General features: G+C 43.0%; 2 protein-coding genes across 5 annotated transcripts in view; one reads left to right on the top strand and one right to left on the bottom strand.

Moving 5' to 3' along the window:
* LOC147625599 (ABC transporter G family member 28-like) overlaps positions 1–2215 on the top strand; it is a 37609-nt gene extending 35394 nt beyond the window's left edge. For all 3 annotated transcript variants that reach the window (XM_086817117.1, XM_086817118.1, XM_086817119.1), the window contains 4 exons: positions 513–661; positions 805–1094; positions 1338–1471; positions 1556–2215. In XM_086817117.1, coding sequence (XP_086673243.1) covers positions 513–661; positions 805–1094; positions 1338–1471; positions 1556–1721 — 739 coding nt within the window. In that variant the 3' untranslated portion in view covers positions 1722–2215. The remainder of the gene's footprint in view (positions 1–512; positions 662–804; positions 1095–1337; positions 1472–1555) is intronic.
* A 15096-nt stretch (positions 2216–17311) lies between these two features.
* On the bottom strand, positions 17312–53449 carry LOC147625598 (uncharacterized). Of its 2 annotated transcripts, XM_086817115.1 has the most exons (7): positions 53212–53448; positions 46610–46762; positions 44218–44311; positions 43785–43867; positions 43526–43679; positions 18214–18445; positions 17312–17704 (listed from the first exon to the last, which is right to left on the bottom strand). In XM_086817115.1, exons 1-7 carry the CDS (start codon positions 53368–53370, stop codon positions 17701–17703), a joined length of 879 nt encoding a protein of 292 aa, XP_086673241.1. In that variant the 5' UTR covers positions 53371–53448; the 3' UTR covers positions 17312–17700. The 2 variants fall into 2 exon arrangements, with proteins under 2 accessions (XP_086673241.1, XP_086673242.1); XM_086817116.1 differs by lacking the exon at positions 17312–17704 and having other exon boundaries at positions 18210–18445; positions 53212–53449.
* Between the last annotated feature and the right edge of the window lie 18640 nt (positions 53450–72089).

The following is a 72089-nucleotide window of genomic DNA, read 5'->3' as shown; positions in this document are numbered from 1 at the left end:
CGCATGCTCCAGATTAGAGTTTTGGGCACTTTGCACGTGTGTATTGGGCCTAAGAGCCCCGCCCCGCTGAGGGACTGCAGGGGTAGCAGGGTTTCAAAAGGAGAGAGATCTCGCTGTAGGGGCAGCAGGGTTTTTGCTTTTGACAGAAGGTCTTTGATTGGCGAGAGGGCATTGGAAATCAAGGGGAAAGACTCTCTACCGCAAATATAGCTTAAGACCCTCCTTTTTCACACGATCAGGGAGGTTTCCAGGGGGATTCGAAGGTGCAGGGATACAAAGGGAGTTGCTAGTGCTGCTGAGACGCAGCTCTAAGGCTGGATACAAAGCACTCCCTGCCCATGGGAGGGGTGGCTCCCCCCCCTCCCTCCAACGCAAACTAGAAAGAGAAGGCAACCTTAATGGATCAATCATTACAGTCACAATTGTGGAAAACAAAACATTTTCAGGACCTTTAACTAAATCAGGCTTTTCTCCTGATGAAAGTAGTGCTCTTCTTTTGGTCTTTGTATCAGAGTTTCACTGCAGCGGGTTCGAGAGGCAAGGCTGCAGGCTCAAGATTACCTCATCCTGCTGCTGTGTGGTGCCTGTTTGGGAGTCATTGCTCCCACTAAAGATGCTAGCCTGGGATCTAACAGCTATGCTTACGTTATCATTGCGCTATGTAAGTCCTCTGCACATTCTATTCTTGCGTGGGCACAAGCACAAGCCCACGTTTTAGTTCCTGCTTTTACAAAGCACATGCACATTTTTTTGTGGTCAATAGAGGGTGAATTTTATCTTCTTGAATTGGTGTTATGCCAACAGCCCTTCTATGCATGATTGCGGCCTTGAGAACCTTTACAAATGACAAGCTGCAGTTTTGGCGCGAAAGCGCTTCTGGAATCAACAGGATAGCATATTTTCTAGCCAAGGACACAGTGGAGCAGTTCAGTACAGTCATAAAGCCTGTTATCTTCTTATCAATGTTCTATTTTTTCAATAACCCAAGATCCACCTTTGTAGAAAATTATGTTGTCACTCTTGCCTTGGTCTATTGTGTAACCGGGATTGCGTACATCTTTGCCGTCACCTTAGAAAGTGGGCCAGCTCAACTGGTATGCACTGTGGGCTTTTGGCTGAATTCTGTATTTCATCTAATTTAAGGAACATCTTTTTGTGTCATGCTAAGCAGGACATCCTCATGAAGGTACTAGCGATGGTTAAACATTGTTTGCACCTGCATGTTATACCTATGGCAGGGCTAGTTTGTCTGGTGGTAGTCATGAGGATGGTGCATTATCTAGGTGTAGTTCATCCTGGTAAAAACTATATTCACCCTTTGAAATTTGCCTATGCAGGGGTCGGTATTCCTTCCCGTCATATTTACCCTTGTGGCGACAAAGAGAGATTTGTCTGGCATAGTCAAGATTGTTCAATACGGTGATTATGCACGATGGGCACTTGAAGCTTATGTCATTGCAAATGCTAGAAGGTAAAGAAATCCTCAAAGCTTGAAAAACTACAAAAAAACACGAGTTTTTTTCTGGATGTTGAATCCTGCTCTCTTATATTGCAGATACCCTGGAGTGTGGCTTATAACACGGTGTGCTTTCCTTTATGGAGCAGGCTATAATCTCAACCACTGGGCATTATGCCTTTCCGTACTCTTTTGCATGGGATTCATAGCACGCTTCATTGCGCTAATGTGCTTGATGCTTTGTAATAGAAACAGGCAACAGTAGGAGATTTTGATAGATAGGTCGTGTGAGATCACACTGATCAAGTGTTGATCGGTCCAAGTGTACATAGGAGGCAAATGCTCTCATGTCAGTGCTTCATATGATAAGAGCTTGAGTTGGCCTTTGAGAAACCTTTTGATCAAATATTCTGTACAAGGTGGGTTGGCCTCAAGCAGTAGTCACTCAAAAATGGTGGGTGAAAAGGTCTTGTTTCCCTAGAATATCTGTACTCAGAGATTTCTGTGTGTATACGACTGCCCTATGTGCTCCTCACGACAATGTGGTTTCTATATGAGCTTTGGGGGACCTGATGGCCCTACCCCAGATGTATGAAAATGCAACTCCTGCAGCCAAACCAGGACCTTACAATAGCTCATACCAATACTATTTGAGTTGTAACAAAGTGTGCAAATAGATATTTTGATAAATACGTTTCTATAACGGATCATGGACATGTTTTTTTCTTTTGTAACAACACATTCATTTTGCCATTGTCATTCTATCCGCAACAAGGTAGACCTTTTGCTGCTAAAACAGTTTTTGGGGTGAGTTTTCAGCAAAGGGCATGTCTCAAGTATATGAAGTCTCGCCAGTCCCCCCTCAAAAAAGAAATCATGACGAGTTGCTGCTGGTGCGTAATTTGCCCATGGTTATTCTTTTGGCTTCAAGGAAAAAATTCAATACTTCTCTTTGTCCCACCAACTGGTATCTGGTGATTGATTTGCGAACCCAACAGGGAAACGTGTAGTCTGTGGTGGTTTAGAGCATGGCTTCTTGGTACTCAGCCCTGGAAGGATTTCTTCATGTACCATGTTCGTAGATGTGTCCCCGGCGCGGTGGTCAAGAACATCATTGACCCAGAGGTTCAGCACAAAGCTCTGCATTGCAAGCTGGTGGTTAGAGCATTCCTTCCTTGTACTAAGCTTTGGAAGGATTTCTTCATGTACCATATTTGTAGATGTGTCTGCGACAGTGGTGGTGATTGGAGGCACAACACATTAGGGCTTAGCTCTGTTCATCCATCTATTCCAAGCTATCGAGATCACCCAATATTGCCCGATGTTGATCAGGAGGTCTCACTACGAAAAACATGTGGTTTCGGAGTCTTGGATGTGTTTAGTTTGTTGTTTTTTATTTTGATTTGAAGTTTAGTTGTATGAGGGCATTCTATGTTCGTATCTTGGAAGAAAGAAACCCTGGTTTCTTGGTTAATTTTTGTTCATGTATTTCATATTTTTCATGCATTTTTTAAATTGGTAGCTTGGAAGCATGCAAAATCAACAAAAAACAAACAAAAAATACTTAATTACTTTCATAGCTAAGATTAGGATTCTTAATCATCTCATTCAGTTTAAAAAAACTCAAAAAGCTTCACAAATCAAGCCAAATCAGCTTTCAAGTTCGGAGATGTGAGTCCACAGTCTTGCAGACATGTCTCAAATAAGTGAGTAAATAGATTTGAGTTTGTAGACGTGAATCTGCATACTAAGTATGGAGACGTGAGAACATACGTGAGTCGAGGTAAATATACCTAATATTGTACCAACCAATTATTATTACCTTAAAAGACTTGTACGGAACTACCTTCTTATGTCCTTCAAGGATTTTCCTATCATACAATCTGTACTAATAAAAAATTTCAAAGAAAAATCTTGTCCAGCTATCATCCAATAATTGCACACCAACCTTGTTATAGGGCTATCACATAAAAGTTTGTGTTCCAAATACATTAATTTTATAAAAATAAAGTATGAGAGTCTAGTTTATACAAAAAAGACATGAGCTTACATACGTGAGACTGGAGATGTGAGCTTGTAAACGTAAACTTGCATACGTGAATTTGGACACATGAGTTGAGGCGTGAAACTAGAGACGTGAACCTAGCAAAAAATGGAAAAGTTCAAAAAGCAAAAAAACTTTTTTTGCTTTTTTTAAAACTTATTTTTGTAGCTTGAGTAGAACATACGTATTTGAAATTAATTTTAGACTTACTTTAGGAAGCATTACGGATCGTTTCACCAAAGTGAAACTCTTAATTACGAATTCGATTTGGACTAATTTATTACAAACGATAATACAATCAATTATAGTGCATCAAACCACAAATCCACCCAACCTTTGGCCACAACAAATGACCAGTACTCTCTTATTAAGAAGGTTAAACTCCTTTCGAAGAGAAGCTTTGGAAAGAAATGAGCCAACTAAAAGTAGACATGAGCAGAGGAATAGTGGAACATCTACAAACATGAGCGTCTACGATTCTCCAAGCCCCAGATTCACCAACTGGCATTGTAAACTTCATGAAAAGGAAATACAGCCTTATCTTTGGATGAAGCCCCGGTGAAGGAACGGCAACAAGAGTAGGAACCTCGAGGGGTTTGCTCCCTCAAGAAGTGGTTAAAGCATGTCGGATGCCATAATGTTTCAAACATTTGGTGTCGATCTTGAGGTGGGTTTATTCTAGGTTGACCAAGGCCAACAAGCAGCACAATAACCACAGTTATGAGACAATCGGGACATGTCTCTTTTGTTATACCATTAGGGACAAGTGGTTCTCAAAACACACAACAGCAAGCACACATAGTGTAAGCAGGAGTCTCATCTTCTCAACAACCAGCCATGTGAATATACATAAGACATGCTTGGGATGGTGTTTGAAATGGGAAGGAGGGTTGCAACAACATAGCACCTAGAGGCTCAGAGTTGGGCAAAACCAAACTAATCCACATCTCAAGAATGATGCCCAAATTTGATGGAATTGGACATCCTATTCACTACTAGAGAAGTTTTATCAAATTTGGGAGGCCATGGAGAGTATTGATGATCCCATCAAGATCTATTCATTTGGACTTTGCCTAAGGGTAAAGCAAGTCGCTGGTTTAGATCTCTATACCCAATTGTGGTCAGCTTTGAGGTCTTGAGACACATATTAATTGTGGGATTCTCACCCAGTGGAGCCAAATGGAGCTCCATTCTATAGATCTATAACCTCCAGCAAGAGAAGGAAGAAACAATGTGGGATTGCATTGCTAGAACGAAGCATCTCCACATGAGATGCAGCTCTTGTGAAAGACTATACAACTTAGATCTATAACCTCAAGCAAGAGAAGGAAGAAAAAATGTGGGATTACATTGCTGGAACCAAGTATCTCCACATAAGATGCTACTCCCGTGAAAGGCTATATGACTTATCACTTCATCAATTGACTTTTACAAGAGCAAGAGGCTTCATGACCATCTCTACATGTCTAGACACTACATCTTTGATGAGTGTTGCTATGAGACAATGGACCTAATAGACAATCTCCAAGACAAGGATGTAAAAGTCATCCATTTGAACCAAGTGTGATAGGGAACACGTTATCCAAATCCTCAATGGACAGGGGTACCAAGGAAATCCAAACCAACCAATCCATTTACTATGCATCCTTGCTAGAAGATATGGTGCATAAAGAGAGAGAGACCTCAATAACATGTCAAGCATGCCACCTCCATTAGGTTAACCAGTCCATTTACTATGTTGCTAGAAGATATGGTGCATAAAGAGAGAGAGACCTCAATAACATGTCAAGCATGCCACCTCTTGTTAACATGGTTTCACTCGCCCCATTACGTTAACGTGGTTTCACTTAGTTGACCTACCGTAAGCTACTTTGTCATCTTACCCACTCGAATGGGCACTTATCTTATGGCGCTAGAACATATAAAGTAGCATTACCTTATTCTTAACATCAAATAAGAAAATTCTACAGACTCTGTATACATACTTGCTTAAGCAGTAATAGAGACCATACAATTTTTTAAGCTTGGCCAGTCTAGTGTGAAAACTAGTCACTTGTATAGAAGTCATTTTTGACAATAAGCAAAAGACAATGATTCCCTTACAATAGTTTACTTATGAGATCTCCTCTTCCCTTTTCTTGTTTACTTGCATGCCATTGAATCTTGCTTGCTAGATGGAATCATGATGCTAGATAGGTTTGGTTGTAAGTTGTCTTCTTGCATTAGCTTCCCCTTCACTCTATGCCTTTTGTGAGAGAGAATCATCACGAACGACCATCTCTTGTTGCGGTCACGCTCTGAAAAACATACGATTTTGGATTCATTGAATGAGTTTAGTTATTATGTTTGATTTTGACTTGAAGTTTATTTGTATTAAGGCATTCTAGTTTTATCTATTGGAAGGGTAAAATATTGGTTCATATTGGTGATTTGCATTAAACTGTAGCCCAAGATGTTTATATTTTGTTGCTTTGAGCGAAGGAATAGCTTAGTAAGTGTGATTAAATATGGAATCCACTCTAAAATCATGAGCATTAAGCTCCATTAGGGTGGATTAGAGAGATAGTCCATTGTGTTCATACATTTTATATATTTTCGTATTTTTTCATGCATTGTTTGAAGTGGTAACCTAGAAGTATGAAAATCCATGAAAATAAAATTAAAAAATATGTAATTACTTGTATAACAATTGTTATAATTAGGATTAGGATCATAAATCACATGCTATTAAGTCCAAAAAAAAACTCAAAAATCATTAAAAAAAACGGGTCAAATCAGCTCTCGAGTTAGGGACGTGAGCCATAGTCCCGTAAAAAGACGCGAGTTTAGATATGTAAGCTTGCAGACGTGAGCCTGGGCACGTGAGCCATGACCTCGACACATGAGACATGAGCCTAAACATGTGAATCGTGAGCTTAGACAGCAAACATGAGCCTAGAGACGTGAGTCTAACATTATACTAACCAATTATTACTACTCGTACGAACATACTTTCTCATGTACTTGGAAGACTTCTCCATCATACAATCTGTACTAGCTATAAATTCTAAGAAAAATTCTTGTCCTTCATAATTATTAGGAAATTAAAGTACAATCACCAATCTTGTCTTAAGCCCATTTTCTAGAAGTTTGTGCCCCATGTAGGCTTATTTCATAAGAGAAAAGTGCATGGATCAAGTTCATATAAAAAAAGGAGTGAGCTTGAACACGTAAGCCTGTAGAATGAACTTTAGTGCATGAACCTAGACACATGAGCGTGCAAATGTGAGTCTAGAAGCATGACCTTGGATACGTGGACTTGTAGAGGTGAGCTTATAGACACGCGAACCAAGATACGTGAGCCTAGCAACAACAAAAAAGTGTATGAAACCATTTTTAGGCCTGCACCTAAAGTACTAGGAACCTTTGAACTCAATCTAGACTAATTATTGTAAACGATAATATAGTCGACTGTAGCACTCCATACAACACTTCCTCAAACCCACCAAGCCTTTGATTCTAGCAAAATGACTAGCACTCAGTAGAGTGCTTCAATTAAGAAGGCTAGACTTCTTCGGATCCACCTTAAGTAAGGAGCTTTGGGAAGAAATGAGCTAACAAAACATAGACGTGACTGGGGGAACAACAAAATCCCTGGAAACATGAGCCGCCATGGTCCTTCGAGCTTTGGATTAACCAACTAGATTTGTAAACACATCGCCATGAAATATAAAAGAATGCATTAACCTACCTTATCTTCAAGTGAAGCCCCAGTGAAGGAGAGAGAAGGACTAGGAATCTCAAGGTTCGCGCGCTCATATAGAGGAAGCGCGGTCAAATCATGTCTGATGCCACAATGTTTTAAGCATTTAGTGTCAACCTTGCGCTACGTTTATCCATAAGAAGACCATGACCAACAAGCATTCCCCACAACCACAATTATGGCAAGCGAGACATATCTCGTTTTCATAATACCAGGAATAAATATGCCTCAATACACCTAACATCAAGCATACAAAGTGCAAGCAGGAGTCTCACTCTTAATGGGAGCTTATTATAGAAGTATCTTTACCATTAAACCAAGTTTAAATTTTTGTTTAGATGAGAAACAGGAAACATGGGGAAGGATAAAGAGCCAGTGTCTGGGACCATAATTTTGATTACAGCATTCAAACACCCATGCACAGTGACTAATTCGGACTATTCATTTAAAGGCCACCTGAGTCATTTGACAGGCTTAATCCATGGTGACCATCATACTTGAGTTCCATACCTTCCATTCTCTGATTGATGCCTCGTGGTGGTAGTTCAAATACACAATCACCATTGTATTCCCTGGTCAACTTGTGTGACCCTATCCACCCTCTTCAACATCTTTCCTAATATGCCGGAGGTTGGAGTGGAGGCTGAATGAAGATACATATGCAGTATGATGCTACAATTATATGTTACGATAGGTGCATATGATGGGTTCCTCCTCCACTAGTCCCAATAGCCCTAGGTGCACAAAACTATGTTTCTTCATCCCTAGAAACATCCACAACCTTGCTCACTGGTGTTTTTGTGGAGTCGTCCCCTTCTTTTAGAGATGTGTCCTCCTCATCACTATCTTCACTTGCAATTTCAATGTGACTATTTGCAAAGGGGGGGAGCCTTCATTTATATTGATTGGAGATTTTGATGAGAAGAGAGAAAAGTCAATAAAGATTTTTGGGAAATATGAAGAACAAAAGCAAAGAGTCGTGTTGTGAACCGTATGGTTATCCACAGTGGAGATGATGTGATTTTGTAATACCACTTGCACCCATGATGATGTATGATACAACATCACTCCCACCCCTACGGTAATTCCAAAGGGGACGAAGGGACATCACTAAGACAAGCCGAGGTGGATATGCTAACATAAGTAGGATTCAAATTAGAGACAAGTATGGAAGAAAATGAGCAAGAAAGAGACACACCACACCGAATAAGATACAACAGCCACAACTGCATTATTCAACCATTTCACCATGTCATACATAATACAAGTCAAAAATCTCATAGGCAACTAATCAAAGTATTGAGAGCTTTGGATGTACACATTTTGGAGGAGAGGGTTTTCAGGCTTGATGAGCATGAGATTTTTTTGATTCAAGGGAAGGGGGTGGTTCAACAAATGAAACAACTTACGAGGTCACAATCAACAACATGCCATCATGGTCTTGCCTAGATTTCTAAGGGAGGTTGTTAAAGAAGAAGGGATATTTAGCGTGCAAGCACATTTACTTTGTTTTCTTGAGAGTGCTAGTGCTAGACCCTAATATGAACATGTTTATACATCAGCTTGTTCTGAAGGACCATGAATTATGACTTGCTTTAGGCTAGACACAATCATATCCATGATGGCAAGTGTATCTTAAAAGGTCTACTAGCAAACTTGGGTCTTAGCTTGCCAACTATATTTTGAAAGGTATGGCAAGCCATGGGTGTACTCTTCCTAACAATGAGAAGGAATTCCCTTATTTACGTGTTTTGAAGGCTTTGTTTCATTTGGAACAAGCAAGGTCTCTCCTTTCCTTTGAGCACCTTGTTCTGATTAAACATTGCTCTTATGGAACACTAGTTGGCTTATACCTCTCCTTGAGTTGTTGTACCAGCTCCAAATGATACCTTCTTGTAGTAGATGAACCAAGATCTCTTGATTCTTGATTATTTTGGAGCTTAGCAACAAAAGAGGGGAAAAACTGCATACTATCTAATTAAGGAAACTAATCATTTACTAATCGAGTCTATCCAACGAGTGATGGGTCTGATACTAACTTGATATTTGCATCTAAAGAAGATTAGGGCGTGTAGAAATGGATTAGAATCAACATGTTAGCATGTTAGAAATGCAAGAAAGAGATCAACACTATGACAATGCTAATGACAAAAATGAAGTATAAAGACAAGGTAAGAGGTTTAGCATAAAATTTCATGTGTTTGATCCATTAGATAGAGTGCCTTTTTATAGAATTTATTACATCTCCATTAGACATTAATCATGGTCCATAATCTTGATTAAGCTCTTACAAGACCTAACATCTTGGCACAATTTTTAGACCCATCTAGCTTGAGGAGCATGCTTTCCCAAGAAGATCTACCTCTACCCTTAGTGTGGTCCAATATGGGCATATCATCCCAAACATGCATGTAGCATATTTGATGTGATGCCAAACCTACGTAAGCCATTTCTTAACTATTTGGCCACATATGGCTCATCCTCAGTGTGTAAATTAGCATTTTTTGCTAGGTGTCCAAGTTACTGGTACACAAAGCAATTTCTCCTCAAACTCATGAAGGGGGCCTTACAAAGTAGAGTAGTCAAGATGACATTGGTGGAGTGTTGATTTCAACACCTCTCCCCATAGGTGAACTATCTTTTTGGCCCAATGCCAAGTTAATTAAGATGCCACTACAAAATCTCTCTCCAAATAGCCTTGGTGAACATGTCTGCACAATTTATCAATTGTGCAAACATTAGACCATCTTGAACTCTCCATCCATAACCAAGTCATGCACAAAATGGTTATAAATCTTAATTTTCTTTGTGCAAGTATGGAATATGTAATTTCTTTCAATCTCAATTTTGTTTGTGCAAGCATGGAATACATCATTCCTTGCAATGTCCATGAAATTCTAGTTTTTGCATTGTAGCTCCATTGGTTGTTGTTCCTAGACTCTCATGTCTTAGAACAATAAACTCATGCACAAAGTGGTTATAAATCTTCCTTTTGTTTGTGCAAGCATGGAATATGTCATTCCTTGCAATCTCCATGAAACTCTAGATTTTAGCATTGTAGCTCCATTGTAGCTCCATTGGTTGTTTCTAGACTCCCATCAGGTCTTTCAAAGTCCTCCTGAACTAGACCGCTTCACATGTAGCAAAGTGGTTATATATCTTATTTTCTTTGTGCAATAATGGAATACATCATTCCTTGCAATCTTCATGAAGCTCTAGTTTTTGCATTGTAGCTCCATTGGTGTTCCTAGACTCCCATGTCTTTCAAATTCCTTCTTAACTAGACCGCTTCACATGTAGCAAAGCATGCAACTTTGTAATTAGCCTTTATAGAAGAAATTACTAATCTTACTAATCCTCAAGATAATCAGAGATCTAAGAGAGAAATAGTAACCAAACACTAACCTTTTGCTATCATAGTTTTGTGCCTCATCTCTCAGTCCGCAAAACTGTGGTCAAGGATTTGAAGTGCAAGTAATGTTGTGTTCTTGTGTACCTTGAATGTATTTCAATGCATTTATCCATGTCTTCTAGTGTTTCTCTCATGACTTAAACCCTCCTAATACACCAATTGTTGATAGAAAATAACACTCCCCATAAGCCTCCTCTATTGTTTCATATCCACCACTAGAGAAGCATCTTCTGTAGATGGCTTTGCATCAACTTCCATGGGGGTGCTAATTGACTTGCACCACACTCAGTCATGCCAAATACCTTGATAATCTCACCATTATACTTATGATGAAAATTGAAAATACAAAATGACTCTTACTAGACTTTAATCTCAAGGAAAAATGCATAAGCCCAAGCTCTCTCAGTTCAAATCTCTTCGCTCAGCATTTCTTTGTCTATGAGAGAATGTTTTCATGGTTTCTCTCATGAGAGGTCATCCACATAAAGGACAATGATCGTGTATATGCCATGCTTAGAGAAAACATATAAAGTAATTGCCGATCCATCCATACCATGCTTGAGGGGCCTATTTCAACCCTTAAAGCATCTTTCAAAGTCTACAAAGTTTATTTTCTAAACTAGGGATCACAAAGCTTAGTAGCTATGTCACATGTAGATCCTCTTTGAGATGTCCATTTAGAAAAGCTTATTTCACATTCATTTGCATGATCGGCCCTTCTTGTATGGCTAAGTCCAAGACTGTGTAAATTATGGTCAATTTGGTTGTGGGATGAATGTCTCTCTTGGAAGTTTAATCTCTCGACAACCTATGTAAATTCCTTTACCAATAGTTGGGACTTATACTTCTCCAATTCATACTTGGATTTAAACGCACAGTTGGTGCTAATGACCTTGCATTTTGGTGGTTGCATCACATGGTCCCAAGCATGGTTCTTCATGATGGAGTCATACATTGTATGAAATTCATCTAAGTTTGGATCTACTTGTGCCTCCTCCAAACTTGTGAGCTCTTCAACCCTCATCATCTCTACCATGAGTGCATAATTGTCAATGTTAGCTAGGGCCCTCATTTCTCCTCTATTATCTTGATTGGTGAACTTTGGGTGTGGCACATTAGGGGATGGCCACTAGAGATTCTTGCCATCTAAGAGCAACTTTATGCACTTGGGCATTGGCTTTGCCCTTTGTGGTTTAGTAAGTTTGAAATCTTCAACCTTAGATTACACCTCCTATGGAATGGATGCAAGTACCCATCATTTTTCCTTTGAAGAAGAAGCTTGCGTGGCTCTATGAGTATGAATATTAGGTAGCGATCTCCTTGCTATTTGATAAGTGGAGGAAGCCTCCACTTATCAAATAGCAATCTCCTTGCTATTTGATAAGTGGAGGAAGCCTCCACTTATCAATATTAGGTAGCGATCTCCTTGCTATTTGATAAGTGGAGGAAGCCTCCTCCTCCACCTCATGGGCTAGTCTTGGAACACCGCATCACGGATCACCACGATGATCCAGTTTATCTTAGGGTCATAGAGTGTGTCACCATTTGACTCCATACTATACCCCAACAAGATGCACTTGTGGCACTTTAAATCCCACTTGGTCTTGTTTTGAGTGTGGAACATGCATAAAATAGTCAAGTTCAAAAGTTTTGAAAAATACGCAACTTAAGGTTTCTTACCATAGTAGCATGTAGGGCAACCATCTCCTTGACTACTTTAGTGTAGCTCCTATTTAGAATGTGCACCACAATTTTAACTACCTTGACCTAGAAAGCATAGAGGAATTCCCAATTTCTTTCCCCCGAGCATACTCCAAGCCATCTCCACAATAGTGCCATTCTTGTGTTTCGCAACATCATTTTGCTTTGGGTGTGTGAGTGCTGGTGAGGTAGCACTTGCTCATTATGTCCTTTCCACTAGTAGGCTATGAATTTTATTGAAGGGAACTCTCCACCCTTATTATTTTGAGATTTATTTTACTATCTTCTTGTCTCATTCTCAACTAGAGCCAAATATTAAACTTTCCAAAGGCTTCAACCTTATCATTCAAACAACCCACCCACATTTTCATGTTGTTTTAGCAGACAGTTAACAATATGAACTAGGAAGAACCACCCAAATCTGTGATTAGTCTTTCCACAAAGATCAATATGGACAAGATGAAGAGGATACTTAGTTCTAAAGGTGACCTTTTTTTAAATGGTTGTTAACGTTGCTTGGTCATTACACAAGCTTCACATACGTCTAGCAATCCCACTTTTTAGCATCTCTTTCAAGACTATAAAGCTCAGGTGTCATGGTGTGTGCTGTGGGTAGAGGACTTGGTGGTGTGGTCTCCTCATGGGTCCTACTTCATCCTATCCTTTGCTTCTTGTGAAAAGGAGACTTCTTCTCTGCCTCATACGTACCCTAGTTTTAGCATGTTTTTTTAGGGAGTGTTTGATGTACTCCACTAGCTCTGGCAGGTGGTCCCAATTAACCACGTATTACAATACTTTGGTGAGTATCCATGTGGTTGTATAACTTACCTTGTAGACCTTTGTTGTTTAGCTACTTGTGCAAAAGTAGTCCTCGTCCCAATTATAGGGGTGATTACTCTTTACGTGTGCAAGCATGTTGGCAATTGATGTCACATTTTTCGAGCCCCATCATTTGTGTGACTATCATTAAGACTCGTGTGGGGGCAATTAAGTCCTTTAAAATTTTCTGCCATTTGATGGCATCGTATTAATATCTTCTTACTTGTCTTTATGTGGCTCCATTTCTTTGTGATCAATGGTAGCGTGTGTATTTCTCAACACATCAATGCCAAGGGAGGCACTTACAAGTGGGGAAGCATTGTGGCCCTTGATATGGAGCCATGAATATACTTGCAAAAATACCCCATGAACAGCTTCATGGGCTCTCACCAAGGGCCCATGAAGCCAAACTTGAGAGCATTGTGGCCCTTGATATGGAGCCACGGTCTACCTTCTTTTGCTCTATACAAGCAATTCCACCTTATTCCAGAATTTAGCAATCCTACAACTTTCATTGCACCCAAAACATTGCGTTGGTTTTCGCGATGTATATCGTTTTACTACATATGCAAGGAAACAACATATGATATAAATTATTGTTACCGTGCACTTATCATTGTAGCTAATACTACCCAATATTTTGTGCAACATTGACTACCAGTGTTGCATTGGGTTGCTATCATTGTAGGTAATACCAACCAATTGTTGTGCCATGTTAACTACTGGTGTTAGATTGGGTTGAGGAAAAATTTGTAGCAAAACCGGTGCTCTTTAGGTGTTTGCAAGTGCTTTATGGGCTCTTGAAAAGGGCTCTTGAAATGAAACTTGAGTGTTGTGGCCCTAGATATGGAGCTGTGGGCTGCCTTCTTGCTCTTTACATGCAATGTCATGTAGCATGGTTTTCCACTCTATTGTAAATTTTATAATAAAACCTCTTGACTTCTTGAGCGAGGAATTCCTGCTTTAGATGGTACACACCAAATAGCATTACATTTTGGTAGCAACTTAGGAGGGTTGGGCACCACTAACCTTAAACTCTCCTTGCATCATGGGGTGACCAACTCCTTGGTTGCCTTTTACAACTGCATCATGTGGGTCATTCTCATTTTATTGAACATGCTTCCAACTATTGAACCTAGGTGTTGAGAGGAAGAGGCTTCATCATCTGTATCAAGTTCACCATAATCTAGTTAATCTTCTGAAATAGCCATTGGGAAACAATAGTCTAGTGTTTCAAAGCCCACTTCTTCCATTCTTTGAATTCCATGTGGTGGCTAGAAAATCCTTGTTACAATTGTCATAAATTGTACGTACCAAACTTGTTGGAAGATCCCTTTGCATATAATCTCCTTCCTTTTTGCTACACTCGAGTGTGTTGAATTCATCCATGGCAATTGAGCATGTGGTCTTAAAGTGTTGGAGATACTTGAGTAATGCCTCTATATTTCTCCATCTTCTTATGGATAATTAGTGGTCTTAGCGTGTACCAAGCCATTGGAACTTCTTCTTTAGATTCACTATCTACCCCTTCCTTTAGTTTACTCCAATGAACTTTAGTAGTCTAAGTTGGTCTTGAAGCTCTATCTCAACTTATGAGGTACTCATCGTTTAATTCATGACTTCTTTGATTTATATACAATTTATGCATATGTAGATACTCTACTTTTCTAATCACATGGCTTGTTCATTTTATGTGCTATGAATCTTTTTAATTTGATACGTATTCTTAACATTTTCCTCATGTGTTAAAATGTAGCCTTGCAAGGTCTGTCTTTTACCGGACGTATTGCACATGTTGATTATATAAGTTTTCTTGTAATTCCAATGATTTTTAGTACCTCCAAGTCCACAAATTTTTATTCTTTATAGTAGCAACAACCTCAAGGAAAAAAACACTGTAATTTTTAAAAGCTAGATGTTAAATTTTGATAACAAATGTTGCCTTATAGTGCCCCTCTTTTGTTAAGAGAAAATAGGATGTCTTATTGAGTTGTGCTAATAATTTCTTTAGAGGAAATAAGATGCCTTACGTAGGCATCTCTTATTAGACCCTACTTTTTTATGTCAACCGCATGGAAAATTAACGAGAGCAAATTCATGCAATTACCCTAGATTAACACCTACATACTTGTCTTGGAGGAGTGCTAATTGAATCATAAATATGAGAATTAGAAAATAATATATTGTGCTTTACTGATGGGGCAAATTTCCTTTAGTATAACCAATCGTATATAGGACATTATGCAAAAGACAATCATTTTCCTTGCAATAGAATACTTGTGAGCTCTCTTACCTTTTCCCTTGTCTCTCTTATTCTTTAGAATCTATGGTTGCTTGATGGATGCATGCTTGGATAGGATTGGTTGTATGGTCTCTCCTGCATGAGCTTCCCCTCTTATTTCACGTCCTGTGTGGGTCTTGTGGGATTAATCCATAGTGCAAGAAACTTTCTTCTTATCTCCTTCAAGGTGGTTCAAGCATGTTCATGTGCTCTTACTCAAATATATTTCGCACCTTTTGCAACCTTGACATAAAAATTCCTATTTCCTATTAGACTACCAACTAGTGTCACGCTCCCATTGAACGACTATGGTCCCACCTATCCTCGGGCTTCTCACCTTCTACAAGCCTTTAAAAACCCTTCTATTTCACACAACTAAGTATATTGCTTTCCTTTGAATCTCTCATCCTCAAGAACTTTCCATAGATGTTTGTCCTAAATTTTCCAATCCTTACGAGCACATTTGGATCTAAAGAAACATATGTGCACACAGACACATGTACACGTACAAGTGCATGTGTACATGTATGTGAAGCATGCGCATGCATGTATATTTTCACATGTATGCATTTGCGCGTGCATGTGTGCGCGCACGTGATTTTAGAGAGAGAGAGAGAGAGAGAGAGAGAGAGAGAGAGGAGCAATTATGCAAGGAAATGAAAATAGACCCCTTTGTGTGCACTTTGAAATGTATGCATGTTGCTTGTCAAAAGTAGTGAAAGCCAAGTCAAGCCAAGCCTTTTTAAAACAGGAAACAAAAAGAACTGAATTTTACCTCTTTTTTCTTTCCTATTTTCTCTTTTAAGCCATGTTTCTCGATGATAAAAATAACATTATTTAAACAAGTTAAAAAGGAAGACAAGCCTACCCTGACTCCTACACCTGTATTTGGTTCACGTTTGAAGTTCTTGACAACTTTTTTGCATCTTTTCTGCTCACTTGGCCTTATTAGCTCTTTTTTCAATGGCTATAAATTGAACGAACATAAATCATCACATTATGAACCTTGACCATCATCTTGCATACATCCCTATCACATGGTCGTCCTTGCTAACAAAACATGGCATCCATCGAAAGCAACCCTACCAACATCTCTTTCAAACAACCCCATTCACTGAAAAGACTTACATACAAGAGTTCATAGCCATTCACCAAGCCCACAAGACAGTCTTTGAAATCCCAAAACCTTCACGTTGCTTTAGGTTTAGGAATGGGATGAAGCCGCATGAATGAAAATACAAGCATCAGCCCAATGGGGCAAGGTAAGAGCTTTCTTCTAGCAAAATCAGGTTATGCTGACTTGTATGTCACGACATAACTGGGCATAACATAATCAATAATTCAAGCTAGTTTCAATTGATACAAGGCGATTGGAGATTCACTTTAACATGAAAAATAAAAGGAGTCTTTAGTAGGCATTAAGATGGTATGAATTTGACATGAAAAATCAAACGCATCTTTAGCAGGCAAGAGGGATCATCTTTAGTAACCTGGCAAACTCTCATTCCAGACTTCAGAGAGCACTTCATAGATGTTGGCTTGGATAGGGATCCCACTATCTAGCAGTTTATCCATTCTGATGGGTTTTTATCTGACCGTGGATGCCACATGCAGAACATTACACATGCAGCTGATCATGAGTCATAGAAGTTCCAATGGGTCATAGAATAACATTCGTCGGCACTAGATGCATTTGAACTTCCCTGAGAATGGGCAAATCACCGCTGGAAAGACGAGGAGAAGATCAAATGCAACCTCTACAGATCTAAACCACACAAAGAAGCACGCCTTTGAGATCCCTAGAATATCCTATTTTTTATGCAAAAATGAACTGATCATTAAATAATTTCGGCATGAAGATGGAAATTTTCAATATGGATCAAAATATCAGACTGAATGCCAGATATCCACTGCAAGTACAATTAGCTGCGACCAAAATCCTACCCATACATAAGCTCTAAATGACTGATTGTTCTTAATTTTTACTGCTAAAAGACACTCTTTACATTCCTAATGGGCTTGCAATTTGCAGCTACACAAAAGGTTGCCCCCAAGTGCAGTCCCTCGCAGTCGTAAAGCAGAATATTAAAATCCTACACTCCATGACAAAATCTTCATACCTGTATCGTCTTTTCCTTTCTCCATGTCTGTGTTAACCAACCTTTTCAAGGCTCTGCTAGCCCTGTATCTCAAGCTGAGAGAGCTAGCAGCAAGGGATGCCACATTGCACAGTACAAACCTGACCTCACCTGCATCAATTAGAACAGGCTAATGGCTCAAAAACTTTCAGCTTCTACTAAACTTTTACCTGGCAAAATAACCACAAGTAATCTCCATTGAACAGCAGGCTCTTTTCCTAGTGCCTATTGCACTATGCAACCCAGAAGGGGATGAGTCTGAATCCCGACACTGTGTGTACATAAATACATATATATGTACATACATATACGTGTATATATGTGTGTGTGTGTGTGTGTGTGTGTACAAGTACATATACATATATGAATGTATATGTATGTGTGTATGTATATGTATATATACATGCATATATACAAATATGAATGTGTATATGTATATATATGTCTGTACTTATGTTACATATATACATACATATATATGTATATACACATATATACATGTATATGTATAGGTATATATACATGTATATATACATACCAAAAGAAAATCCATCAACTACCTCATATACTTTGCAATGACAAAACCTTGTTTTCTTAGCACTCACATTCTACTGTCTTACCATGGAATCTCTTGTCTATTATATGAAAAAAACTTTCCAGTATCCTCCCTTTTGAGTGAGTCGAGTATCTCAAGAAGCTTCTCTGCTGAAGTTTCTGGGGTGAACAGCTTCTCTGGGGGTATGTTGCGCTGATAAGGCTTTGATAAGTCAGTGTCAACAACTCCAGGGTGTATCACAACACAAATAACAGGTTCTTTTCTTCGTTGGCACTCCACTGCGAGAGTCCTTGTAACTGAAAGCATCAGGGAAAGATTGTTTGATTGTAGCTGCTCTCTCTCTCTCTCTCTCTCTCGGATGGCATCACTGTTATGACCACACTTTCATGATGTAGCATCATGGAAACTTTACCTTATGTAGCTACTTTCATACAGTTTTAATGATTTCCATGGTTCAGTATTCATCATGGATACGTTGTACTACCTTTTTGGTCTCATAGACCCTGTCATTATTTTGAAAACTTAAGCTTGTGTAGCTACTTTCGTACAGTTTTAATCTTTTCAATGGTTCAATATTCATCATGGATACATTGTACTACCTTTTAGGTCTCATAGAACCTCCCTCCCTCTCTCTCTCTCTCTCTCTCTCGTCTCATAGACCCTCTCTCTCTCTCTCTCTCTCTCTCTCTCTCTCTCTCTTTTTCGTAATAGAAGATATATTACCAAAATTACTTTACAAATGGCCACATGGCCGCGATGTGATGTACTAGCTTTCCCTCACTAATTGCTCCGAACCACAGGTGTAGCTCTTCGAAGTACCCTCATCCAATATATAGCCGTGTCATTTTCCACCAAATGAGCTGGCCGCAAGGAAGAGACTTGCCACAATAGTAGCCCTTTTATACGACCTATGTGAGCAACTTTTGTATCAAATATGAAGGCATTCCTAGTTAACCAGATATGCCACAAACCTGTCCACTTGAAAAAATGAAAAAAAAAAACTAAATGTTTTGGGTTATCTGGCCCATTCGGAATCTTGCCAAAAAATCTAGTCTTTAACCTTCACGGGCCTATTTGTCAACGCAATCCATAAGCGAGAGAGAAAATCCCCCACCTTCTTTGCTACCGGACATGAAATGAAAAGATGCGGACATGTTTCCAAGCATATACTCCAAAACACACAATTACTAGAAGCAATCCACCGCTTTCGCAACTGGTCCCCAATGGTAGGCCTCCAACTAGCATGCGCCATAGGAACACCTTCCCTTGATAGGGAATCTTAGACCACCAGCCCTATAAGATTACTTCCTTCCACCAAGCCCTACTCTTCCTGATGTTCCACGATCAACAGGCAAGTAGGGTTCAGTGGCAGTACGCTAGACAATGCCTTAAGGCTTTCTAAATGCCTAATCTAGCCAAGGTTGTTGATCCTCCAATTGAGGAATATCACCAAACGGTGTAAGTGTTGCTCTCACCTTCTCTCTCTCTCTCTCTCTCTCTCTCTCTCTCTCTCTCTCTCTCTCTCTCGCGCGCGCGCGCGCGCTACACATAAAACTTGGATGTCATCATAAGAGATAGCGACAAAATGTGAGTTCTACAAATAACATTTTTGAGACTCGTCGCGGATGATATCCCGAGGTACATGCAGCTCCACTTGTCACATGCCATGCACATCGCGATTAGTGATGCTTGAAGTAGCCTCCCACCACCTCTTAGTAGAGACTAGGAGAGCCGAGAACATCTTATGAGAGGAGCGGATATGTAAAGTATGCACCATAGGGGAGGTAGAGGACGAGGCCCACAATATGTTCAGATAGCCAGCGTATTATGAGATACGGGGGAGATTTCACTGCCTCTTTCAAGAGGGGTTTTGGTCACTGGCACGAGTGATGCAGTATGAGGACCAGAGATGTCTCGGGATGTAAATGATAGAGCTTAGATGACATAGATGCTCCTGATGGACTCAACAGGTGGCGTGGCAATGCCCTCTATGGCCTCACTACAGAGAGCACCCCAAATGTGGCATGCTGCCATACTGTTGATGATCTCCCACCTTTGATAGAGCCTGTGGTTCTCCTCCCAACAAGGGCATTTGATAATGGGGGTGTCATGGCACTATGATGAGAGAGAAGAAGGGCAAGGTCATGTCCTGTCTCCTCATATGCTAGGGCTAGTGTTGTCTCAGAAGCCCAGGCTACTGCCCTCCAGGTGATGGTGCAAGCTGATGCCTGGTCCATGGTAAAAATGCAGAGGATCCGCAATCAAACATGATGCACCTTGGGGAAATCTCAAAGGCAATGTTGTTGTTACTCCACAGCATGTCCACATATAGAACAGATAGCCAGCCGACCTTCAACTACCAGCCAGATGCCCACTGCTAAGCTCTTGTGTGCTATCCGCCAAAGGAAAAGAGTAATCTTCCGTGCCCGGAAGCTGTCCCACAGATGCCTCCAAATACTATGGAGGAAGCGCATGGGGATGCCATGTGTTTGCTAGTGTGCTGCTGCGGCTGGCTTACTATCGACCTCTGGCATTTGGATCCTATGGCCCGAACGGACTGTGTACTCAAAGAAGGGGATGTTGCGAGCATCATTAGGAGTGAAGGGATCGTGCCACTGCCACTCACCAGGATCCCATTGTAGATGCATCAGTGGCCGGCCCTCCTATAACCATAGACTCCAAGATCTCTCTTCAGTCGGATGTGGGTAGACGTGTCATCTGTGGTTATGAAACCCAATCTCTCACCCTCTGTAAAGTGCATTTGCTGAGATTCTCTGTCAAGAGGAGGAGGAAAGGGGAGGGAGGGGGTCCGCTCAATCTGCCATGTGGCCCTAAAGAGAGTCACGAGGGTGCCTCCCAGTGTGCTATTGCAGCTGGCATACTATCAATCTCTAGCATCTAGATTCTATGGCCTAAAGGTACTGTGTACTCAAAGAAGGGGACGTTGGGAGCATCCTCAGGGATGAAGGGATCGTGCCACTGACACTGTCACCCACCTATATTTGTGAGAAATCCCCAATCCAAAATCCTAGTCAGCTTACAAGGAATTTTGTATCAAGAATTTTGAAGTTAATAAAACTTGGACGTGTTGTCTGACCAAGCATGGCAAACTTCATGATTGGACTTCTTTTCCAAGGAACCATGATTGGACATGCTTCTATTCCGAAATGGGAGAGCATAATATTGCATGCATGAATGGACATGCTTCCATCCCGAAGTGGAGAAGTATGATTGGACATGCTTCATTAGTATGATGGACTATGCACTCTTACCATTATGGGAGAGTGTATAGATGGATACAAGTGTATGGAACAGATGGTACTCACCTTAGGCACATGCACAATAAGTTGTGATTTTGAGAATGCTTGAACATTTAGGGATTCATCTTAAAGCATCGAACTTGTGCATAATACTAGTTGCTGATCTAGTGACTTGTATTTTGCAAAAAATTAAGCATGTTTCTTACTTAAACTACTTTCAATTTTGATAGTTTTACAAGATATGTACCTTTTAAGTTGGAGGTCGATTTTGAGGCCTTTCCCTTCATCTCTTAGGAAAACAAAGGCTGGAATCGAAATCAAAGGGATCGAAAACCCCCCGGGAAATTTTAAATTTTTTTAAAAAATAATTTATTTATTTTTTCGGGTGACGTGCCGACTCGCCCAGGCTATCTCAGCAACTGTCTCTTTAGTTGCACATGCAAATTCGTTTTAGAACTTGAGTTATAAGCATCTCTTTCTATTTTCCAAAGAGGAAAAGAGAACTAACTCTTTCTATTTGCTGATAAAGGAAAGTTTCCCACGCAAAACTAAACATGTATAAAAGTTTTCCATGCAAACTAAAACATGTGTAAAAGTTTCCTATGCAACCTAACATGTGTAATCTTTTTCTATTTTGAACTAAGAAAGCTTTTTAAGAAAGGAATTCACCTATAAAAGGAGGTGATTTCCTTTATTTTGGAGGAGGAGAGTTCATGTAAACTCGTGCATTTTTGAGAGCAAGAAGGCAAGAAGACTAGCTTCTTCTCTACCAAGTGTAGAGAACCATTTTTCAAGAGAGAAGGCTATCATGTGAAGACGGAGGTGCCACTCAAGAAGAGACTTTGAAGAGTTGAAAAAGAGCTTGCTAATTTTCTTCATCAAAGGACTTCACTCTTGTGAGCATCCTTGCCACAAGAGAAGATAACCGGTTGTGTGACCCATTGGTAGGCCATTGGGGTGGCACACAAACGGGTGAGTTTCTCCGACACTTGTGTGTGTGTGTGTGTGTGATAGGCCACCACATACAAACTAGGAGATTCCAAAGGCTTTGTTTTCTATTTTGTTTGATGGCGGTACCATGCTGATTCAAATTAGCCCATACACTTGTAAAATTCTAGAAGAATAATTCATATTCCTGTGAAGGGACCCGACCGTTTCGGGTCTATGCTGTGTCGTCTCTCTCTCTCTCTCTCTCTCTCTCTCTCTCTCTCTCTCATTTATTCTTCCATCTATTTGGCTCAAGTATTGTTGGCTAAAAGTTCACAAGTTTTACTTCAATTTTCAGCCATGCTTAAAAGTGGATAAATGTGATTTAGCAGTGATAAGCTTGTTACGCAACCTTAGCGAGTTTCTATGGTATCAGAGCGGTGTTATCTTCCCTACCTTGTTGGTGATTAAAGACAATCCTTGGGAACAAGCCTTTTACTGCTAAAGAAGAAGATTTCAACCCACTGAGAGATCAACATCGCTGGCTCATCCTAGTGACTCAATGGAAGTCTCTTCTTCAAGAAGAAGAGATGGTGGTGTTGACAGGGAAACGAGGCAAAGTGGTGATTCTCCACGAACTTCAAGATCCTTTGGCCAAAATGAAGAAATACGACGTAATTCTCATGCCTATGGTGAGGAGGCGCTTCTTCGCCGAATCGAAGAAATGGAGGACCTGCTGACCGATCCAGATGTGCAAGCGGTGGTGTCAAAGAAGGCCATCAACCATTCCAAGGTATCTCATTTTGAAGATTATGTGAAGAAATCAGATTTAGGTGATCCTATGCTACTTGCAAAAGAATACCTCTATGAGAAGGGAATCTTTGGTCCCGATCCATCTGGGCAAGCTGTTTTCTTGGAGCCCTACATCATAGCTTTCTCTAATATATCACCAACAAAGTCACCCATGATGGTGAAAAAGGCAGCTGTTCAAGATACCAAGGAGAAAGAGAAGAAAGAGACCTGCAAGCTGGGAGATCGAAGTGTGAATCTGCCATATTTTGATGGGAAGGACCGTGACATCTCAAAGATCTTAGCCTTCATCCGGGAGTTTGATTTGGCTTTCAAAAACCGGAACTTCTCAAAAGAATCTAAACTCCATCAGGTAGCTATACATCTTTTTTTTTTTCGAGAAAAGATCCTTTCATTAGTTATATAAAAACGCCCGTAGGGCTACAAAAGATCCTCTCCTACTCATAAGAAAACAGAGCACAGATCCAAGCAAGGCAGCTAGGGCATAGTCACAGGGGACGGAGGGGACGGAGGCTTGGAACGCCGGGACGGCACAGGGACGGGGACGGACGGGGACGGACGGACGTCCCCCACGGAACGTTGCTCACAAGGGACAGCACAGGGACGGGGACGGCAGAGAGCCGTTGCGGCTGCCGTTTTTGGCCGTTGCGCCCGCCCGTTTCTAGCCCTTGGCTGTTGGCTCTTTGAGGCTTGGCCCTCTCTCTCTCTCTTGCCCTTGAGGCTTTCCTCTCTCTCTCTTGCCTATCTATATAAGAACAAGCCTCTACAAGGCTACAAGCACACACAAGTTCACAACTCTCAAGGCTCAAGCTTCTTGAATCTTCTCTCTTCCAACTTCCAAGTTCCAAGCTCTAGGGCCTAGGCTCTCACCTCTCCCTCAAGCCTCTTGAGTCTTGACTCTTCCAACTTCCAAGCCTCTAGGCTCTCTCTCTCTCTCTCTCTCTCTCTCTCTCTCTCATTCCGCAAGGCTCAAAAGTCAAGCCATCTTCAACCATGGCATCCTCCTCACGTGCCGAGGCTTCTCGTAGAAGGACAACGGGATGGACATGGTGGGAGGAGGTTAACTACACCACATCCGTTCATGGAGGCGGTTCTCGGCCATGGGTATGCAAGCTTTGCCCGTACCGGCGAACGGGTGGCGCCAACAAAGTGCGAGCCCACCTCTTGCATGAGAGTGGGCATGAGGTGAGGTTTTGCACGAATGTCACGCCCGAGAAGAGACGGGAACTTCTTGACAAGCTTAGCGTCTACGAAGCGGTCGAAGCGACAAGAAGGACACCACGAGTGGCCGTGGATCCCGCGACGACGGGGAGTGGAACTCAAGCCTCTACAATGGAGTCATGTGGTGGATCGGGATCATGCACACCATCACCTTCACCATCAAGTCGGAATGTTACTCCATCCACGACACCGGCACCCTCCATCTCCACGGACTCTCAATCATTACGTGGCCCACGGCGACAATCTACACTTGGGGAGAACTGGAACCCCAAGTTGAAGGAGGAGGTGGATATGGCGGTGGCCCGCTTCTTCTTCCACGACCACATTGCCTTTCAAGCGGCTAAGTGCAATCGATCATTGCCAATTCATCATTCATGTTTTCATCATCCTAGTCCCCTTCTCATTAGTAAATTACTTTCTTGAATAGGTCGGAATACTTCAAGGTCATGATTAAGAAGATTGGGGAGTATGGCTCAACCTATACGCCCCCCTCATCCGAGAGCTTGCGCACTACATTGCTCGAGAAGGAGAAGCGCATTGTATAGCAAGCGGCCGACAACACAAAGCGGCAATGGGAGAGGAACGGAGTCTCCCTCGTTGTGGATGGATGGAGTGACACCCGCAAGAGGAGTATTCACGGCATGGTTGCATATTCCCGCGGAGAGATGTACTTCATCTCATCTCATGATGCATCCGGCACTGGGAAGAGCGCGGATGTGCTTACGGCGGAGTGGGCTACCACCATGGAGATCGTTGGCCCCGAGCATGTAGTGGGCTTTGTTGCGGATGGGGAGCCTTCCAATAGGGCGGCGGGAGCTATTCTCCAAGGTATGTATGGACATGTCACGGTGTCCTTTTGTATGGCTCATTGCCTAAACAACCTCCTCAAGGACATCGGGGCATTACCATGGATCAGCCCGCTCATTGATGAGGAGGCCAACACCATGGTCTCCTTTGTCCTCAACCACCAAAGACTTCAGCATGAGTTCAACAAGAGGTCCTGTCTCTCTCTCCTCAAATATTCCGACACCCAGTTTGCCTACAACTTTCTTATGTTGGGCCGGTTGAAGGATTGTAGCGGTGCTTTGAGGGGGCTTTTCCTTAGCGACGACGAGTTTGTCGCCATGCAAGAGTCCCATACAAACACTTGCCAAGAGTCTAGGCTACGGGCGGTTGACGCCTCTTGGTGGGAGCGTGTGAAGACCACAGATGCTATGGTGAGGCCCATAGTCCACCTATTGAGGATTGTAGACGCTATGAAACCATGCATAGGCAAGGTCTACGAGGCCATGGATCGCATGATAGAGAAGTTGAAAGACTTCATGCCTGACGAAGACAGATAAGAGGAGATCCATGCCTTGTGTCTAGGAAGGTGGAATTCCTACTACTCTCCATTGCATGCAGCAGCTTATGTGGTGGACCCAGAATTCCAAGGCAACAAGCAGGAGAGCGACCGGGAGGTGAGCGCTGGATGGAGGATCATCTTGGATCGTCTTGTGCCTGATGCATCGGTTAGGCGCAAGATCAGGGACCAACTTTTGATGTACAGGTCATTTCATGGCTCCTATGGCTATCATGATGCACAGGTTGACCGCTCCAAAGTTGGTGCGGCTCTATGGTGGGAGGACTTTGGTTCAAATGGACCGGAGCTGCAGCAGCTTGCCATCCGCATACTTAGCCAGGCCATCAGCTCCTCTTGCTTGGAGCAACTATGGAGTACCTACAGCCACATTGCCTCTAGGAAGAGGAACCGACTCGGGGTAGAGCGTGCCAATGACCTTGTCTTCGTCAGCGCGAACTTGCGAATGCTTTGCAAGAGCGTGACCAAGAAGGCAGATTCCTTCACCGAGTGGGAGATGAGTCAACAAGAAGAGCAACAAGAGGATGAGGTGCAGGAGCAGCATGCCAGTGAGGATGAGACTGAGGATGAGCTTGATGCTTCTTTGGCACAAGCTACCCATGACCATGAGGCGAGCACTTCACGTGGATGATCATTCATGGATCATGATTCATGGGCCTTACTACTTAGCTCTAGCCTCTAGCCTCTAGTCTTCAGCACTTTTTTGTCATTGACTCATTTGAGTCCGTCCATGTATTTTGCCTCCTTAAGGCTTAGTCCTGACTCCTAAGTCCTGACTCTTGAGTCATGACTCATTTTGTATCTACTTAATTATTAATATGACTCAAAAGATTACCATTTTAGTGTAAATTTGTGCTCATTTTGATGTACTTCCAAAGTAGAATAAGTGTAGAGTAGAAAAATATTTTAAAAAAAAGTATTTTTTGAGTGCCGTTTCCTCCCCCGTCCCCGTTCCCTACTTATGGCCGTCCCTCGTCCCGTCCCCGTCCCCTGTCCCTTGACTATGAGCTAGGGAGACTCTCCCTAGGTGCAGAAAAGTACAAATATCAGTACAAAGAACCGAGGGGCTATATCATACAATAGGAGGGGGGAAAAGCCAAACAGGTGGCATGTAGTGCCAGCAGGGGGAACCCGCGTGTAGGGTATAGAAGGGGCCGCTACGCCAAGTGGTGTGAAAGGCCTGGCGCGGCAAGATCGCCTCATCCGAGTCACCCCGGATGCAGTCATACTGTCCTCGCAGGGTGTGGATCAACTCCTGCCAAATCCCCCGAACAGTCTCTGCTGGTGGCTCCAGTCTCCCCTCAAAGGCCCTGAAACACCGGGCTCTCCAGGTGAACCAGATGGTGAGGCTGCTGAGGAGCCCCCATCGTAGATCCCTCTCTTGTGTCCAGCCGCAGACGAGAAATCCGGTGAAAGAACCAGGCGAGGCTGGCCCCTAATGAATCTGATGGCCTGGCTGTCCTGCTCCGTCTCATAGCCCAGAGCAGGCCCTGACGAAGTCGACCAAGCAGCGGCACCCCACGTATACATATCCTCTGGAGAGAGGGCGGCCAGAATGCGCAGCATCCGCAACCAAATCTGCTGCGCCTGAGGACACTCCCATAGGCAATGTCTCCATGTCTCCATAGGGTCGCCGCATCGGACGCAAGCCGCCGGAAGACTGCTGTAGACAAGCCAGGTGCCAACTGCAGAGCCCCTGTGGGCGACCAGCCACTGGAAAGTCGAGATCCTGCGTGCCTGTCGACTAACCCAAAGCTTGGTCCAAAAATCCTCTCAGAACTCCTGTGAGAGTCCCTGTATCCGCCAATGCTCCGATGCAGCTGGAGAGACCATCCTCCTCGCCGTCAAAATATGTCGCCCCAACCGAACAGTATACTGGAAAAAGGTGATCTCTGTGGCCTCGAGGGATGCATAAGGATCATGCCACTCGTACTCGCCAGGGTCCCACTGGAGCCGGGCCAAGGGGCGCGCTGCATATGCCCATATGCGCCAATCAGAGTCCACATCTGCAGGGTCTGGGTCAATATGCCACTTCCGAGAAGCGACGGCCACTACCCGTATCCTCTGAAAAATGCACTCTGCAACCAAAGGCGATTCCACCTCCACTCTCTGAAGTCTGCCCTCATCCTGGATCTCATAGTAGAGGCATCTACCATCCTCAGTGCAAGCTCTGACAGCAATCAGGATCTCCAACTGTGTAAAGGCTCCCATCCACCGTGGGGCCACTGGCTCGAGAGGCGTGAACCACTCCTCTGTGAGTGCCACCTGAATGTCATCCCTCATAATCAGCCCCCCTCTGAAGTGACTCAGCCTCTCCACCTGGATCTCCTCTGGGAGGCTGCAGAAGGCCTACCAGTCTCCAAAACTACGTGCTGGGCCTGCCGCCGCCAATGGTCCCCAGGCTGGACGAGGCCGAGAACCCAGCATATAACCCTGCTCTGTGCAAACCGCTGGGCTCCAGATGAGCGGCTGTCTGGCCCGCTCCTCATCACAAGGAGGTCTCTGAGAGAGTCCCGGTCGCAGGATGCTCAAGGCAAATCTGTCCCACCATCCTCTGCTGAGGCCTGTCCTTCTCATCTCTATGAAGATCCATCGTATCTCTGGTGCCCCAGTGCCCCCTGCTGGGGGAGCCCGAGCCTGCAGCCGCTGCAAAAGAAGCTCTTTCCAAGGCTCAGTGCCTGGAAGCAGCCCCCGAACAATAAGCTTCCCCAATAAGGCTCTACTCTGATCAACTGGATCTATAATGCCCAAGCCCCCCTGGGCCAGCGGAAGTGTAATAACTGCCCAAACGACCTTAGCCCGGGCTGGCTGACCATCCCGCCCAGACCAAAGAAAGTTCCTGATCAGCCTCTGTACCTGGCTGATGCAAGAGCTCGAGAAGATCCAGCAAGACGTGATGTACCACATGGTCGCTAAAAGCACCTGATTTGCCACCACCACCCTCCCAGCCAAGGATAGCCGAGCTGTACTCCAATACAAAAGCTTCTTCCGAATGCTCAGAAGAAGAGGGGCAATCTGCTGCTCAGGTGACAAATCTAGTCCAATCTGGCATCCCAAATACCGCACTGCTGTGCCAGGAGGAATCCATCTAAAACCCGAGTCTGGGCTCCATGCCGGAGTGGGAGCGCTACTGATCCAAAAGGCCACTGTCTTGCGCCAATTGATCAATGCTCCCGAAGCTGCACTAAAAACCTGAAGCGACTGCTCTGCCCTCTGAAGATTGGCCTCCTGGCCATGCAAAAATAAACCCGTGTCATCAGCAAACTCAGCATCGAGCAGGTCCCCCCCCCCCCGGACTGGGAGCTGGAGTCCTCTCAAACCAACCTCCTCTGCCGTCAGATACATGCTCATAGCCTCAGCAAAGAAGAGAAAAAGAAACGAGGCGAGAGGACACCCCTGACGGACTGATCTGGTCAACTCAAAACTCGGCCCCCGTCCTCGTGCCATCAGCACCTGGCTACGAGCTGTGGAATATAGAGCCGCCACTCCTCGAATCCAAACTGGCTCAAAGCCCAGGTGAAGCATAGTGCCCTCTAAGAAACTCCAATCGACTCGATCATATGCCTTCTCAAAATCGAAAAGCATCACGACCAGGTCCTCATCGAGAAATCTAGCACGGGCCGTCGCCTCCCAGAAGGTGAAAATGTTGTCAAGGATACTACGCTCCTTGACGAATCCTGTCTGGGTAGCATGAATCAACTCTCCCAGGAAGGGCTGGATCCTCAAACTCAAGGCCTTTGCTAAGACCTTGTAGACAGTATTGAGGATCATAATAGGTCTCCAATGCCGAATATCATCTGATACTCCCTCCTCCTTGGGGATAAGAAAGATTAAGCCCTCTGAAAAGCTCTGTGGCATCGCCCAAGTGTCCAAAACATACTGAAAGCCCCTACGGAGGCCTGGCCCCAAAAGGTCCCAATAGCGCATAAAAAAGGCAGGCGTCAGAAGGACCCTCAAGGCATCAGCAAGCTCAACCTTTGAAAGAGGCTCACCCAGAACTGTACGCATACGATCTGTGACACTCCTCTGCACATGGGCCCACACAGTCTGTCTACAAGCATCCCAAGCCTCAGTGGCTGGCTCCGCTGAAAGCAGGTCTCTATAGAACTCAGTGGCAATGGCTCTGATCTCCCCGGGCTCAGTGGCTACCGATCCGTCATGCCTCCTGAGCTAGCGGACTCCTGCTCGAGCATGGCGAGGTCCAGTGATCTCAAAAAACTCCCCAGTCACTCTATCACCAAGCTGCGTCCACTGAGAGGTCTGGCGACGATAGTAGAACTCATGTCTCTGCTCCTCTGCCTCTCTAACCTCCTGGCGTGCCTGGCTCAGCTGGGACGCTGCCCACTCACATGTAGGCTGCTGCTCCTGAAGACGCTGAAGCGAAGCAAGGCTACGTCTCAACCGACGCTCCTGCTCACATGTCTGTCCCAGCCGTGTCAAGGCTGCAGCATACAAAAAAGAGCTGAGCTCGATGAGTCCCTGGGCACACTGGCCTGCTGCATCCTGGTCAGAGCTCTGGCTATCATGCCATATCCTCTCAATGTCCTCAGCGAGACTAGGATCTGTAAGTACCCTCTCTGGGATCCTCAACTGCAAGCTGGTCTCCCGTGTCCTCTCCTCAAGTGTCAAAATAACTGACGCATGGTCTGAAAAAGAGGTGCCAGCGAGAATGCCAACGGCGCCCCCTCGCTCTCCTAACCTGTCGCCCACATAGAAGCGATCAATCCGTGATAGATTAGTCCCTCCCTGCCGGCGATCCGACCGAGAGAAACTAAGACCGTCTTGAGAGCGGGAGAAAGCCTCATGCTGCCATGCATCAGTGATCCTCAGTGTCATGCAAAATCGCTCCCAAGCTGCAAGCTCCGTGCCGTGCACTGTAACATGACTGCCTCCCACCCTATCGGCCGGGTCCTCAAGCATGTTGAAGTCTCCCCCGACACACCAATGTGCGGCCTCTGGCAATGCATCCGTAACCTGGGTCCAGAACATTGCTCTGGCACTAGCATGGTTGGGCGTATAGACATTGAGCACACCAAAGAGCTCATCATGCATCCTCAGAATGACATACTGTGCTCTACCAGGCACAATGATCCCGCGATCCATAATGGCTTGCCGCCATACATCCGCAATGACCATACATACTCCTCCATGCCCACCCAAAGGGCCAAACCCTGCAGACCAAAAAATTTCCCATCTATCAGGCATCACCGAACCGTATATCCGCATCCTGCTCTCACCCAAATGGTGCTCCTGCATCATCAAAATATCAATACTACCCCCAACCAGGCATCTCTGAAGCTCCTGCCTCAAGCAACCACAATAATGTATATAGTGTGCGCCGCCAAGGCCCTGTACATTCCATGAGATGATCCTCATGGATGGCCTGCTGAGGTGGAGGCTGTCTCAGCCGTACGGCGGGCCTTCGCAAGCGGCTTGGATGGAGAATAGTCCCCATCCGAGCGGCTACGAATCTGCCCACCAGATGTGCTGCAAGAATCTCGGACCAGGCGCTAGTGGCTGTGTCCCATGGCGACTGCCTCCCGCTCAGACAAAGCAACCTCGTGTATGCATACATATCCAGGGTCACGTGCTAAGCCTGCCACTATGCGAACCACCAAATGTCGAATCTCGGAGGCATCCACACTCCCGGGATCAAAGAAAAAATGAGCCACGTCTGTCACCTCCAGATCGCTCACATGGTGAGAAAACTCAACTGCCTGAGTCTTCGAAGTGCTAAGAGCGAGATCCATAGTCCACTCCCGGTCGCTAGGGCCACAGAGGGGGAATGAGAAGGCCACCGCTAAATCAAGTGCCTCCTCCCCTCGGGCCGGAGGTATCACTACATGAACTCTGATGGGCGCTGGCTCGTGGGGGCCCTCCGCTCCAAAAAGCCGTGTGAAGGAATAATCAAAAGCCTCCGAGCGCTGTCTAGTGTCGAGACGACTCAACCGACTGCGGATAGAGGATATCCGTGAAGCCCGAATCGGCATGGTAAGTCTCCTCTGCGGTGCTCGAGCAAGGTCGGTGCTCAGTGTTCGCCGGACTGCAGGTGAGCACCAGGGAACTGCCAGGGCCTCCCGGGGAGCTGAGGCGAGGGGGGGGGGGAGGAGGGGGTGGAGAAGGGGGTGGAGAAGGAGCCGCTGCCAAAACCGGAGCGGGGACGGGAGGAGGCGAAGGTGGAAGCGAGGCGGGAGGGGGGGATGGGGGAGGGGGGGTGGGGGGTGGGGGCGAAGGAGGGGGTGCTGGCATCTCCTGGTCCTCAGTCGGCGCTGGGGTCTCCTCCTGTAGGGGAGCAAAGCTGTTCCTCACGGGAACCCAGTGATGCTGAGACTGTGGCTGCTGTTGCATTGGTCTCTGGGCGTGCTGTTGCATTGGTCTCTGGGCGTGCTGTTGGGGCTGTCTCCCTCGACGACGCCCCTGTCCAAGCTGCCACTCCGAGGTCTCTGTGGGCTGAGCAGGTGTCTCGGAGGCTGCCTGCCGAGCCGCGTCTGTGGGTGGGCCATCGGGGGCTTGCTGCTGCGGTGAAGGTCGGGGTCTCCTGCGAGAGCAAGCCTTGGCCAGGTGGCCGACTTGCCTACAGATAAAGCACTTGTTCGGGAGCCCCGAAAACTCCACTCTCTGATCAATCCATCCCCCCCCCTTCCTAGGTAGTTGAATGACCTTCGGAAGGGAGGAGATGTGCGGAACGAAAACTCTGACCAGGTACCCCAACTGCTCTGGCCACCACTGAAGCTGCTGTGGGGCCAGTCTCAAGCACCGAACCTACCAATGCTCCTAGCCTAGAAAGGAGCGGAAGGTACTCACGGCGGAGTCCAGGGAAGCAAACTGTAACATGGAAAAGGCGCTCTCCCTGCTCGGCCGCTGCTGGGTCAAAGCCATGCTGCCAAGGTCTGAAGAATGCCCGAGCACCCTTGATGTCAAGGGGACTCATAGGACCTTGGCCACGCTCTGGGCTGTCTCGAACTCGATCTGATAGTGTCCACGGCCTAGTAGCTGAACATCCAGGATCTTGCCCACATCTACAAGAAGGCGGGCCTGGAGAAGATCCCGGATCTCCCCTCTGCTGGGGCGAGTGTCGACTATACGGCAGATGGTGGAATGTGCCTGGAGGCGTTCCACCTCCGCGGCGAGGCTCGCTTCCTCTTCTGGCGAAAGAGAAAGCTTGATGGGGGTATCCTCAGGGGCGGGCGAGGAGGCTGCGGGAGAGTCTCTCTGAGGTGGGGCGGGAGGAGCCTCCATCAGAGTCTGAAGCTATGTCGAAGGCGGAGCGAATGCGGAGAGTCCTGCAAGAAACGAGCTGCACACAAAGGGCGGAGGGGGAAGGCGGAAGGCAAAAAAAAAAGCCCCAGGGGACGGAAAAAACACAAAGAAGGGGAGGGGGGGGTAAGGTGGCGAAGACAAAAAAAAGACCCGCGGGGGGGGGGGGGGGGGAAGAGAGGGCGACGGCTGGCGGAGGGGAGGCGGGGCGCTGAAGAAGGGAGGGGGGGCGCGAAGGAGAGGAGCAGGGGGGGCGGCGGGCGCTACAGCGCGCAAGCAGACCAGGCGGGGGAGGGGGAAGATACGCGAGGGCAGGCGGGGGGGGGGGGGGGGAGGGGGAGCAGACGCGTGGGCGGGAAGGGGGGGAGGGTGTGCAGGCAGCAGCGCGAGCAGGAGGAGGGAGCGTGAGCTTCAGCGAGCCGATTAAGCCTGGAGTGATATCTCAATTCTCTTCCAGGTAGCTATACATCTTAAAGAAGTTGCTAGTAATTGGTATCTAACACTTGTTACCAGGAATCCAAAAACTTGGGAGGAGTTCAAGGAGATGTTTAGAACTCAGTTTTTGCCCACTGACTTCAAGAAGAAGGTGTGCATAGAATGGGATAAGTTGGATCAGCAAGGAGATAATGTGCAAACGTACATTAATCAGTTTTGGGAGGTCTACCTCAAAGCTGCTCAATGGAGGAGCGAGAGCAACACATGAAAATGCTTCTAGTGTGGACCGAAAGGGCACATGGCTTGGGAATGCAAAAGAAGGATGCTAAGAAGAGGACCGAAGAAGAAACATCAAAACCTAAGGTTGGTACCATAGCTGATGTGCAAGTTCCACAAGCCAGCCACGACGCCAAAGAAAGACAACCATGAAAGGCATTTGGTAAGTTGAGAAATCAATCTGTGGTAGTTATGATTGACTCTGGGTCTACTCATAACTTCATCTCTAAAGAGGTGACCAGATCCATTGGCCTAATGGAGGAAGACAACGGTATACCCACTATTCCTGACACACTTTTTGGTCAACAAGCACAAGTTCTCCCTGTGAAGGATCCTTTGAGGATTCACATAGGAAACTACTTGGATCATGTGGATTTTCTCATAGGCCCTACTCAAGGGTGTGATGTAATGCTGGGAATGCCTTGGATGCACAAGGTCAAAGCTGTACCTGTGTACGGCCCAAATGAAGATAAAATCAAGATTACTCATAAAGGAAAGAATATTGCAATAGAAGTAGGGAGTTCGGGGAAACTCCATTCCTCTTGTTGGTCATGTACAGATTAAGAAAGCAATGAAAAGTTCCATTTGCAGTTATTTGGTTTTTGCATAAGAAAGTAAATCTGAAAATGATGTAAATGTTGAGCATATGAATTTTGTAGAACAATTCAATGATTGTTTCAGTGAGTCTCTTCCATGTGAACTCCCACCTGAAAGACCTGAAGACCACAAGATACATCTCATTCCAAGAAGCTCAACTCCGAATCAAGCTCCTTATTGAGTGAGTGCTTCACAACGGGAGGAGATCATGAGACAAGTAAATGAACTACTGGAGAAGGGCCTGATCCGACCTAGCCACTCTCCCTATTGCTCGCCAGTCTTGCTGGTACAAAAGAAGGATGGCTCTTTCCGCATGTGTTTGGATTACCGAGCCCTAAACAAGGTCACTGTGAAGAATAGATACCCTATTCCAAGAATCGATGATATCTTGGATACACTCAGCAGCGGAGCTTCAATCTTCAGCCGCATTGATATGAAAGTGGGTATAATCAAGTTCGGATTGCACCGGAGGACATCTCAAAGACTGCATTCCGCACCACCTTTGGTCTCTATGAGTTCTTGGTCATGCCTTTTGGTCAGACTAATGCTCCGGCGACCTTCAACCGAATGATGGGTCGGATTTTCAGTAAACACAGAAAATTTTGTGAAAGTTTCTTTGATGACATTATTGTCTTTTCACAAAATGAAGAGAAACACAAGAAGCATTTACCTATGGTATTTCAAGAACTCAGAACACATAAGTTGTATATAAATCCAAAGAAGAGTGAGTTCTTTTTGCAAGAAATCAAGTTCTTAGGGCACATTCTCCGAGCAGGTGTGCGAATGATGGATCCAGCCAAAGTCAAGGCCATTGTGGAGTGGCCAACTCCGAAGGATGTCCATGAAGTGAGAAGCTTTCTTGGACTTTGCTCCTACTACCGGTAGTATGTGCGCTACTTTGCACACATTGCTACACCATTGCATGACTTGTGCAAAAAGAGGGCTATTTTCAAGTGGACTCAAAGAGAGGAGGCTGCCTTCAAAAGATTGAAAGAAGAGGCCAGCAAAAATATTATTTTGCATCTGCCATATTTAGATAAAGATTTTGTAATACATCGTGATGCTTCCGATGTAGGCATTGGTGTTGTCTTAATGCAGGAAGGAAGACCGGTTGCCTATGAAAGCCGGAAGTTGCATGAAGCTGAAAAGAACTACTCTACCTATCAAAGGGAATTGCTTGCGGTGGTTCATGCTTTGACCATCTGGAAGCATTGTCTCTTGGGTACTACTTTTGTGGTCAAGACTGATCACCAAAGTCTCAAGTCCTTTCTTACACAGAAGAAGCTGTCACCTATGCAGATGAGATGGGCAAATTTCTTGTCCATGTTTCACTTTACAATGGAGAGCATAAAGGGTAAAAACAACTTGGTTGCTGATGCTTTATCCAGGAGACCTGAAGTTGGTGCCATCACTATTGGCTATCGCACCGACTTCGCAGTAATGCGTGATTTATATGCTACAGATGCAGATTTTTCTCAGATATGGCACTGCTTACAAGAAGGAAACATTAGGATGCCTTTCTTCCTAAGAGAAGGTTTCTTAATGATGAAGGATCAACTATGCATAGTGAAAGATTTAAGGAAAAGAGTTATGGAGAAATGCCATGCCCCTCCATTTGCTGGTCATAGGGAAATTCTCCCTACCACACAGATGATAGAAAGAGATTTCTTTTGGCCTTCTATGAGGAAGGACATTGAGGCATTTGTTCGTGAATGTATCACATGCCAAAAGGTGAAGTTTGATCGAGGTAAGTCACAAGGCCTACTACAGCCCTAAGCAAACCATGGGAAAGCATTGCCATGGACTTCATTACAGGATTGCCAAAAACTCCCGAAGGAAATGATGCCATATGGACAATTGTGGATAGGTTCAATAAATGGCTCACTTCATTCCAGTAAAGAATGCAATAGGAACCGAACAGATGCCCATTACTTATTTGGCTCGAATCTTCAAATATCAAGGGCTTCCAAAGTCCATAGTGGGAGACAGAGATCCGAGGACTACCAGTTTATTCTGGAGAGCCCTCTTTGAGAATGTGGGAACTAAGCTTGATTTTTCTTCTTCTTATCACCCCCAAACAGATGGACAAAGTGAAAATGTCAACTTACAGATTTTAGATATTCTAAAGTGCTTTTGTGCTGAAAAGAAAGCAACTTGGGAGAAGTATTTGCCTCTTGTGGAGTTTGCATACAACAACACTGTTCATTCTTCTACAGGAAAAGCGCCCTCTGAAGTAGTTTATGGAAGGCCGCACTTGCTGCCCATAATACAAACCAAAGAGAAGATATTTGCAGCTGAAGAATTTGTACAAGACTTGGACCAGATGGTCACTCAAGTGCATCAAGCCATAGAGAGATCTCAAGCCAAGCAGAAGAAAGCCGCTGAGAAGCATAGAAGGAAGACTGACTATAAGGAGGGCCAGTGGGTGCTTCGCAAGTTTGAGAAGGCACGTTTGAAGAAGAAGAAGGAAAAGGAAAGTCAATTCATCAAACTCTCTAACAGGTATTATGGACCATTCAAGATCAAACAAATGATTAATGATGTGGCTGTTCGTCTTGAGTTGCCTTCTCATTGGCAAATTCATAACGCTTTTCATGTAAGCTTGTTAAAGCCATATCATGGAGAGGTACCTTCTACTCCAGTGATGGAAGATCGACCTGAAGTACATGAAGAGACTATAGAGGTATTACAGCCTGAACAGGTTGTATATCATAAAGACAGGAAAGCAGCTAAAGGAAAGATTATCAAAAAATTCCTAGTAAAGTTCAAGAACTATCCACCCCTTGATGCTCAGTGGATGAATCAAGAAGACCTTGAAGATTATCCAGATGTATTAAATCCTTATCTGAATACCTTTCAGTTAAGGACAACTGCAATATAAGAAGGGAGGTATGTCACCCGCCTGTATTTGTCAGAAATCCCCAATTCAAAACCCTAATCAGCTTACATGGAATTTTGTATCAAGAATTTTGAAGTCAATAAAACTTGGACATGTTGTCTGACCTAGCATGGCAGACTTCATGATTGGACGTGTGTTCTTTTCCAAGGAACCATGATTGGACATGCTTCTATTCCGAAATGGAAGAGCATAATATTGCATGAATGGACATGCTTCCATCCCGAAGTGGGGAAGTATGATTGGACATGCTTCATAAGCATGATGGACTATGCACTCTTACCATTATGGGAGAGCATATAGATGGATCCAAGTGTATGGAACGGATGGTACTCATCTTAGACACATGCACAATAAACTGTTTGAAGATCTTGCATTGGATGTTGATTTTGAGAATGCTTGAACATTTAGGCATTCATCTTAAAGCATCGAGCTTCTGCATAATACTAGTTGCTGATCTAACGACTTGTATTTTGCAGGAGATTAAGTATGTTTCTTACTTAAACTACTTTCAATTTTGATAGTTTTACAAGATATGTACTTTTTAAGTTGGAGGTCGATTTTGAGGCCTTTCCCTTCATCTTTTGGGAAAATAGAGACTGGAATCGGAATCAGAGCAATCAAAAACCCCTCGGGCAATTTTTATTTTTATTTTTTTTAATTAAAAAAATATTATTATTATTTTTTTTATTTTTTTTTTTATTTTTTTGAGGTGACGTGGCGACTCACCCAGGACATCTCAGCAAATGTCTCTTCAGTTGCACATGCAAATTCGTTTTAGAACTTGAGTTATAAGCATCTCTTTCTATTTTCCAAAGAGGGAAAGAGAACTAACTCTTTCTATTTGTTGACAAAGGAAAGTTTCCCACGCAAAACTAAACATGTGTAAAAGTTTCCCATGCAAACTAAAACATGTGTAAAAGTTTCCCATGCAACCTAACATGTGTAATCTTTTTCTATTTTGAACTAAGAAAGCTTTTTAAGAAAGGAATTCACCTATAAAAGGAGGTGATTTCCTTCATTTTGGAGGAGGAGAGTTCATGTAAACTTGTGCATTTTTGAGAGTAGGAAGGCAAGAAGACTAGCTTCTTCTCTACCAAGTGTAGAGAACCATTTTTCAAGAGAGAAGGCTATCATGTGAAGACGGAGGTGCTACTCAAGAAGAGGCTTTGAAGAGTTGAAGAAGAGCTTGCTGATTTTTTTCATCAAAGGACTTCACTCTTGTGAGCACCCTTGGCACAAGAGAAGATAATCGATTGTGTGGCCCATTGGTAGGCCACTGGGGTGGCACACAGACGGGTGAGTTTCTCCAACACTTGTGTGTGTGGTAGGCCACCACATACAAACTAGGAGATTCCAAAGGCTTTGTTTTCTATTTTGTTTGATGGCGGTACCATGCTGATTCAAATCAGCCCATATACTTGTAAAATTCTGGCGGAATAATTCATATTCCTGGAAGAGGCCCGACCGTTCCAGGTCTATGCTGTGTCGTCTCTCTCTCTCTCTCATTTATTCTTCCATCTATTTGGCTCAAGTATTGTTGACTGAAAGTTCACAAGTTTTACTTCAATTTTCAGCCATGGTTAAAAGTGAACTCACCAGGATCCCACAATAGACGCATCAGTGGCCAGCCCTCCTATAACCATAAACTCCAAGATCTCTCTCTAGCCACTTTGGCAGGAGGTTGGTAGAAGAGTCATCTATGGTCATGGAACCCAATCACTCTCACCCTCTATAAAGTGCTTCTGTTGAGGTTCTCTATTGAGAGCCAGGAGGCAGGGAGAGGATTGGGGGGGTCGGCTCAATTTGCCATGTGGCCCGATAGAGAAAGTCATAAGGGTGCCTCCATCTGCACTAGGGACTGCCATCGAGATATCATGTCTGGTAAAAAAACCCCACCAACTCAAGGGGAGGTGGTGAGAGCCACTCAGGAGGGTTGGAGCAGTCGATGTTGAGGGTAGGTCTGTCTTTGCCTTGGATCCCAGCTATGCACCTCTCTTGGGCCTTTGGCAGAAGGTGAGCCACTCTCCAAAAGACTAGGCCGATCCCTCGGTCAATGCGCCCCATAAGATATGAGGATGGGAGCCAAGCGTGTGGCCGTTCCCATAAGATGTGAGGATGGGAGCCAAGAGTGTGGCCACTAATCAAGGGGTTCCAAACTAGCGGCGAATTGGGGTACCTCTCAGAATCAACTGGAAAGACTCAACTAGTCACCAAGCCGGGGTAGCAGATGAGCTAACACAAAATCCACACGACTTGTGCTAGTTGATCTCTGTGCCTGAGGCCCAGCAAAAGATCTCAATTGCATTTGCAAAAACCTCTAGAGATTCTCCACATCTCCGGTGAGGTAGGCCACTGTCATCTACTAACCGAGGAGCTCATCCCGAAATTTTAAAGGAAGCCTGAGGCCTTGTAGTGAGGCGCGTAGTCTGGTCAGTACCTTGCCATGTGTCATTCTCTAGTGTGTTTGATTGGGTCAATAGATAAGGCTGCTTGCCTACAAAAGCATGTACTTGGTGAATCTTCAACACAGTCAATCAATCTGATCATTGAGTCATGCAATCACCGTCGCTCTCTAAGGTTCTCTCTCTCTCTCTCTCTCTCTCTCTCTCTCTCTCTCTCTCTCTGCTACTGCTCGAAGCAATGGAGTTTCTTGATCCACCATAGCTTCTACACTGGAGTTGCACAGCTCTACCATGTAAACTGACATGGTATGCTTCAGATCCAGATTGCGTGCCTCACCCATCTACTTCAGTACAACTTGTGTGCTGCCTAAACACCGTAGCAGCCCGACCTGTTTCTCTTCGACATCTTCTCCATGCTGCCGGCTCCTCCCTAGTCTTCGCTGCACACCTTGACCACTGAGACCGTTTACAGTCTGGTCACGTCTTCCACTAGGGGGCGCCATCTCCACCTTTGCAGCCATGTGGACACCCTATGTGCCCAGGATGCTTATCCATTTTCAATCATGAAGGTGTTTGAGCCTTCATAGCTGTCGCTGACTGAAGACCGTCACTGCAACGTCAAGCTCTATCAAGATTCGACGCCGTCCGTCATCAACAGCACCATCAATCCACCGCAACACGTGCGTGTGACACGTGGCAGGATAAGATCGACAACTCCAATTGCGCACTTCACCAATCGGGTGCTCATCCAATCGGCTCATCACTGCCTCCTGCAATTGCCAGTCCCGTTCTCCAGTTGGCAATCATCAGGTCTAATTGGCCCTCTTCCAATCGGCACATGCTCTGCCGTTCACTAGCGCCTCTAATTCGCATCCTCCTATCGTTTGATCGCATCTACCCCAGTCCGATCGTCCCAATCGTTGGGCTATAATCGCTTCGATCAATATTGCCTCCGATCGCTCGATTGCAATCACCAATTGTCACGATCGCTCGATTCCAATTGCCGCAATTGCTCGTCTCCAATAGTGCCGATTCCTATGATCTGCAACAGTCCCGTTTATGGGGTATGCAGATGGGTGTAGACCTTCTGCCTATTGATTCTTCATGGGCGTTTTTGCCACAAGCATTGCCAGGCACCTCATCATCAAGAGATACATTCTCACAAGTGAAATCATCATCCGTGCACGTGACCCATGTCTCAGAATCATGGAAACGCCGCCGTAAAAGGCATCTTGTCACATCGACACTCTTCCAAGCGAGAGATTCCTCTTCCTTGAATAAAATTATGTGTCTTTTTTTAAATGTGTATCATGGGTTATCTGCCTAGGATGTCCCCCAAAATGAGATGTAATAATCTCTTGTGTGTTACTTCCTATATTTTCATTGTGTTGTCTGCCATAAAAGGCTCCACTCCCACGTCAACCTTGTTTAAAGCAAGGGGGGTTTATTGTGCACGAAACCAATGGCCACTAACTCCTAGTGCAACCTTGGCCTCTGAGTCTTTGTTGGGGACAAGCTACATGAACCCCTAAACCATGCATGTTAAGCCTCTAAACCATGCTTGTGTTGAGCCTCTAAGCCTATTAAGGCCATGCTCACCAACCTATAAGCCACATTACATGAACAAGCCAAGTTCTTACCAAAATTGAAGCACATGTTTTCTTGACTAGTGAAGGTTCCTCATCACTCCCACCTTCACTCCGAAGGGGGGTTTGTTGGGTATTTCGAAGCTTCATGTTAGTGTACCTGTTTGTGTCAACAGCCTCTAAAAGGGCTTAAATATGTGTGTGTAAGTGTGTGTGAAACCTCTCTTAGAGTGGATAAGATAAGTGTGTATGACATATGCAGTGATGTCAGTACCTTCCCATGTGTCATTCTCTAATGTGCTTGAATGAGTCAAAAGATAAGGCTGCTCGCCTACAAAAGCATGTACTCGCGGTGAATCTTCAGCACAATCAATCAATTTGATCATTGAGTCGTTCAATCACTCTCTCTCTAAGCTTCTCTCTCTCTCTCTCTCTCTCTCTCTCTCTCTCTCTTCTGCTCACAATGATGGAGTTTCTTGACCCACCATAGCTTCCACACTAGAGTTGCGCAGCTCTACCATGTAAACTGACAATCGCATCCGCCACAAAGAAGATGATGAAGCTCTTGGCATATTGAACAAGAAAGTGGAAACCTGTCACCTCAAGCACCTTGGATAAGGACTTCTGTGAGACCAAGTAGAGGGCGGAGACAACTTGGACCCAGGTGGCAGGGAACCCCATCCTGCACATAGTCCTCTCGAGAAAGCCCAATCCACCCTGTCGTAGGCTTTCTCAAAATCCAAAAGAAGAACTGCTAAGTCTTACCAACATAAACGGACCGTGGTGATTGCCTCCAAGAGGAGAAGATGTTATCCAGGATGCTCCTATCCTGGATGAAACATGTCTGCGTGCCATGGATCGGATCTGAGAGGTGGGGCTCTGGCTAGGATTTTGTAGGCTATCCCCAAGAGGGTGATAGGTCTCCACTAGCGAATCTCCAACATGTCACCGCCCAATCAAACCCTCTGCCATTCTCTCTAGCATAGATCTGGAGATCATGATCTCATTGAAGGCCACTCGAAAGCCGCCCTCCATGAGCTCCCCATAGCTCCTCAATCCTCCTACAGATCTCTGGCTTGTGGATCAAGCTCTCAGGTATGCGGAGGCTCTGCTAACCATCATGTGACATGCAAATGGTTTGAAAAGAAAGTGCCGACTAATATACCCACCAAACCGCCTCATCCACAAGCCCAGTCATCAACATAGAAACCCCCCAAACCGAAGAGGTTGGGGTGTGCACTCCTCTTGTCAGATTTGAATAATCGCAAACTCCCCAACCTACACCCAAACTCCAAGAGATGCCAAGGGTCCTATATTTCTGATGGTGAAGAGAAGCTCTTCCCAAGCCGCAAGCTCTGCATCAAAAACGGTATCTTGGCTACCACCAAGTCTACTGCCAAAAGAAGTTGCCCGCTAACTGAGATACATACTATGCCCTGGATCCCAGGCAGGCTGAGGGCGGGTGACTAATAAGTGTGGCTCCCACCCTACAAAATCTTCATGCATTTGCAAGTACTACCAACGGACAAGTGATGCTCCCGAAGAAAGAGAATGTCGATAGAGCCTCCCACTAAGGCTCTTTGCAGCTCCTCGCGAAGGACCCCACCTAGAGCAACACTGCGGGTCGCCCAATGCTTGAATGTTCCAAGAGACCATCCACATCAAAGGGTAGGGACCTGAAGGTAAATGAAGAGGATGACCTCCAAACTAGAGCTCTCAAACTCACCATCCTGGTTCTCGTGGCTTGATCCTCCAAGCTCGGTGCGGCCCAAAAACCAAATGTGAGTAACAATGTCTGTGAGGCACGGGTCCCCCAGGTGATGAGAGAGCTCTGACACCTATCCATGAATAGTGGAGACAGACTCTGAACTCCACTCTCGCTCCATTGCCACACTCAATGGAAAGGGGAAGATCAGTGCACCACTCTCAGGAGTGGCGGGTCTAGATCGATAAATGATGACACACAGACTCCAAGAAGGGCCGAAGCCTGCTGAGAAGACCATGACATTTCAATCCCAACAAGAAACAGATTTTCCATGTCATTATAAAGGTGGAGACACTGCCTCATACATGTGCACACAAGCACACAAGCAAACTCCCTCTATTATGGTTGTGCAATAAAGCATTTGTATTCCACCTTCTGCTCATGGATCTCACAGATCGATCACTATGTAAGACAGTACGTAAGGAAGCCACAGGCCCTTGTGCTCTTTTGTTAGACAATAGCAATCCTTCCTTTGACACACGTTTATGCATACACAAGGAGTATTCAATCACTCAGTAAAGAACTTATTTGCTGCTAAAGAAATAGCTAAAGCAGGGAGTAGATCAAGCATGCTCACATACATTGATTAAGGCTAGCCTTTGATGCCCGATATGAATACCAACCACCGAGTAGATTATCTCGAAGGGACGCCACTTTACATGTTATATTTGCAACAACCGCTGCTTCTCTCTTACTGCCCTCGCCCATTCCTGTTTTGAGTAATGGCATCATATGCTATACAATCAAGAGCATGTGAGGCCAGAAATTGAGTTATGATCATATGCCAGACAGGATACAAGAACAATTCTTCTTGAAAACAAAACACAAAATCCCCTTTACCTTGGCAACAAGAATTGGACCAACTGCATTGATTCTGTAGGCACGCATCAAATTCTCCGGATCCACATTCACTAGCTTAGGCTCTGTAATGATGTCAAGAGAGCTCAATGAGAGGTATGGCAAAGGTTACTACTTTTAGCTTCGTAGACAGAAAAAACATGGTTTCCCGGAAAGGCAGCAACATAGTCTCTTCTCTACCCATGATACATGCTTGCTCTAGCAAACTCAAGACGCGTTCCAAAAAAGTTCTGGTTTTTCAAAACATTTCTTTTTAAAAAAATCGTTTTTGTAAGTTTTTGCTCTCCTATCTATGTTTGTTAACTTGAAAAGTAGAAAAAAAAATTACCATCTTGTCCTTTAGAGTACATCACACAGCCCTATTATATATCATGATATGAAGATGTACAAGGGTATCTCATGGTATGAAAATTACCTGGCTCCATCACATCAGGAATATGAAGAACCCCAGCAGTAGTTACCAATAAGTCCAATCGACCAAACTTGTCAGAAATCTCTTTCGCCACCGCCTGGAGGAAAAAATCATCTCTCTCTCTCTCTCTCTCTCTCTCTCTCTCTCTACACACACACACACACACACACACATATATATACGTATACACACATATATAAAGTCCCCAACCCAATTATCTTTGTAATAATTTTTATTTTGTTAATAAAGTTGATTGCTTGGCCAGTTTTATCCATGGATATGTTTACACTAACGGACTCAAGTGGTATGATCCCCGAGTCTAGGTGTCTTAGCTCAAGTGGTAAGCAAGTGGGTCATGTAGAACACTTGTGCCTGTGTGCTATGGTTTTTTCCAAGGATAGAAAGAAGAGTGTGGCGGAATCACACATACAGCACACACGAGCCATAAACTACTGCTTGTATCATGTACAAGAAAGAAGTAAACCAACTGGAATTCAAGTACAAAATGTGGCTGAGAGTGAAGAAGTCAATTTACAGCCATGTGACCTACTCTACACTCTTGGGTGGCTAGAACTTTGCTTACAGAGAAATGCTCTGTGAAGAACACTAAGGAAAACAAATGAATATGATGATTTGTCTACCCATGTATATATGTACACCAATGCTCCTACTCGGCCAATAGTATTATTGTCGGCCACATGCACCCCACTACAGCGTCATCGTTCCCGTGGCAATGCCACATGTCACCTGTGATGTCCGATTCTGCCTGTCAACTGCTATTTGATGACCAATTGTGCCCTGCATACTCGTAGGTGTGTAACATTCTCCCCTGCTTGCATCGCAGCTGTCCTCAGTTGCATGTCCTCTTGATAAGCTCTCAACAACGGGCAAGACTCGTCCATGAACTGATCCTCATCAAACCAGACTGCTTGCTGGATTGGGTAGCCCTTGAACTTGAGGAGATACTAGAGCTGCTTTCGACTAGAACCTTTCTCGTACTGGTGAAAAACAACCTACTCCAGTACTAAGACCTCCTGTAATCCTTCGTCATCCACCAACCTGGGTTCATCCTCATCTGGTTGATTGCTCAGCCGGGTCCCATGATACTCTACAAGGTTGCTCAACTGAAACATCGGATTGATTCTCCAATGGCTCGGCAACTCCATCTTGAAGACTACATCATTGAGCTTCTTGATAATCTTGAACGGGTCTTTTCTTCTTCGGAGCTAGTTTGGGCGGAACTTCCCCAAACTATTTGAGCCTCTGCTTCATGACCTTCAATAAACCCAACTCCTTCTTTTGGTCTCGTGGACTTGCTTTGTTTGCGCCTTCCGTATTTCTTCCTGAACTTGTTGCAATAGCTGATGCGTTCTCTTCCATTGCAAAAGGGAGGCTTTTTATACAAGTTCAAGAACACCTTCACACCCTTGTGCATATGGGATAACTCACACACATCCTCTCTGTCCTCTAGTCTTCAAACCCATTTACAACTCATGAAAAGCAGGCAATTGACCCCTCTACAGATACCCTGGGTCATAAGAATTCACCATTCCGATGAATAAACATACAAAGAAATACATAACCAATCCATATGTGTGTCACCTAACCAGTACACCTGCAACCCAAGTACAAATAATGACCGTAATCAACCAAGTGCATAAAAAGCACCCTACACCAAGTTGGGTCATGCGCCTCATGCCCAGTTGTCGTGGCTCCTAACCTAACACACCAAGGGCGGATCTCACCTTCCGCCTCCTTGGCTCCTAGAACTTACTCACACACATGTTTGATGTCAGGGGTCAAATCCCAATCTTACAATCCATCATTCCATTTTATACACACAGAAGCCAAGTGAACAGCAACACCCTGACTTTTTTGGCCATCACCAACGAGCCCCAGCTGGCTCTCAACCGATACAAGATCCGCCAGGAGAGACTGACCGAGACAGGACTAGACATCCCCACCGAGTGAGCACTGCACGCACTCAAGGATCATCCAAGAAAGAGCATGTCCTCTAGAGAGCCGACATCCCCGAGCCCGGAGAGACTCTTTTTTGTGCGTGTGTGCACGCATGCACAAGCATGTGAGTGTGCATGTGAATACATGTGTCTTAAGTATACACAGCATGCGTGCGCCGTGTATGTACATTGTATATGCATGTGTATGCATAAGAATAAGTGTAAACATCAATATCTATACAAACCAATCAATCAAACAATATTACATCAAGTACGGAGTCTCAGCAAACATTTAAAATTATCAATACACGAGCACAAGTCTAGCAATAGATCTGACCTTAAAAATTTACCAGAAAATTACCATACTAAAAAACTACATGCAAAGGATTAAATTACAGACTTTACAGCTCAGTGTACTTCTAGCACTTGCACCATACCTGCATTGTGTCCTCCTCTGTTACATCTAGCCGTAAAACAGTCAGCTGAGATGGATATTGTTCCTTAAGCGCTGCAAGATTGTCTGCAGAATCTGGAGTTCGGCATGTCGCAACTACAGGTGACTCTGGATGCTTTGCTAATAGTTGCCTTGTCTGCAACATAAAATCGTTTCCTTTCATTCAATCTATGAGACAGCTCCAAAGTATCATGTGAATTGATAGCAAAAACAAGTATAATAATTGCATGAGAAAGACTTTGCAACATCCACAAATTACAATTAAAAGAACTCTTTGAAGGCTTAACCTAATGTGGTCTTTGCACCGATTCCAGCACTAGGAGCTCTTTCAAATTGGCACTTCCAATTGTGTGTACCTAACTAAAAATCCTATCTAGAGCATCATCATATCACCGGAACCATGCAGGCTTTCTTAACAAAACATCTGTATTTTGTGCAAAAGCTGAAAGGTTGCCCTATCCTTCTAGCAAGTAACCCACAGTGGGTTGCCTGCTAATAAATGGAGATGTATGCAAACCCACATTGTCTCGGTATTGAAAACTTGTATCTGGAATGTACAAAGACAAAAGTGAAGATGTGCCTTGCCACTGTGGTGCGCCTTCAACGAACTCTTCCACACAATGCAACTGTATGCATTCATCAACTTAATCTGGCTCATGCATGTGCTCCCTGCCTATAGAACATTGCTAACTCTATGACATGGCATGATATCACATTGGAATCCGTTTTCATTTTCCTTTTGCTGTTTCCAAAATCGATTTGCAGGTTTTTGTTTTCCTACAACTTTTTGACAACTATGGTACACAGACTTTCCATTTGCAAGCCCTTCCTTTCATTAGATCTGAGCATCTCATACGATGCTTTCCTCTATACTCGCACACACATAAGGAGCTAAACTTTGTGACCTGTACCCAAATGCGCACACCTCTCAGCCAGTTTTAACCTGCAAAACTTAAAATATATACTAATGGACCTTCTTGGAGCCTGGAGGGCCTGGCTAGCTCACCATCCAGCCATGGCTCCCCTTGATAGCACTCCAAGGGCCAATCATCATCCAAACGCTGGTGTCCCCAAAGGCATACAAACCTTAAGGTGATATTTCCCCCATCCTCACACCTTTACAAAGTCTCTTCACCTCTTGCGTACAAAAATGACACTAGGCAAGGACATTGTTATGGCACCAAGTCCAATGATATAAAAAATCAATTGATCGGAACAATCGATGCTATACACAGACTTGGATGCTTCATCTTTGCAATTGCCTCCCTCATCCCCAATCCCCAGAAAAGACACCACATCCATTGCATTTATAAAGTCCTTGAGATCATACATGCAAGCATTTTCATTAAACCATCCAAAAGAATCTCACTTGCTCATTACAACTCACGGACTTGTGTAGCAAGAGCATTTTCAGTAAACAAGAAAGAAACTTGCTTGTGCTTGAATACTTCTAATAAAAGTTCTCCCCACTGTTGCTTGAGCTCCCCATTGCAATCCAATGGACTAAAACTTATTGGGATGCAAGTCATCTAAGTCTCAAATGTTGTTGCACTAGATATAGTCATCAACCAAAGGAGAGCCAACTATATCAAAAAAGTCCCAACAAGATGAGGTATCACATTTATAGTAGGACCCATGGATATGTACATCTCTCTAGCCACTTGATAATTGCTTCGCCATCAATCTTCTCGTGAACTTTTGAGGGTGAAGCATCTTCAGAGAACGAGCTTTGCCACTTGTGCTACTTACAAGAAAGCCAAATAGTAACCCTAAATACCGATCCAAATCCCTCACCAAAGCTCAAAAAATGTGCCTCGGATAATGGCAATAATGAAAATCATTGTGATCCTAGCATTCCAGGGGCATCCATTATACTTATTAGATAGCTTGCTTCCAACCTTCTGATCGTTGCAAGAGCCTCATGGAGATTACTTGATCACTTTGATTGAAGCCCCTAGCTCCCTCAAGCTCATCAAACAAATTTTTTTGTAGACTAATGTCACATGCACCCACTATACTAGAGGTACCACGTGAACATAACTGTAGAGTATGTCGTCAAGTTATCTTTTGGATGAGCATTGACCATGTTGTGAGCCCTAGTAGTTGCCATTACGATAGGTTATCTTTTGGATGAGCATTGACCACGTTGTGAGCCCTGGTCCAAAAACAAGGCTAGTTGCCATTACAATAGGTCATAGGTGGTGTCAGTCGGTACGTCGTCCCACACACAATTACAACCCACTTGGATTAATCTTTGTACAAAGTTCCAAGCAGCTTACTAGGCCATGAGCTGGGTGCTGGACACAATCAAAATCATGTCTAGAACCATTAGGACAAGTGCAAGGCTAAATACCCAAGTTGTGGGCCACAATGGACAACAAGGCATGTGTGTTTTTAGCTTCAAGCCGAGCTGGACAGCAAGTGGATAGCCTGGACAGGTTATGGGCAGTCTATTCTCGCACAAGATGCCTAGAAGGTCGTGGGCTGTCGGCCAAGCCTTCAAGGAGTAAATGCACCCCTTTATGCATTATTTATTCATTTTAGCTAGTCCAGGACTACTATAGAGCTGCTCGACTACTCAAAAGGGGTCCTCGTACAAGACCCCTTGGCCCCTCTCATTATTCATCCCATCAAGTGAAGGCATCAGCCTTCCAATGCTCAGGGAAGGAGATCAAGAAGCCCACAAGCTGTCAAGATGTGCAGGAAAGCAACATGGGAAATCATCCGAGCCATCCCTAGCACAGTTAAGCAACCCGGCGAGCATAATTACCAACCGTCAACTAGAAATAGCCAACATAGCTTCGCAGAGGTCTAGATACCCTGTGTAACGTCACTTTATACTTAGTTTGATCCAGTAATAACTCGTGGGGCCTTAAGTGGGTAGACTGGGACCCAATTCAGTGCTCTCTCTATCTCTCTCGCTCTCTCTCTCTCTCTCTCTCTCTCTCTCTCTCACACACACACACACACCCACACACCAAAGCTTCCACTGAAGATGAACTTCTATAGAGGTCACTTCCTCATGCTCATTTGAGGATGGATTCATCTAGAAACCAGGCTACCTGAGTGTTCACATGTCCCATGGATGCCATGCAGATTGCAATTGGCCAGATACGAGTTTCATCCCACCACCTTGGAGTGGGGACAAGGAGAGTTGAGCGCATCTTCAAAGCCACAGAGCTCATACAAAGACTAGGAGAGGAGAGGAGAGGATCTGCCGATTATACCACACACAGGCTGAGACAGAAGAGTATTACATATATCGCTACACAGTATACTATGAGATCCGCATGAGATTTCACTCTCTATTCCATGAGGGGTTTGGCCCACTTTCCAAGATCATTGACTTCCCGGACCAATACTTCCTAGGATTGTTCCTGCTCAAGCGGAGCAAACACAAGGACATTCTTGAGAGCCCAACTACCCTGCCCCTCCCTCGTGAGCCAACCTTCACCAGCTTCTTCTGGACCCAAGAGGAGGACACCACACAATGGGTCCACCGCCATTGAGCTACCTTTCCACGTGGCGTAGCCAAGGGAGACGATAGACCTCTCTGCCATACTCATTAACCCCATGCTTGATATATTGGAGAGTGGTATACCATCTATTGGGGGTTGATGCTCCTCTCATGTTTCATGTTTGATGCTCCTTGTATTCCGAGATGAGATTTCCGTGGATATTTTTGTATCAGTCCAGTGAGATTGTTATGCTTTGTTCTATTTATTATCTATTCCATGATGAGATGGACATTATTGTATCACTTTGGTCTCATAGGCCCATTGGGTCATTCGTAGGTGCTTGATATAACTTTTTCTCTTCCCAACACCATCGTTTCCATTCATAAAGCGGGGGACCCCACGGATCCCAATAACTACAGGACTACCATGGTCCGTCATAGTATGGCAAAAATCTATGGGGTAGCGCTTGAGGAGATAATCAACTCTCTAGCACAGTATTTGGGTCAAATGGCAATTAATCAGGTAGGTTTCAAGATAAATTTTTCCACATTGGACCATAAAATCTCTCGACAGGCTCTCATAGAGGAAGCACAATCACAACGTAAGCATGTGTATTCCTATTGTAGACCATTACTTACATTCAACATGTATACTCCCTGGATAGATCTGGGTCTTGGTTCCTTGGGTCTACACCTTCCCATTAATAAGCTCAATCATTTGAATAGATCATAGGGAAGAGTATTCTTAACATTAAGGTCACTTTACACTAGCTCTTTAATTAGCAATTGGATAAGTGTGTCACGATTAAGATTCAATGATATATATACCTTCATAAGGTCAGAAAAATCTGAACTTACGAATTGAGAGATTTGAGAAAGAAATAATAGTGAAGAAGGACAAAGACAAAAACAAAGCATTTGAAAGATCAAAAATAAATAAACTAACAAACCTAGTTACTAAGAAGAGGAAATCAAAAGATAATATCAAACGAAGACTTTTAATTAAAACAAAAAACAAAAAACAAAACAAAACAAAACAAAACAAAACAAAAACAAAAACAAAAACAAAAACAAAAAACAAAAAACCAAAAACAAAAAACAAGAAACAAGAAACAAGAAACAAGAAACAAGAAAACAAAACAAAACAAAACAAAACAATTACATGAATGAAAGAAACTTTAAAAAATAAATAAATAAATAAATAAACACACACACAAAAGTATACACACACTTCTTCTTAATAAGAACTTAAACCTTTTGAGCTGAGATACTAGACAACAACACAAAATAGCAAAACAAAGAACTGTAAACTCTAGACCTAAAGCACTAAGAGCCAGAAGCTAAACTTTAAAAAGACTTCAACTCAAAAGTGCAACCATTAACTCCAATGTCTGTCCGAACATGAAGTGTCGGTTCATCAACTCTATCATGCATAGCGTGGACAATAAGCTATGACATCCCTACTCACGTCATCAGTACCCAAGAGCAGGTGCAAGTTTGTATAAGGTTAGTCCAAAAGAACATGCTTTATAAAACCAGCAAACTGAGTTTCTATCACTCTCCGGAGGTGATAGAAAATCAATAATTCACTGATAACTAGCACGAACACACAAGAACAAAAGGAAACTAGAAAGTGAAGATTAGCAACATAACAGTAAGGTTGATCCCTCCCTCAAATTTCTTATATTCCTATGAATATGTATACAAGCCAGTAACAATTTGCACCAACCAACCTTCCAAAGCAAGGAGGGCACCAGTGACTTATTTCGAATTCTTTGGGTTTGATTAGAGAGGCGATTCGCATATAATAGCAATGTTTGCCAACTATACCGGCCTTAAAATTGTGTCATGCCCTGATCTCAACTGACATGGGTAAAACTTCCAGCTTTTGGACTTTGCCATTTCCATATGTTGTCTGTCAATAAGGCTGGCTTCAGATGCATCCCCCGGGACGCCATGGACTGCTTGCATGGCGACTCCCCATTCATGCAAGATAGTTGTCCACTATTTATAGTAGTCACAACTCCCACAGACATGTATGCAGCTGGCCCATCATTTGTGCCAGTCACGGCCATGTTACTATCCAATGGATGGAGCAAAGACATTGCAGACAGCCTCCAAAAGCAAGCTAGATCCCACCCAAGTTTCATTAGCTTTCACCATAGGGTCAACATTCCAACTGTGCTAGCAATCTCACACTGCAGGTAGGTGAATGAATGGACCAAAAAGAAGTGATGGCGTATTCTATATTAAACCATTGAAGAAGCGTGTCACACTACAAGCAAAAAATGGTCGAATAAGGGTAAGAAGCTGCATAGATATTCCATAAACCCAATGAGGAGATAGCTCACATGGTGAAGGACCAATAGGGTTCAAACCCCCCTTTGTGCTTTCGCGGCAGCATCACCTATGGGCGGATAATTAAGTGGGCGGTGAAAATCAATCGAAAAAAAAATTTAGAAAAAAGGGAAATCCTGCAAGTTAGATGGCTCGTGGAGTGATTGGACAGATCTCATCCGAAATGGATGGTGTGAGTTTGTCAAATGCTTGAGAAGCTGCAGCGCGTAGACCATGTGTGTCAACCAAGTTTGTTCAATGGTTGTAATTGCAATGTCAGGAGAACTGCCCACAGGAATGCTTCGAGAAGCGAAGAAAGGAAGCACCCAAGACCATGCCACGAGGTCTGCCATCTCGATAAGAACACAAAGGATGGTCCAAAAGCCTTTCCTATGGAAGCCTTTGGGCATGGATTTCTGGCGTTCTCCTTGGCTTTGGCAAAAGGCCATGGTTCACCAATACGGCCCTGTGTAGACATTTTTTCCCGGGAAGGATGGGAGGAGGCAGACAGGAAAACCTCCTGGACATTAGCAGCTTGGTGACCTGTGCCCATCAGCGCATCTGAAGTCCTCCCTGAGTAAGGAATTCAGGATAGGGTTGGACCAGAAACTGTTGCATAATCTGATTAATCTACTTAAGTACATGAGGGTTTCATATGGGGGCAATGCTATTGATAAGAGGAAGTTGGTAACTGCCCTAAATGCAGAGACGTGGGCAAGGGAGAGTACCCGTTACTATGAAGCACATAGGAAACACATCTTACACAAACACACACACACACACACACTTACAAGTTCCAGGCCAAGACCGCGTGAAGCGCCGTTAACCAGAGAAACGGGCTGAGGATAGCGAGCGGGAGAGTCCGTACAGAATGGAGCGGCCCTTGCAGCAGTACGCAGTTTGTGTGCAAGCGAGCGCAAACTCGAGCGGGGCAGCATGAAGGGCGCCATAGCTTCGCTTTCTTCAGCTTGCTTACTATAGCGGCGCCAAAAGGGTTTTACAAGGGTTTACACTTCCCAAATGTTTGAGAACATAAAAATAGGGCTTTTCCCGTATAGCAAAACTTTAGCTTGAGTTCACTAACGTTGTAAACTAGTGTGTTTTTTTAGATTTCTTTGGTAAACCATTCAAGTGGTGATTGCCCATATAGGGCTCCTTTATGTTCTCCGAGTTATCCTCCTTCGTCTTCTAGATATTATTTCATGTGTTCTGTGTCTTGTTTTTGCTTTCCAATATTCTAGAGCGCTCTGCTACATAATCTCATTAGCATGCATACCATCTCGCTTCCTTTTTCAATCATGCTCTTGCCTATAATTTCCTACATCATCACAATTAGCTGTAAGTGCATGCCTCTTGGGATATCACAACCGTGGCTTTTATTTCTCGGTAGGTACCCAGGTCACACTCACTTCATCATCATTCAACCTCCATACCTGAATTTCTCGATGAATCCTTCAACGATTGTAGCCTTTCCACAAATAGTAGCCCCTCCAAATGACGACGTATACATGAACAATGTTCATGGTGTTAAAAAGCGTGTGCGAACGTCAAGTATCTCTCACTTTTTCAAATTTTATTATTTTACATGCAACTACCCCCATCGAACTGTGCAACATGCTCTAAAGCGCAACTTTGGTCTCCTCTCTCTTCGTTCACTCCATCAATGTATCACTCTGTGGAACATTACATTGCATAATGAGTAGCTATTGTGGACCATTACATGAGGAGAGCTTCATTAGCAACACGATTAAGGACTATTGATGATAATGGAGCACTAACAACCCATGGGTTGGATTAGAGCAAAAACATGATTGCTTTATTCATAAAATGGAGCCTCTTTTATAGGCACATTACAAGCATAAGGAACCAAGCTTGATTCCCCCAAAATCCTCCACTGTTCTCTCCTTTTGACCCACTTTTCTCTCCCATGAATGTAGGCCTTCAGCTAGATTTAAGGTGGGCTCATTTGTTCTTACTCCCACTTGATTTTGTAGAGATTCCAGCTAGAAATTATGGCTTTTACTTGCTTATTGCCTTTTACAAAGCTTGAATGACTCTAAGGTTGTTTGGGCTAATACGTGTTTGGCTAAATAACTCCTCTTGGTGAATGATGGGTAATGCTTGCACTCCCAACATTCTCCCCCTCAAGTGTTATCCATCACTTTAACATATGGATTTAGCCTATTTTGATACATGGTTTCACCATTTTAAAAATGGATGATGTTTTACACATAGTTAGAGGTGGCTTAAAGACCTTTGGTGTTTTTAGAATGCCCAATCGTCTTTAGCAAGGGTTTTCCCTTCTTCTAAGCTTGAGGCAGGTTCCCCGTCTTCTTCATTGGGCGGTTGCAAAGTTTACTTGAGACTTCTACCTAAAGAAGTTATCCTTCTCTAATTGATTGTTGGTCCTCTTGCAGTAGTTGTATTTGAGTTTACCCTTTGCTTTGTTTTGCCCTTTGGTAGGCCCTTTGTTGTAGTTCTTGTTGAAGAAGTATGCTCTGTTGAAATCTCCCTCTTCTTACTTGCTTTGAAACTTTGTCTCCTCTTTTTGGAGTAATGCTCTGTTGAAATCTCCCTCTTCTTACTTGCTTTAAAACTTTGTCTCCTCTTTTTGGAGTAATGTTATTCATGTTAAGAACCTTCTTGATTTCTAGCAAGAAACCATAGTGCTAGTGGTTGGACCACTTATCTTGGAATTGGAAAGGCTAAAGAGTCCAAGAGGTGTGTCAATACCTCTTGTTTTCTCCCTTCCTCTACTCTCAAATCAACTAAGAAATCCTTTCAAAAGGTAATGGTTAAGCTAGGAAGCTTGAACCACCTTCTTCTTAAATCGTGCTTTGCCCTCCCTCCACTCTCAAATCAACTAAATAATCTTCCAAAAGGTAATCATTAAGCTAGAAAGCTTGAACCACCTTCTTCTCCGATCATGCTCAATCACACTCTCACTCAAGCTAACAAACATGCACACTCAATCACACTCTCACTTAAGCTAAAGCTAACAAGCATGCACACTCAACACACTCTCACTACAGCTAACAAGCATGCATACTCAACACACTCTCACTCAAGCTAGCAAGCATGCACACTCAACACACTCCATTTACACACACAAGTGTGCATCCTACAACCAATCAAGCAAGAAGGTAAGAGCTCAAGAGAAGAAGAGAGCTTTGTACTACTCGAGAAATGATTGAATTCTCCTATTCACATTATCAAAAGTTATATATACACAAATGGGCTTTGCCCAGTCGCCCAACTTAAGTGGGTGCCCATTGCATATCTCTACCTATATACACAAGGCTTGTGGGTGGCTAGTTATTGATACATCATTGGGCCCATTGCCATGCATAATGTAAACAAATCCTAGGCTAGAGGCGGGGATTTTACATATATGAAAAAGAGTTAACAAACACTCTCCCCACCCCCCGACCTACTTCTATCCTTGGAAGCTATGAATGATGGGTATGCTGATGAGAGGATCTTTGGATTATCTTCGTGGATGACCTCCTCATATGAAAGTATTGCACCACCTTTAGACACTAGAGTGGTTTCCCATTGTTACAAGTGAACATAAAATTGTAGCCAGAAAGGATGAACTCGAACGAGCACATCTCTTCGAATGCTTGCATCCTACAATGTCATATTTACGAAAAAATGCCTCTAGTAGTCGCCTCTAGCTTGTACACACAAAGAGAAGCCCTTTTGGTAAAGATAAGATTAATCTTCATTAAGTGTTGTGAATCATGTATGGATGAGTTTAAAACTCATCAATTGGAGCTGCTTACTAGCTTTGTGCTTACTTTGCAAAAGCCCTATCATCTGGAGTGTCAATTTGACACTCCAAGTCAACCTCTTTTCTACACTACAAACAGTCATTTGCCTCTACTAATCAATGATTAATCAACACTAATCCTTGTGTTTTTGGACCATTGAGGGTTTAATCGTACCATTGGGGACTTGCTATACTGCTTTCCAAAGCTTCATATTGAGAAAGCCCCTTGATGTGCCCCTTTGACGATGCTCTCCAAATGAAGGTATTTTATGCTCAAATACAGAAAATTGCTTTCACTAATACCTTGATTAGTGCTAATCATCTGAGGTTTTTAGGACTATTAATGGTTCATATCTCACATTCAAGTGTTGCTGAACCTCTGGAAAGCATCAAATCAAATTTGCCCCTTGGTTTGAGTGGTCAATTTGTTAATCCAAAATCGAGTGTAAATCTGTATCAGCATTGTTTGGAACAATGAGATTTATGAGCTTATATGCTTCATGTACCGCATCTATCATGCTCATTAATCATTTGGCATTATCATTTGGAAGGGACATGCATCATCATCATGTCAGGCTTTATGAACACATTGAGAATATGATTTATCTTTGCCTACATGGATTTCATTACACAATGAAATCAAGGATGAAGAAGACCAAGGGCTACATCAACATCAAGATCTACATCGACATCAAGAAGATCAAGAGCAACATTGACATTACGAGCTACATCAACAAGAAGATCTTCATCAGCATATTGGTCATCAAGGGGGGACTCTCCCTTTATTTCTAAATTCCTATTTTATGTTGAGTCAAGGGTTCTCTACCCAAGTCGTCCCTCAAAATCTAAATCTTTTAGACTTTTTGGTTTTGTTATATAGCCTTGATGTTATAAAAGGCATTGGTTGCTTCCTAAACTAGCCAAGGCCAGCCCACTTGTGGGGTCACCCCTCTGTTAATCCAATTCTAGGATTCACAAGAGCTACCGCCATTATCTTACATCAAGGAGTCACGGTAGATACACCAAAGGGTCATACATTTAAGATATCAAGCAATAGTGTCCAAAACTACAACTTGGACGGGCGCCCGTAATGGTATGACGAAGTATTTATGGCAATTCCTGCTTCAAGAGCATGTGGTAGCAAGTTAGGATGAAGTCCTAAGTGATGTACTTCATGGATATATTATGAGAGTAGTCATTGTAATAGCATTAGGCCTCTTATGAGCCTAAAGTGCCTGGCCGGCCATAGTTTAAGTGAGTGTGAACACTTATGGCCATGTATATAAGTGAATTCCTCTCATAATACAACATCCTCTCCCATTGTGCAATTGAGTCTTGCTCTTGCTAATCTCTCTCCCTAATACATGCTAGTGAGTGTGTGTGAGTGAACTGAGGTGAGAGGAGGGACGAGGACCGGTAGTGCAACGCGGCAGTGTGACAATGCTCATGGGAGACGCAGTGGAATTGCTTCTCAAGGAGTTGTAGAGCTTGGAGACCTCGAGGGTTACGAGCTCGGCTATTGGAAAGATCCTCACGACAGTTTCAGTTCACCAGGAAATCTCTTTTTGGATGTGTTTCAAGGAGGGTTAGGGTGAGCCTTAACATTTTTGGCGTCGCTCTGCCGGGGAGCCATCCCTTGGCTTTTTCCATCGTTTTGTCTCTAATCTATGTATAAACCATTGCCCATTATCTTGATTAGTGGTTTTTTGTGAAAAAGATGTGGATTTGATGGTGATTTGTGTGAGATTTGGTGTAGAATAGCTCTCTTTTTTATTTTTGAAAAGAATGCTTTTTGCTTAATTTTTAGATTAATTTTTATTTTTATTGTTGTTTTTGTGATTTTTCATGTTCTTAGTGCTTGCACATAGTTTGTATTAGGCTTAGTTTGCATCCATTACATCAAACAATGCAAGAGAATGCATTTCTTAGTGAATGTTAGCTCTCTTTAGTTCAAACATAGATCTAAGATCATTAATTTTAGTTTAATTGTATGTTTTTTGTTGAAATTGTTTGGATTAGAGTGTTAGCAAGCATTAGGAGTAGCTTAATCTTTCAAAAAAAATCGTAAAACCATAAAAAAAGCCCTTGAATTTGACTAATTTCTCTTAATGGACTGGTTTTTGTCATTAAGAGTGATTAATCTTGTTCAAAGAGGCTAACAATTTAGAAAATGTGTTAATTGGGATCTAAATTGATCATTTGAGTAGTCGAAATTAGGGTTTTTGAGTATTTTGAGAGCATCTAGATGTATCAAAACACCTAATCGCATCAATTTTTTGATCAATTGGAGAAGTTTGACTCTCTTTGCTTAATTTTGTCTTAAAAAGGAGACTATAATTAAGAGTCTAATTAATCTCCTAATTTAGATTAATTTATACAATTGTTGATGCAAATAGATTAGTTTTTCCTTACTCTATCTAATGGTGTGCTCAATTGTGTGAATTAATCAGGGATTAGTGGTTAATTAGAGTCCTTGATTAGTGTAAAAGATGAAAAGATTAGTGAAAGGATTAATCTTGGATTAATTCTTAATCACCTTTTTACATAACTTATTAAGGCTAATGAGCATTCAATGAGAAGATGCTCATGAGTTGTTAATTTGTCCATTTTGGGGGTCATTTATGAAGGGTGTAAGGTGTGTCGTTAAAGGGTTGACTTTTTTGATTGCACTTACCTTTTTTGGGAAAATGCCCATATCCCTTTCATTCTAAATTTAAAAAATATTCCCTCCCAAAAAGGAAAATTCATATTTTCCACTAGACTCCAAAAATAATAAATAATAAATAATAAATCTCATGTGAACGAAAATCTCATGTGAACGGAAATCTCACGTAAACAGAAAAATGACGTGAATGGAAAAATCATGTGAACGAAAATCTCACGTGAATAGAAAAATGATGTGAACGAAAAAATGACGTGAACGAAAATCTCACGTGAATGAAAATTTGGGAAAAAAAAATCAAATTTAATTTCCACGTGAAGTTCGGTTCGCGCGCGAAAAGTGTTTCACGACGTGAAATAGAAGTTCACGTAGCAAAAATTAAAAAATAAAAAATCTACGTGAAGTCCGGTTCCACGCGCGAAAAGTGTTTCACGGCATGAAACAGAAGTTCAAGCGACAAAACAAAAAATAAAACAAATGAAATTTAATTTCCACGTGAAGTCCGTTTTACGTGTGAAAGGTTTTTCACGGCGTGAAACAAAAGTTCACACACGGTTTTAAAAAAACAAAATTTAATTTCCACGTGAAGTCCGGTTCACTCGTGAAAGTGTTTCACAACATGAAACAACAGTTCACGCGGCCCAAAAAAATGAAATTTAATTTCCACGTGAAGTCCAGAGTTCACACGTGAAAAGTTTTTCACGGCGTGAAACATAAGTTCACATAGCAAAAAAAAAAAGATTTCCACGTGAAGTTCGCGGAGTTCACGTGTGAAAAGTGTTTCACGGCGTGAAACAGTAGTTCACGCGGGCCAAAAAAAATGAAATTTAATTTCCACGTGAAGTCCGGAGTTCACGTGCGAAAAGTTTTTCACGGCATGAAACATAAGTTCATACAGCCAAAAAAAAATGAAATTTAATTTCCACGTGAAGTCTATCACGCGTGAAAAGTGTTTCATGGCGTGAAACATCAGTTCACACGGCCAAAAAAAAATAAATTAATTAATTTTCACGTGAAGTCCGGTCCACGCGTGAAAAGTTTTTCAACATTAGTTCATGCGGTAAAAATTAAAAAACAAAATTTAATTTCCACGTGAAGTCCGGTTAATGCATGAAAGGTGTTTCATGACGTGAAACAGCAATTCACGGCCAAAAAAAAACAAACAAAATTTAATTTCCACGTGAAGGTTCAATCGTGAAACATAAGTTCGCGTGGTCCAAAAAAAAAGACTCTGAAAACCACCCCTATTTGGAGGCCTGTATCTCCTAAACCATATATAGTGCAAAGGTAAGAAAGGTAGCACATAGAAAGTGTAAGGGAGCACATGTAGTGTGAGCATTTATGGACACATGGTTGGCACATGTGTAAGGGAGCACATGTAGTGTGAGCATTTATGGACACATGGTTGGCACTAGGGTGCACACATCTTGTGATTTGGGAGCTCCATGAGAGCTATATAAGCATGTACTTGGATCAACTCTAATGCAATGAGATTATCTTGGTTGTGTACTAAATCATCATCTAGTCTAATCTTATCTTGCTTATTATCTTAATTACTATGATTAATCATGATTATCATAGTGTTTGATCCTCCATGAGCTCACCATGCTTGGATTCGTAACATAGTATCAGAGCTAACCTGGTATTATCAAGCACTACACTTATTAACACTAATCCAACCTTATCTCCTCTATATGTTAGTTAAAATTTGCAAAGCTCCATTCTCCTTGCACTTGCCACCATTAGCCAAGATATTTTAGCCACACATTACACTCTATTAGGCGACCTTATAATTGCGACGAATCATTCCAATTCGTGCCGTCCTACAAGCAAAGTGCGTAACCAGTCTGACTAAAGAATCAGACCATTCGCCGCGTATAGAAGGAATTAGCAAAATTCCTTCGAGCTATGGTCGGACCATAGTACGAGCACCTTGCATCTCAAATCTCAGCTCAATTGGTCCACGCTACGAGATACAACAACAGAAAACACAGGCGGTAGAAATCTCAATAAAAGGTGAAAATTTTGAAATACATACTCATCATTATCATGAATTGAGCTTCTCATTGTTATATACAACCTCGGGGGGTTCACCTAAAAATATGTAAGTATACCACGTGAGTTAAAATGAAGGGGTTTTTTATTTCAAAAATTTAAGGTAAATTTATAGAAATACATTTACAGAAGGGATTTTTAAATTGATTTTGAAAAAAACCCGTAAGTTCATAAAGAAAAAGGGGTCATTTTATTCATGAAAAATTCACAGATAATGGGATTTTTTAAATATCCCTTGAATGCATGTGATACATAGGGTTTCTTAGTAGTGCACCCCCCGAGTATTCAGCTCATGATGAAAAGTATGTTTATAGCAAGTTCCACATCATTTGGTGAGCTAATAAAGCTGTAAATTAAGTTTCAAATTAGCCTACTCTCCAAAACAGCCTCTGCTAACAAGGCTCTATCTCACTCATTTCTTGGTATTTTTGAGCAAGTTTGAGCTCAAATCACAAGTTCCGGAGTTTCTCTACAAGTCTACCCATCACATCCAATTTCCCCTTTGATTTGAAGGGTCAATTGTTCACTTGAACATTGACAGTTTTCTACATAAAAACAGTGAGCTTGCTTTGAGGTTTAATAATTAATTCCTTGTATTACTAATCTCTTTATTCAAATCACTCTTGTATTGAGATTAGACATTGACCTTGAGTACTACTCAAGTGTTAAGACCTTCTCAATCCTAAAATGACTACTTTATTTGTGATTGATAAGTTCAAAGGGGAGTCCTTCCACACATGACAAGTCAAAATCAAATTTATGTTAATGAAGGATGGTGGGCTATGGAGCATTGTAAATGGAAGGGAAAAATGTCTAGAGGATGAAGGGGATGAAAAGAACAAATGGTTAAGCTGGGATGAAAAGGGATTAGCTATCATTGCATTAGGATTGGGAGATGGATTTATCCATCACATTGCATCGCAAGATACATCTAAGGGTGCTTGGGATGAGCTAGAGAAATTGTGTAGGGCAAAGTAAACGAATTTAAAAATAAGCTTGAAAATACAATTCTTTGGCTTGGACATTAAGGATAGTGAATCACTTTCAATACAAAATGAATACACCTTAACAAAATGAAGAGTATAACTCACTTTCTTTGGCTTGGACATTAAGGATAGTGAATCAATTTCAATACACCTTAACAAAATGAAGAGTATAACTCAAAAATTGGTTGGCATTGGGGCACTAGTAGAAGAAGAGAATGCCATAGCCATATTGTTAAAAAGCATGACACTTGAGGATTATGGGGCCTTAGTGGCTACCTTGAATAACCTCCCAGATCCAACCATTGTAGGAGTGGAATCAGAACTCATAGAAGAAGAGAAGCGGATTTGAGGGAAGATGGTTCAAGCTACACCGAGTAAGGAGAAAGCACTCTTCTCAAGAGGACCAAGACTGAGGACCAGAGAAGGACCAAGGACAAAGATAACCTATCATCATTGTGGCAAGATTGGTCACATAGAAAAGAATTGATGGCACAAAAAGAGAGCCGAAGCAGCCAATGTAATGTCAAAGAAGGAAGATAGTGGTGTGTAGATAACTCTGTCGGTCCTTGCTAGGGAACTTGAGGACTACCGACACAAACCCTAGGGTTGGGGAAAAGGGAGCGTGGATCCTCTCAGGGAAGCATACCCGCCAAGGATGAGTCAACCTCACTGGCTAGATATGCAAGACCTATGCTCTACACTGTCTATCGTGCTCTCCGACCACCACCTAGCACCACAGTATCCCTACAGACCTCTCACTCACACCACACTGACCACTCACTCACCTCGCTCACACAAAGAGATAGACAAAACACCATAAGAGCGCAACACTATATACCAAGCTGTAGACAAGAATGATACAAGAGAGACTGTGCTCCAACACTAGAGAATGTCATACACTAGAGGATGTGCTCCCGTCGAATGTGCTAGAGTGAAGGTGATACAAGAGAGAGTCTCCCTTGACTGCCAAGAATGTGCTACAATGAAAGAGTGTCTGTCCTCCATTGTTGAGAGAGTGCTCCCCTCATCTCCTCCTTTGGTGTCCTCCTCCTTGAAGTCCCAACCCTCATCATGTAGTGTAGAGGGAAGATCTTCCGTTGTTGGGAAAAGGAAGATGGTGCTCAAGAGGATATCTCGCCATCCCTCGAGAAAGGGAGAAGGGTGTTACCTCCATGAGTGCCATCGGAGTTGGCCATGCATGTCGGAGATGTCAGAGGGCACCGGCAGTGATGGCAGTCGGAGATGTCAGAGGGCATTGACGGTGACAATGGCTGGAGGTGCACTGGCAGCAGTCGGAGGGCACTGAGGGTCAGAGCATCAGAGATGTCGGAGGTGATGGTGGGAAGCTCTTGGTGGGGTGTGGAGGACCTGGCTTCCTATCCACAATGTGGCCTCACAGAATGGAGGCAACACCGATCATCTCTTCTAGATGATATGAGGAGCATGGTTCCTAACCCATGGTTGTAACCCCACTCTCCCAGTGTGTAAAGTGTCAAGACAAAACTAACATTGTAGTTCATAGAGAAACCTAGAAGGACCGCTCCAACAATATGAGTATGGAGTGTAGGTCAAGTCAATACATGTTAGGTGTTAGACCCTCATCCCATTAAGGGGAGGTGTTGAGAAATGTAGTGTGTGAGGGTGCAACATGAATAGAGCAAGCGGAGGAGCATGCAAATTAAAAACAGGATTAGACTAAGGGTACATTGGCAAAGGTTGATTTGTTTGGTCATTTATAAAAGGTGAAGTCAAATGTCAAAAAGGCGACATGGAAAGTGCAAGGAAGCACATGTAGTGTGAGCATTTATGGACGCATGGTTGGCACTAGGGTGCACACATCTTGTGAGTTGGGAGCTCCATGAGATCTATATATGCATGTACTTGGATCAACTCTAATGCAATGAGATTATCTTGGTTTTGTGCTAAATTATCGTCATTAGTGGTCTAATCTTATCTTGCTTATTATCTTAATTACTATACTTAATCATGATTATCATAGTGTTTGATCCTCCATGAGCTCACCACGCTTGAATTTGCAACACTAGCAACTTTGACAGGGATCCAACGGGGCTTGGGGTTTGGGTAGAACACTGCTGCATGGGATTTTCACTTGGTGGATCTTTGCTCACAGCTGGGCTACTTCAAGCCAAATGGTGGGCTGCTAGGTCCTTGTATGGGATTTTCACTTGGTGGATCTTTGCTCACAGCTGGGCTACTGCATGGGATTTTCACTTGGTGGATCTTTGCTCACAGCTGGGCTACTTCAAGCCAAATGGTGGGCTGCTTCAAGCCAAATGGTGGGCTGCTAGGTCCTTGTATGGGCATCGTATTTTCCCTAGCTCACAAGGGTACTCTTGGGTACCTATTATTTTTTGGTGACCTCCCTAAAGGGTTGATGAGGTTGAGGTTGGGGAGTGGTTTTCGTCTTCACCTAATGGTGTTTTGGATCTCCATAATAGTTTGAGGGTGTGGCCGACACAGTGAGGCAAGAGGGTTGTTAGAGGCTACTTGAGGTGGTGGTTTGTAAGTGGAGAGGACAAGGCTTGGGATGTTGATAGGTTTGGTGTGCCCTCATCTGCACCAGGGGTATGACAATCATATTCCAAAGGGAAGTTCGAGCGTTGTGGTCCTCTTTTATCACAATTGACGATGCAATCCATGACCGTGATCCTCTCTTTCAATGTACTTGCAGGGGTTACATAAAACTTTCTCAAAGCAAGCTTAGATCCAATTAGAAACTCCACTTTAAAATAATCGACAGTCATAGATTAGGAGTTATTTATCACACTAAATGGTCAAGTGGAAGGTACGAGGGTGGGTGTCATAGTGAGGGTGACATTTCCTAGGATAAAACATTGTGGCTAGCCCTGGTGTTCCAATGCTGGCCACACTGCTAGATGGTCTTCTTGGGGGAACTCCGAGCAAGTTCAATGGGTGTTTCTATTTCAACCACATCATGGAGATTGGCTACATGTACAAATATCTATATGCTTGGGGGTCTATGGCCTCTTTGGGTATTTTTTTGTGGATAGTTGCCTTGAGGCGTGCCCTTTGTTTTTCATTGCCAGCCTCTCACTTCTCTTCTTTTTCTTGTGGATTTGGAAGAGCATGTCCTAAGTGAGAGGTTCATAGTAGTTTTAGCTTGTTTACCATTGAATTAACCTTCCATCTCAATCCCATCCAAGGTCTCCATCTTTGTTGTGCCTTGAGGAGTAATTTTCATCACTCAGTAGGGACCTTGGACTCTGTACTTAAGTTTTCATTTGGTGTTCTTAACACTATACATTAGCACCATGTCTCCTACCTCCATACACTTATCCTTTTGGTCTCATCAAACCAATGCACCGTAAGCAGATCGTAGTCTTTGCTCCCTAAGTTACTCTAAGGTAACTAACCTCTCCATGAGAGGCTTTCCCCTTAAGGCTATGTCTAGCTAGAATTTGGAGGCTTGGAACCAAACGTTCCATTAGCATGACTATAGCAGCCTGAATGCGACTTGGAAGGTGTGTTGTTTAGCCACCTTGTATCCCATGCGATAGTAGGCCGATACAGTCAAGTACAACTTCTTCTTCCAAATCCTTGTTGATGCTTCAGCCCGAATGCGACTTGGAAGGTGTGTTGTTTAGCCACCTTGTATCCCATGCGATAGTAGGCCGATACAGTCAAGTACAACTTCTTCTTCCAAATCCTTGTTGATCCTTGTTGATCCAAGGTCTCTATCTTTGTTGTGCCTTGAGGAGTAATTTTCATCACTCAGTAGGGACCTTGGACTCTGTACTTAAGTTTTCATTTGGTGTTCTTAACACTATACATTAGCACCATGTCTCCTACCTCCATACACTTATCCTTTTGGTCTCATCAAACCAATGCACCGTAAGCAGATCGTAGTCTTTGCTCACTAAGTTACTCTAAGGTAACTAACCTTAAGGCTATGTCTAGCTAGAATTTGGAGGCTTGGAACCAAATGTTCCATTAGCATGACTATATTAAGCAGCCCGAATGCGACTTGGAAGGTGTGTTGTTTAGCCACCTTGTATCCCATGCGATAGTAGGCCGATACAGTCAAGTACAACTTCTTCTTCCAAATCCTTGTTGATGCTTCTATCATGTTGGTGAGAATAGTGCACAAAGACTTGTTTGTGCTTCGGCCTGGCCTTTCACTTGTGGTTGTAAGGTGTCAACTTTCTATGCAACATCACAAGGAATTCCTTGAGCAAGAACTCCATCACTTCATTGATAAAATGTGTACCATAATCGCTTGCTATTTCTAATGGGCAACCAAAATGGGTAATCACATGCTTATAGAGAGGAACTTGGCCGTACCTCTCACATTAGCCTTTTGTGTTGCTTTAGCCTTGGCCCACTTTGTGAAATAGTCTATGGTGACGATAAAAGTGGTGGGACTAATGGGACCAACAAAATCTAAGCCCCAATTTTCAAAGGGTTATCCCAAAACTATTGGGGTCATGTGGACTATGGCAAACTTGTGGTATTTGTTGCAATGTTTGACAAACTCAATTGCATCTCCAAAGAGTGTAGGCCCACCAAAGTCCGACATGGAGAACATTATAGGTAGTCATGTCCCTAGCAAAGTGTTCACCACCTACGTCGAAATGGGCTTAATCAAGAATGATATAACAAAACCATATTCATGGATGCGCTTTTATATAATATCGTCTTGACCCTTTTTATAGAGCATTCTTGCTATCAATTGATAGGGGAGTGCCTTCATTAATGAGGTGTCTATCTTTAACCATTTTGATGGGGCAATCAATGGGAAATTCATTGACTAAGAAGTGGGAAATGTCTTCACTCTATTTTGGTATGTGGTCAATGTGGAATAGTGGAGCATCGGGAAGATCATCTTCCACCCCTAGAGGGGGTTCTCCATTTGGAATTCTAGAAAGGTGGTCAACATGGATGTGCACAGACCCCTTTTGCATTGTGATGGTGAAATTTAACTCCAAAAGAATAGGCATCTAGTGATGGTTGCCAAAAAAGAATACGTAACCATCTAGTGATGGTTGAAAAAAAACTCCAAGAATTGACATTTGAGTGGGTTTAATGAGATGCGGTAGAGTCTGCACCTTTTGAATACTAGCTGCAGATGAGCAAGATGCTCCTTCCACTTAGAGTGCACTCATAGATCATTGATGAATATCTTTAAGATCTTTAAAGGCTATATACATCAAGCATTGGAAGGTGGTGAGGACATTGGTAAGGCTAAATGGTGTTATTCAAAATGTATTCATAAGAGAATACCTTTGGAAGCTATAACCATTGTGTGGATCTTTCCAATGGCCAAGCTTAAGCACACAACTTTAAGAGCTCCACACCTCCTTGGGTAGCTATTTTCACACCTCCTTGGGTAGCTGTTTTCATCAATCTCCTACGAGCGTTGTTACACCGTGCATTAGGACTATGGGTCCTCATCCCTTGTCCCTCCTCTCACCTCACACCACTCACACACACTCACTATTGGGCATGTATTAGAGAAGAATATTAGAGAGAGGATTAGCAAGAGTAAGACTCTCAATTACATAATGGGAGAGTATCTTGCATTATTAGAAAAAAGGACTTATATATTCAAGGCCATAAGTGTTCACCTACACTTGATCGGGTGTGCGCCCAAGGCTTATAAGTGGTATATTTCTTATAAAATGCATAATATCATAATACATGCATGAAGTACATTCATAGGGAACCATTCCAACTTTTTGGCCATGCACTCTTGAAGCATGAATTACTATAAATATTCCATTGGACCCATTTTGGGCGTCCATCCAAATTTTAGATTTGGACACCATTGCTTTATAGGTTGATCATATATACTTTTGGTGTCTTCATCTTTGTTATTTATGTAGAATTATAATGTCAACTCTTATTAACTCCAAAATGGGTTAACATTCCCTCTTCCTCTTGTCGATCATGTCCTTTTTGATCGAGTAGAAGACTTTATTGTGGGGAGATTTGAGAAGCTGTTTATTGATGCTTATGATGTTACTTGAATTTTCAATGGTCATTGTTCCTTTGGAAGGAATGAGATGAGAAATGCTAGTTCAACATTTTTTTTCTCAGGCACTCCCAAAGCAGGTTTATATTTTTTATTTGAAGTTAGTGGGTGATACGAAGGCTTGTTACCATTGAAGGAGAAGAGACTGGGGGGTTTGGAAGAACATTGACACAATCGTTAGAATGAGAGAGTGAATCTTAGTTCCTTATTTGATACACTAAAGCGATACAAATGTAGCTTTCTTGGACGTTGCTTTCCCTATTTTGTTAAATTATCTTAAAATTATCTTCTTGAATTGGACGTGTCTCTATATTCTGTATCCCATGTGCTTTTTATTTTTTTATGTGTAAGTGCTCTTATAAGTAAATATACAATGAAGTATAGTAAAGTGAGTCAAGAAGACTCTTGATGTAGTTGCTATTGAAGTTAAAATTATTGGAGAGGCATGAAAGAATTTATTTGACTTGCAAGGTGAATTGAAAAGTTCTTCATCTTCTTGAGATAATTTATGATGAAAAAACTATTGTTGAAGTGGTTTGTTTGCTATACCGAGGTTTGAATGGGTGCCACTAAGGACAACCTACTATGTTTGTAGCTTTTCAAGGGAAATCCAAGTGATGGGTCATATTATTGACTAGGATTTTGCCCAGCATGCCCCCCACCATCAAGAGTTGTACTTGTAAGGATGTCAATGATGAGGCTATGGTGCATAAAAACTTGCATTTTTCCACCAGTAGGTGAGTATTCATGTTTACTCACTGAGAAACTACTATCGTATAGTAAGCCAATTGAATGAAGAATGGTAAGCCGATAAGCTTACCCATTGATGTGATTGGCTATTGATGATTGAGGAGCTATAGATGGCTGATGAGGATTGTTTGACTCCTTTCATTGGAGGTTCTTATGGCACTACCTTTTCTCTCTCTCCCTCCCTCCCTCCCTCCCTCCCTCCCTCCCTCTCTCTCTCTCTCTCTCTCTCTCTCTCTCTCTCTCTCTCTCTCAGCAATAGCTCCCTTGTTATTTTTTCTCTTTTAAGTTCTTGTATTTACTCTCCTTTTGAGAGAGCAAGTTTTTATGTCGCCACTAAGCTTTGACAACCTTCTTTAGCATGAGTTGACAAATAGTTTGAGTCGTGCTATATTAAGTGTTTTGAGATTCTATGGTGGCAGTAGTAAAAGTAAATGCTAAAGCTTTGACTGGTAGCACTTCAAATGTTGATGTATCTGATGAGGTAACTTGTTGCATATCCTTGTTGTTTATAGTGCAAGAAGGTTCTTTTGGCTCCTCTAATTTTGGGAGAGGGTGTATCCACCAAAAGGTGGAATTACCATCATAATACCCTTGAGCAATGAGTAGGCATGTAAGCACCAATTTTTGATGGACCTTTTGATAATGGGGTTTGTGCCTTTGTTGATGAGGTTTCTCGTTGAGGGGATCTCTTGGATCTCTTTGGGATCCACACATCTTTATTACCTTTATAGAATCCCTGTGTGCTTGCAATAATTTCTTAGGAACCCATAATTGATGAGTTGGGAATAAGTTTTTGTTGGGCTCTTTAAGCTTTTTGTATAGAAAAGGTTGATGAGTACTTTGTTTTCTAGGCTTTTGAGATTCATGTTGTGAGTGTTTGCCCGGGTTGGTGAGGTAGCCAACCCAGATAAGTACTTTTCTTTCTAGGCTTTTGAGATTCATGTTGTGAGCGTTGCCTTCTCAGTGTTGCCAGGGTTTGTGAGATAGCCAAATTGGATTTCCACCTTCATAGTAGCCTTGTGCTACTATAACTTCTTCTTTTAATACTATGAAGATATCTTGACATTAACTTATGAGGTGGATATACTTTCTTTGGTAGGACTAGAGATTTGGTACCCTTCCTAGTATTGGCTTACAATGGAGCACTAGAAATTGTTGGTTTGGGCACCATTGATGTGATGAGGTTTGGGTCTTCATATGAGAGTGGCTACCAATGGTGAGCTCACTTGGATTTACCTTTGTCACCTATCGTTGCAATGATGACCTATGGTGTTGTAATCATTAATAATTTAGGATTGTTTTAAAGAGGGGTTGTCGATGATAAAGTTTTTGTGATGGAAACCTTTTCCTCCTTTGGTGAGGTAACCGTTGGTCGAAGGGGGACTCTCGGAGAAGAAGCTTCATCATCATGAGGGATTGCCAATGTAGAGGGTAGGTATTTATTATCAATGGAAATCATTGAAGAGGTTATTTGCTTGGATAAAGGGTCTACTGATTTAGAAGGTTGCGAAGGGCTACCCTTGCTAGAGTAAGATTCTAGCTGTGTTGTTGGTATCAATAAGGTATAAGAAGGGACATATTCCATAGTGGTTGTCAACTACTATGAGGTTCTGACATTAAAGGTGGAAGCCTGCTATTTTGATGGTAAGAATGGAGCTGAAGTGATAGAGGTATTATCAAAAAGAGCTTCTGATGGAGAAGGCAAGTTTTAAAGTTGAGGCACTTTTATGGAAGGAGGTTTATAGCCTTTTACACAGCATCATATAGGTCCTTTAGTGTTGGATCCTCTTTGTTGCAAAATGGTATTACCATTTTCGTGTTATGGACCTTCAAGGTAATTTTATTGCTAATGCATCAATTTTTAACATTGGTAACAATGATCCATTTCCATCCCAGAACTAAGTTTTCTTCAAACATAAACTCAATTACAAAAAAAAATATAGTTAAGGAATAAAGTTGAGCATGAATTGTGTTTATAATTCTAGATTCTTTAAATCCAACATTAAATCTTGGGAGATTTAAAGTAGGTTCAAGTTCACGCTCTAGGGTTTCTGCTCCATGGGTTTAGGCGGTAAAGGTTCCACCATTGGCAATGACTCCTCTTTTTATAAGATTAGTGTGAGTGTATTCATTGGGTGTTCTATAGTGATAGTTTACATTGATTGGTCAATAGAGTAGTGAGAACTATTTACCCAAAAGCCACCCAAGATGATTTCATAAAGGTCATTAGGAGTAACTTGGAATTCCCATTCCATGTTAGTTCCCTCGATGAGAATAGTGAAATAGCCCCAAATTTCTAGGTATTCCTCACTAGTATCTATCACCTCAATGTGTCTAGGACTGATTGCAGGTTGTCCCAAGGATACCCAAGTTTTTGTAGATAGAATGTTGTCACTGGCTTTAGGATTAATCACGGCTCTTTTTTGTTTACAATATTCTTTCCCATAAGGAAATCTAGCCAAACTTTGATAGGATCCTCCAATGGAAGCGTGGATGTTAAGATGGTTGGTTTTGCTAGAGAAGAGAGGGGAATGCCTTTTTGTAATGAGGCATAACATTAAGGGAATGATTAGAATGATCCCTTATTGGATCACTAACCCATAATGGATTGAATCATCAATATTCATGAAATACATAAGCTAAAAGCATAGAAAAAAAACCATTAATTTGGTCTCAAGCATAGATTAATCTTAAATTAAGGAAAAGCTTTATGAAAAGCTTCACTTGGATTGAGAATAGGTCATGAGAATGACCATTCTTTGAGTGAGAGAGAGACAAATTCCCCAGCTACATTCAATCGCTTAATGTAGGACATTCTCAGAGAATACTTGGATGATTTTGTTCTTGTTTTCTTTGATGATATTCTGATTTACTCAAAGAATGTAGCTGACCATGAAGCTCATGTTAGAAAAGTTCTTGAGATTCTAATGAAGCACCCCATCACTTTCAGATTTAATTTCCCATTCACTTTGGGATTGAAGCATCATAGAGTTGGTCTAAGGCATAGTTCTCTTTATTTTTATTTTCATCGTTCTAAAGCATATCGAATGTGGCACTCTGCATGAATAATGGTATTAAAGGACCCATTTCTATGTTTATTGAGACTTGTTTAGAAGCTTATGAAGACCTTGAAGGTTCTCATGTGGCATTATGGTTTAATGAATCATTTTTAGTAGAGGTAGTGCCTCTTTCACTTGAAAAGGGAATTTGTAATCCTCTTCCAATTAGTTTTGAGGAATCCTCTTAGGTTTCATAGGATGTGGTTTAATGTCAATTGGTGACACCATTAACACTTTGACAAGTTTGAGCATGATTTCTTGAGAGTGTTGTTTGCTAAGGCTCTTTATTCTCATCTTGGTGTGGTGGGTCGATTCTTAGTTCTTTGATGCCAATTGCACTAGTGGAGGTTCTAGAATTCCTTTTCTCATCTG

This window comes from Cibotium barometz, chromosome 23 (genome assembly GCF_041138505.1).
Source record: "Cibotium barometz isolate CiBa-2024 chromosome 23, ASM4113850v1, whole genome shotgun sequence".
Classification (NCBI taxonomy): Eukaryota; Viridiplantae; Streptophyta; class Polypodiopsida; order Cyatheales; family Cibotiaceae; genus Cibotium; species Cibotium barometz.
The sequence above is the reverse complement of the archived record's forward strand: the minus strand, read 5'-3'. Positions and strand labels throughout refer to the sequence as shown.

Bases quoted from the DNA above. Each gene is read 5' to 3' on its own strand.
- LOC147625598 (XM_086817116.1), bottom strand. From the start codon at position 53,370: ATGGCGCCCTTCATGCTGCCCCGCTCGAGTTTGCGCTCGCTTGCACAC. The intron at 46,763-53,211 runs GTAAGTGTGTGT...TTTATGTTGCAG, and splicing joins GCGGTCTTGGCCTGGAACTT to ACAAGGCAACTATTAGCAAA. The intron at 18,446-43,525 runs GTATGTGAGCAT...TGATGCTTTCAG, and splicing joins AAAGGCTAGCCTTAATCAAT to TTACAAGGACTCTCGCAGTG.